The 72,089-nt window shown below is 45.2% G+C and overlaps 2 protein-coding genes across 2 annotated transcripts; both read left to right on the top strand.

The window, feature by feature from the left end:
* Nucleotides 1-25,744: 25,744 nt before the first annotated feature.
* Nucleotides 25,745-42,141, top strand: LOC136525754 (soluble starch synthase 2-1, chloroplastic/amyloplastic-like). The gene is made up of 9 exons (XM_066518633.1): nucleotides 25,745-26,128; nucleotides 26,431-26,661; nucleotides 27,688-28,162; nucleotides 36,414-36,478; nucleotides 37,464-37,541; nucleotides 37,615-37,725; nucleotides 38,439-38,483; nucleotides 39,061-39,234; nucleotides 40,712-42,141. The coding sequence occupies exons 1-9, from the start codon at nucleotides 25,991-25,993 to the stop codon at nucleotides 41,666-41,668; spliced, it is 2,274 nt and encodes a 757-aa protein (XP_066374730.1). The 5' UTR covers nucleotides 25,745-25,990; the 3' UTR covers nucleotides 41,669-42,141.
* A 135-nt stretch (nucleotides 42,142-42,276) lies between these two features.
* Nucleotides 42,277-43,849, top strand: LOC136525762 (uncharacterized). The gene is made up of 2 exons (XM_066518639.1): nucleotides 42,277-42,849; nucleotides 42,934-43,849. Exons 1-2 carry the CDS (start codon nucleotides 42,750-42,752, stop codon nucleotides 43,596-43,598), a joined length of 765 nt encoding a protein of 254 aa, XP_066374736.1. The 5' UTR covers nucleotides 42,277-42,749; the 3' UTR covers nucleotides 43,599-43,849.
* The last annotated feature ends 28,240 nt before the right edge of the window (nucleotides 43,850-72,089 follow it).

Raw genomic sequence — 72,089 nt, 5'->3', positions numbered from 1 at the left:
CCCCGCGATTGCCCTTGATTCCAGTCCGCCAATCACCGAGCTCCATGGCCGAGCTCGGCTATAAAGGCCATGGTCCTCGGAGCCCTAGCGCTCGTCCTGTCGCCTGCCGCCACCTCGGTGGCCAACCACAGCCCACCCAAGCCAAGAGAGAAGAGGGAGAGGAGGGAGAAGAGGAGCACGCCGGAGCCGCTGTGGAGAAGGAGATCGCCGGAGCCAAGCACGACGCCGTCGTCCACATCACCGACGTGGTTTGGCACGGCACTGCACGGCTTCCGGAGCTACACGGCCTCGAGTCGACACGGCATCACTATCCTTTCTTCCACGCCACCCACGGTGAGCCCTTCCGGTCTCTTCTTGCCTGTCGTCGCCGGACCTTGCCGTTCGGCCATGGCGCTCCATACCAGGAGCGTGTAGGCCAAGGCCGTCGCCGGCTACTGGGAACACAAGCACCCACGCACACGTCCGTAGCCATGCCGTGACCACCCCGCTGGAGCCCCATGGTCCACCCGTGCGCCTCGCCGTCGTCTTCATGACCGCCGTGGCCACCGGGAAGCCCCTAATGGCCACATGAGAATCCGAGCCCCGCCATTTAGCCTGAACGCCCTTGCCGTGACCCCAAGAACCCGTAGAGACCTACACGCCTCCACTGTGATGCTTCTCCGAGGACGTAGCCACCTCATCGACACCGCCGTCGTGCTCGGGAAGCCGCCGCCGTGGCCAAAGCCACCGGAGCCCCTGGAGGACCCCTCGCCCTGCCAAACATACCCGTTGGAACGTTGTGTCGCCCACGCGCACCATAGAATCAGTCTATGCCGCAGCCCAGCGCCGTTTCCCGCACGCCGGTGGAGCTCGAGCCGCCGCTCGCCGTGGCCAGCACCTTGGGGAGCCTTGGCCGCCACCTTGACCCCACAGACATAGTCGCCATGGCCCAGGGAAGTTTTTCCCCTCCCCAATCGAACACCGGCGCCACCGCGGAGGCTCGCAGCGAGCTCGCCGCCGGCCGGAGCACCGCCACGGGAGAAGCAGAGGGCTTCTTCCCTCACCGGCCAACTATGGGTGAGCTCGGTGCACGTGAGCCGAGCCAGGGAGAAGGGACGGTGGACTTGGTCCACTATGGACCAGTCTGCGGTCTATGGACTAGCCCCCTTGGTCCACCGTGAGCCACACCCACACGACCACAGCTGTGGACGCAGCCCGGTATGAGCCCATGACCGTGACGTGGCAGAACCACAGCGTGCCACGTGTCTGGACCGGCCCAGCCCAGACCGGCCCAACCCAAATCCCAATTCGAGTCGGCCCGTGTTGACCGTTGACCGGTCAACGCTGACCGTTGACCTGGCCCACCTGTCAGAGACACAGACACCATGGACCCACGCGTCAGATTGCTGACGTCATGGTGATGTCACGCGAGACCCACGTGTCAAAGGCCAGCACAGCCGAGATGACGTCATGCTGACGTCAGCTGGGCCCCACCTGTCAGCTCGGATCCGTGACGATGGCGTCATGATGATGTCATGCTGACGTAAGCATGTCGCGTGGACCAACCACATTGTGACACGTGTCAGCCCAAGAATAATACAGCCTTTTTCATTTTCAGAAATGGATTTAAACTTCAGAAATTCATAACAAATTCATACGACCTCAGAAAAATATGAAACCAGGACCAAAATTCATCTAAAATCGAGCTCTACGCAATGAACCCACGTTTGAGTGCATTTGGCTCTTTTGAATTTTCATTGCTTCTTTGTGCTATTCTATAGACGTCGCTGACGCGGCTGTAATACGATCGTTGCAGACTCGGAGGAGAACCTGACGGACGAGGATCGTGAGTACCAAGAGGAGTACGGAGACGACTACACTGAAGGTGCCACATCCCACCCAACTTCGTAGCACCTATTACGCATGGCTAATATAGAACTGCTAGTGCTTTACTATGTGGATATATTCACACTGTGATAGGACTTGCATGGTAGTATGCTTTCTTGATGGCCTTTACCTTGACGCAACCTTGTCCCTGCTCACCCAACTGTTAGGCTAGTCACACGCTTGCTACTATATTTCATTACTTATTACTTCTACTACGCTTGCACTACATTGATGCGTGATGGAAACTAGTATTATCTGGACTATGGGGAGAGTGCTGCGTGTGTGACTTGGGTGCGTGGTGGGTGAGGGTTGTGTCGACCAAGTTGGAGTATACGACGAGCCTAGGGCAAGTCTTGCCGTAGGGTGCTACCTGGGCACCCCTGGAATGGATACCTATGGTGGGTAAATGGATACCTGTAGTGGGTAAATGGTATACGAGGTAGCCTTGGGTGTGAACCTATGGTGGGTGGAGCCCCGGGTGGAGGTGCTGTGGTGGCACGGTAAATGGAAACCCTGATGGAGACATTCTGGCTTGGTCATCCCTAAGGACTTACTAGTACTCAGATTCACCGGGAAGCCTTACGTACCACTCGCCCTATATGGTGCGGGACGACCGGACTACTTGGTAGGATATTGCCACTACTGCTAGGTTGTTAGCGGACAGTGTAAGGAGGTACGGGGTACGGAGGATCTCCCCCACACCCTTCCGAGACTTCATGGAGACCTTGTGGACCCGGCTCATGACTCACAGTTTCAGCCACCCCAGACCGGACTTGGGGTGAACCAGGGCTGAATGGTAGAGTGGCACTATCCTAGGCAAGCAAGCGGCCGGAATCAGCCCAGTTGACGACGGTCAGCAAGGAAGGCGGATCTTGTGGTTATGTAAAACCTCTGCAGAGTGTATGGTTAATCGATCGATACATGTGCCGACTTGTCGGCCATGGACCTTTCCTGGGTTTCGCTTAAACTAGATATGAGATGAGTCCCTCTCTTCTTCCCCCAGGGAGTGAGTGTTCGGTCGTAGCTAGGGGCTACGGGTCTTGAGACAGTGCCGAGAGGGAGTTGGCCTGTCGACTGAGCGATGGTATGGGTGTGGTATGGTGAAGGTGTGGAGATGGTGGTATATCGGTCCTAGGGTCGAAATCTGGCTTTGGAATGGGAATGGGTGTGGTAACGGTGTTAAAACCTGACTATACTATTATATACTTGATATGCTAATACATAGGAAACCCCAGCCTTATAGGTTCCTTTTGAATATATCCGACTTGCATCCAAATTACCACAAAGCAATGCTCATAGGGTTGGGAGTGGCCAGTACAAATCGTACTGATAAATTTTGGCATACAGGTTCTGCTGAGGAGTATAGCTCCGAGGAGTTTGACGGTTGAGGGATTCGTTCCTACGCTCGAGTTTGGCGATCTTATCTTCAAGCTGTTCTGAATGAATGCTACTTTTGATTCCGCCAATGCGGCGATGTAATAATTTATGTAATTCCGCACTATTTGTACTCTGATATTATCGATGTATGGATGTGATCATCGACTGGAATTTGGGGTAATATGATCTACCACGGTCTTATTACGCTTTGACTCTATGGATTTCCCATCGTGGAAATCGGGGTTGTTTCACAGAGCGCCTATCTCCATCCCAGATTTCGTTTCAGCTTCACCTTGACTGCTTGATGCTCACCGGCTTATCCTTTTTACCGCTACCATGCAGGACGCGCCAGAACGCAACCTCGCCACCGGGTTCATGCCGCCGCGCTTGTCCTCATCACCGGCACCCGCGACCGTGCCACCTCTGTTTCAACCACCAATACCAGCAAGTCGCGGTGAGCACCGTAGGGCTATCCAGTAGCTTAGATAAGCCGATTAGGGCAGGTAGTGGCCGGAGCTGCGTCGCGCCGCCGTGTCGAGCACCACTGCGCCGCCATGGCCCACGCTGAGCTCGAGCAAGTTCTAAATCCGTTTAATTGGTAGGGTCAGGGTGTTCGAGTGAGTATGGGAAGCGTTTGAATGGCCTCACCGTCGGCAAGGTCTTCCGCGCCGTGCGCCGCCGGTCCGCCGTGGCTGCGTCTTCGCACGCCCCGTGCCCTAATCCTTTCGTTTGATAGCTTGGCTGTGTGCGGGGAAGGATAGGGAACACGCCGGTGTAGTCCACTTCACCGGAGACCTCACCAGCGGTGAGCTCTGCCCCTTACCCACCGGCCACCGCGCAGTCAAGGTTGGCCTGGGTCAGTTTGACCCCGGGCCCCGCTGTCAGTGATGGTGGGTTAAGGAGGGGTCAGTGATAAAAGAATTTTGGCGCAGGAAAATGTTTTATTCTTTTCAGAAAATGTTTTTACATGCTGATTCTTGTTTATTTCATAACTAAATATTGGTGCATGTTAAAAATATGAAATTTGTTGTGTGGCTTTGTCATGATATGCTCTACCATGGAAAAATATGAATTGGTCATTTTCAGTAGTTTTGGTATGCTTAAAAATTACCTCTTTTAATTATAAATGGACCTTGCATAATTTTTATATATTAAAATAATAATCCTTTAGTCATGAAACTTTTTGTGTATGCTTTACATTTTTAGACCTGCCTTCACAAAAAGTTTGGTACTATTTTGATGATTCTAAATAGTTCAATTAATTTAAGTGTGTTAAATGCCTTTTCTTTGATTAATAAATACTAAAATAAATTAGGAAATGTTTAGATAACTTTGGTGTGTTTTATACTTTGATTGTGGACCTGGGAACACTAAACCCCTACTATTCCTTGGCAACTCTTTTACTTCCTTGTTGTACTCATGATTAACTTGCTAGTTAATAAATAAAATAGTTTACTCAAATGATTAATTAGTAAATGCATGTGCTTAGGTCATGTAATGATCCTTGCTGCCCTCATGAGTGAACTTGATGCAATAATAGTTCAATAACTTTTCTTGCTTGACTAGTTTAATATATTAAGTGTTGCTTTCATGATAACAACTAAATAACTTGTTAGTAAATAACTAAAATGCTTTTGTAATAATAACCCTAGTTCTTTGGTGAAGGAAAGTTGTACTCAAGATAAATAACTTTGTTTAACTTCTATTATGGACTTGTGTGTCTTTCATCATGCATCATGGCATGTAGTCCATCATGTTAAGCAAAGCATCATTTATTATGTGTAGTGTACGAGAGTGAGAAGACTCATGTTGATCAAGTCTTAGAGAAGGTACATCCACCAGTTGTGTTGGTGTCAAGTCTAACTACTAGACTTTTCTCTGGAATCTAACCTTCTCTATAACGTAGACAAGCCCCAGAGCATACCACCCTTCTCTAGTATTTATAAATCTTTATTACATCTAAGTCTTGTGAGATGTGCATTAAGTAATAAGGAGTTGGTCGAATACCGTTGCTGCATGATTACCTTGATATTCAGGTATCCCTAGTTTTACCCTGTTAGTATGAATAGGTCAATACCTCTAATGCTTAGTAATGCTTAGACTACGATATAAATCAAGCGGTGGTTTCATCGTTCTCGAGAAATAGGTTTACCTTGCTCTTCTCGGCTTCGCTTATGGGTCATGACAATACCATGATGATGATAATGATAAATTGAGACCGGACGGGACACATGTTATGTCTCTAGTTGTTAAGCCGACAGGGTTGCCTGGTCATGCTCATCCCATCTGTGTCGATTAAGGACCGTCCGTTGTAGGCTTGTATGTGTTCGAGACCTTGCAGTACTGGCCACATACTCTTATAAGCCTAATACCTCTGCTATTCCATTATAAGAAAGGACAACCACATATTAGGAGTGGAGAGATGGTGACAATAGCATGTACACATCATGTGAATCCATCATGGACGAACAACGCAGGGAGGTGGAGTACTGTGCTCTCAGGTAGTGCTAGACCCATTCTCGTTTTGGAGGATCCGAGTGAGGGTTAATATATGTAGGTCTAAGACTTGCATATGTCATGTGGTAAGAAAACCCTAGTTGGGCCTAATCGATTCGAATCGTCGTGCTCCTCGGTTATGGAGACTCAATCCTCTGCCCTGCATTGTAGTTAATCAATGAAAACATGGTTACTTATGGTTATGAATCTGAGAAGAGATGAGATGCTTAAAAAAGTGATTGATGTAGAATAGGTGCAAATTAGATACTATTAATGACTTAATACCCAGCTAAAATATTGAAAGTAAAGATCCACTTATAGTAAGCTTTTCTGCAAAATCTACTCTTGTTTCAAACTTTTCTTTAATCCAGCATGCCCTTGGAGACTTTTCTTTTAGTCGGGTAAGACTTGTTGAGTACCCTCAAGTACTCAGGGTTTGTTAACTCTTGTTGTAGGATGTGATAGGTGCTTCTAATCGAGGTCATGTCAGTAGGCTCGACATGATCTGGCTGTCTCATCTACCTTAGATGCTTCACCTAAGTTGCTTCTGTAGTACTACTCATCTTTTGGAACTTAAGTTTTACTTGAACATGTTTTATAATCTAATGTTATACGTCTTCCGCACTCTGATGTAAGTTATTTTTGTACCAACTGTTGTAATGTTATGGTAACTCAATGTTGATCCTGTATGAGTTGTAAAATGTGTATGATTCGGGGTTCTGCGTGGACACTCGATAGACTTTTGAAATGATCTAGCTCTCGTGTGCAACAGTCAGAGGTCTTTAGGACAATGATAGGTGCACGTGGGTCATATTATTTAGGTGGTTCTGCCACATATTCTACGTAGCAACTTGATAGAAACAGAAACATTTTGGGCAAACGAACAAAGCTAATTTATCCTCATACTACCTCAATATCATTTGGTTCTCCAAAACTTGAAACATAAACATTGGACATGCAAGTGTTAATGAGCATGAAAAGCTTTGACTTCAGATCATGAAATGGAGAACAGACTAGGCTGTAATGATCTCAACTCTAAACCAAATAGAACTGGCATTGGATTGTAAGGAGCATAAGCAGCAAAACAAGTGCAGGCAAACAAAATTAAACCACAAAGAAAATTCCATCCTTATGTACAGGCAAAGACACAATAATTAAAAACACCATAAGCATCTCCTAATTCAAGCACTTTCTTGGACCTAGAATGAGCTACAACAAGTGCAGTAGCCCTACTAATTGACTAAAACCCACCCCAATCCAACCCCACTTCAAATCAAATGAATTTGTTTTCTCGGCCCACCCCATAGCTTGCTTTCATCCAATCTAATGTGAACAGTAGATTGCACCCATGGATTTTAACCAACAAATTAGCACCTAAATAGGAATGGCACTCATGGCATACTACACGAACAAGCATACCAGACTTGTCCCTCACACAAACAAGTTTAGTCCAGCGCTAGCAACCGTGTTTACTTCTATGGAGTTCATTAACCATGCCGGTGATGATTATTTTCTGTGATCTAAAACTGTCTGTAGTTATCTTAAGTACTAACATGGCAAAAATAGGTCTCTGGTTCTGTCCACAAAACAGAGCACATCTAGAAAACTAAATCTAACAGTGTGTATGCCTCCAATTGATTTTTCCTAAACCCATCACGGCACAAATGCTAACCAGCGAGCTCAATTGATTAGCGAATTTCTTTTCCTGCAACTTTGCTAACTTCCTAACATATTGAGTTAGAGCAGAATGAGTTCAAGCATAATGTAGAGTTTGAATCCCAGACAAATTAGAATGCATGGCATGATTGCTAGATAAATTTTCAAGCCACAAATCTTCTAGTAATCAAGCAACAAGCTGAACGTCCAATTGCACGGACATATTTTCTCTTTAGGTTAAAAGCTCGGGACTCCAACTAAATGCAACCCAGGCAGGTTCTAAGCAAAGATCCAAGCTTGCAATGAAGGGTTGCATCCAAACAAGCCTAGCATAGAGAGCACACACAATTTTTGTTGTGAAAGATTGAGGGGCCATGGGGCTAGCTAAAATATGGGCTGCAGAAGGGATTATTTTTATAGACCCTTACAAGAGTGCCTTATATGTTATATCTGATATATATCAAGAAAAACAAAGGCTAGCTAGTACAAAAAATAGATAACATGACAAACGACTTAAAAAATTAGAGTACATCAAACACCATTTCAGTCGTCTTCTTCTTTTGATCGTCCACTGTCTACCAGAGCTCAAAAATAACACTGAAGACAACAAAGAAAAGGGACACCTACAAATACCCTCACCAAACAAGTCTTTAAGGACAACAAAAGACACTCGCTATTGGCAACAAGATTTAGTGCCTAGTGAAAGAACATTGGCTGGAGGAACCCTCCAGGAAACATAGACTTACAATCCTTCACCATTAGAATAGAGTATTGGAGATGCTAGACCTTGTTGTAGAACAAACTAAAAGAAGTTGAAATCACTACATTAAAAACCAACCAATTACTTTCCCTGATGAGCACACCAACTACCAAGATTTGAAGAGAACCAACATATCTAACAAACAAAACTCTCATCGGCCATTCATCGACGCTAGATCTAACACCATTGAGGTAGCAAGAGACTAGAGAGACCTTATCTCAATACACCATCATCACCACCACCTCATTGATAAAGCCAAAAACAAAACCCTAAAGATCAATAAATTATGAAGAGGTCGGATCCCCTCTCCTCTAGCCACCGGTGGGTCTTAGGTTGGGAGAGAGGAGAGAACCAAGGTGGTGACACAGAAGAGGGCAGCGATAATGGTTGTTTTGGAGGAGGCGGCAGTGCATAAGTGCTGACGGTCGTTAACATTCATCATAAACCATCAATATGTCATGTGCATATGCTAAATTTCCATCACCAACATAGATATAGTGTTTTAAACTGACAAGTTACACAAGTTTTGGTGAAATTATGAATATAGGAGGATTATCCAGAAAATGGATCAAGTGGGCCATACTATTTCAAATATTTGATTTTATCCTATAACGGAACCGACTCTATTGGACTCTAATCCACCGTCCACAACTTACCGACAAAGATCAATAGGATTGGAGGCCAGGGGGACTGGGTGACCCCACCTATAGGTTGGTCGACCCCCTGGTCCCACCAATCTGCCTCTTGTGAATCGGGGATCCTCCACCAACTTCAAAAATTAGTCTCCACCATGTATTCAAGTCAGGTTTAAAATGGAGAGTCGAGATGGAGCATGGATTCATGGGGCTATAGGATGTCGGGTACCCCTATAAAAGGACACCCATATCCCCCCTTCAGAAGGGATCACAATTGAAGAGAAGAATAGTCTTCTATAGTAGGCTCTGTTCTTTGTACATAGAAAATAGAGAGATAGAGAGCGAGGGAAGAGTTTGCAGAAAGTACCGGGTTTGTCGGTGCTCTCTCTTCGACTTGTACCTTAGCGGATTCAGGTTCTGCTCGAGGCTGTGTCTAAGACATCTTTGGTAATTGATTTATAATCCAAAGTAAGTATTGTGTTCTTTGTGCTCATCAAGATCACAACTCGTTTGACTGCTTTAATCCTTGTTAAGCTCTTGGGTTAAAGTAGTAATCGTTAGTATAAGAGTGGTGCTTAAACTTTTGGCTACTCGTGGATGCACCCTAGATTTTGGAACATATGGTAGATGTTGATATTTCTTAACGCATATAGAAATAATCCGCAAGCGCACAGAATTACTGTTGTAGCACTTCACCCGAAAGTATTCAGGGTATCGTATTTTCCACAAGGAACAAAGGTACTCTTCTAGCTAGTTCATCCAAGGACAACACAAGGGTAGAATTAGCAGAGGTTGAAATAGATTCCTATGGTTTTATGGTCTAAGGATAGACAAACACTGTAGGATCTCTGGTTGGCCTAGAGAGGGGGTGAATAGGCCTATCAAAACAAGCACTCAAACTTTTATCAAATTCACCCTATGGGCACTGCCAGACTACAGCACTACCGGACCAAAACAGTGGCACTATCACACCTGTAGACAACTTCAAGTCATAGTTCAAAATCTATGAATGAAAACTTAGATCGGAAGAAATTTCCTGGCTTACTTTAGGTATGACAATCATAGATCAATAGCTAGAAGTAGTAGAAACACCATACACAAGTAGATCGACTAGAAACCCTAGAAATCACCTCAACCACAATATGTCATGCAAGTAATGTAAATCAACCATAAGTGACATAATGATTTATCTCGTGGTTTAGCTCGTCATCAAGACTTGCCTACCTCCACATTGTTGAGGTTAGCCACTAAGGCTTAGGGCTTTTCAACCCTTCCTCGTTCTTAAGTCAAGAGACTTAACTCTTGAGATGAGAGGTGAGTTTACAAGCTTCAAGAGATGGTTACAAACCTCTCGAGGCTACCACACAAGTTGGCAAGCTTTATAGGCGATGCTCTAGCCTTCTAGGAGCCAAGCTCCAAGAGTAACAAACTCAACCACCAGCTAAAACATGAACTAAGTGCTCTTTAGAGTTGGGGATTCAATGAAGCTACTCTCTAATCGAGTTTTGGATCCTTTTCCCTCAAGGATTGATGGGGAAATCAATGGATTTGCTTGGGGGCTTGAGGTCAACAATGGAGGGAGAGAGAGAGGTTCCTTTCTGTTTTGGACGAGCTGGAGTGAGGAAGAAGAGATAGTATACCGTTGGGAAGGAAGAGGAAGGGTATAAATACCCCTAGCCCCCAACGGTCACTTAAGTCATAGCAGTGCCACAGGCTCAGTGCGGTAGTGCCGCACTGCCATAATGCCTCTCTTCAAGTGCGGCAGTGCCGCACCACGCAAGACAGCAAGGGTAAGAGTGAAGTATAGACTATCTTGGCTATGAATCTGAGGATGCATATGTATGTTTGAGCACTTGGTAGCACATATTAGCTTAAGCATTGTGTCCCCTTTATAGTACGACTTTTCCTATACTTAAATTCAAAATATAAAAGAATTTAAACCTCTTTTGAGTTTGAAGCCATCTACATTTGTAATTGGGGGCTCCTCCATTTTGTGTAGCATCCTCAAACATGAATTTCCTGCTTGTCATCTCGATAAATCTTATTAGTTCTCTAATTGTGTGGTCATTATCACCAAAACCCACAATTAGGGCTTGATTGCACTTTCAATCTCTCCTTTTTGGTGATTGATGACAACCTAATTAGAGCTTACAAAAGATATAAAATAAATACTGAGATTTTTGAGCCATGGGTGTAGAGCCCCCCTAAGTATGTGAATAGAGAATTAAATTCTCAAATTAGCATAATAAGCCAAGATTCACATTTTAGTGAAAGTGATGAGGCTTCCCCTACATCCATGCTCTTGTGGGGTGCTGCATACTGTGTTAGGTATGTAAAATGTGATACAAATGATAGTTTATGCACAACATGGTTTGCTATTATAGTTGGGTGCGACACTGCCGCACCAGAGTGTGGCACTGTCGCACTTGCTGTAACAGCACAGATTAGAATAGATACCACACAACATGTGATACATATAAAGATATATATTCTAGCATAATTGTATCACAAGCGACAACATAGATTAATATATATCCATATCCCACACATATAAAAAGTACTTAAGTAGCATTATTACACAAATAGAGTTTCTAATGGACTCTCAAACTCTTATCTAATGAAGACTACTCTAAACGGATACAAACATGACTCTAGCTGCAGCAACCTCCATGTGTCGAAAAAGCTGTTGACCCCTCTAATTTTCTCCCCCTTTGGCATAAAGCACCAAAAAGAGAAAAAAGAAGAAAGACCAACACTCACTCCTCATCCTCTTGGATGGTGTCCCAATCAACATCATCCCCACCAGCAGCTCCACTGACACCTACAACATCCTCCTCTCCACCACCATCATCATCATCGTCGGAGGAGGAGGAAGAAGAAGACACCACCACCCTCCCTTGGTGATGAGTGGTCGAAGTGTGGTGCTCACGCCTAGTGCTCCTCCTTATGGACTGCAAGGTGGTCCTTAAACTGGTGTGTGGATCAAGCTCTGGCTGCTCCTGCTCCTCCTCCTTATCCTCTAAATCTATGTTAGATTAGATAGGCTAGGGAGGTCATCAAACCTCGACGGTGACTGAACTAGAGAAAGAGGTGGTAGCCCTGCACGCTCTCTAGCCTCCTAGTTGGCTTCATGGTTCTCCAACCGGTCCTGATATGCGGTCCTCGCTACATAAGTGCATGTGGTGAAGATGGCCTTAATCCATCTCCCAAACTTCTCCATCTTCTTTTCCCTGCGAGGTCTAGATCGGGATGACTAAGGCACATCCTCAACTGATGGAGAGTGTCTCACTACCCTGCTAGCACCTGCTCCTCGAGTCTTCTCAGTTTTGTAGACGGTGTGAAGACCATCTTTCTCAAATCTATAACCAGAGACCCTCTTAGTCATAAACATGAGATAGGGGGCATAGGGTATCCCCTTTCTCCCATCCTCCATGGCATCCCTCAGCTCATGCCACATGGAGCGAGGGACATTAAACCTGTCATCTCTAGGAGCAAATCTAGCAAGCACATTCCTGACATATCCATTAAGATCAGATGCTGCTCCATCCTTAGGATTGATAGTGTGCCTGATCAAATTATTCAGAATGTAATAATAGCTCTTTAGGCCACTGACCTTCCCATCTGCACTTCTCCTATCAATCCACATATATGTAATGTCGTAGATCTCAGCTCTAGCCTCATCATGAATGTAAGTGAAGCCCCGCTCCTCCTCTCCAAAACTAAGGATCCGACTGAAAGTCACAAAATCAACTCTATAATGCCGTCCCTCGATCATTTAGTGAATCTCATCAGTGTAGATACTATAGAAGAAAGTGGCATAGAACTGGGCTAGCACTTCCTTATTCCAATTATATCTGAAGCTCATAATATCAGTGAGGCCAAACAACTCACAAGCCTTGATCACCTTATTGAATTCTGGCTCATTCTTTGCCTTCATCTCCTCCTAATCAACATACTGCATCTTCACAACTTTGGATTTTTTAGAGTTGAAGTTCACAGATGTATAGAAGTTGGAATAAAACTCATTCCAAAACCTGTAGTCTATCTCCAAATCCTTTGGCTGCTCATAGGGATTGTTCTCACATGCTTCCTCCACCATCTTCAGCTTTCTCGCATAGTTGAGCATGGGATGAGCACGTGTGTCAACAGGACGCCTCATAACCACATTCTCAAAATACTCTCTGATGTAGCTCCTGTTAAACTCCTCAAGATGAGGTGGAGTATCTAGGCAAGCCCCTAGAGGAATGGTGCAGCCAACTGAAAGGTCCTTGTTTGGTTTTGGTAATTGAGTGACAAACTAGGTGGACTAATTGTGTTTATGTGAGATACATAGGTGATTAGTCCACAGGTACGTGTGTGTGAGCAACATATGCCATGAAGGTGAAAGTGGCTTAGAGATGTTGCAAAGCTCACACATGTGATGATAAAGGAGCTTAAATGTAACACCCTAGGTGTTTGGCTTCTACTAATTGCATGTCATTTCATAAACATGTGCATTATCCATGTCATCATGCCATTATCATTGAAACATACGTATGCAACATTTTAAATTGTATGTGTTTCATGCTTGATTGCTTAGAGTGGTAGTAGTGCAACATGGGAATGCAACATGAAACTCTCATACCTTGAAACATGGCAACATGGTAGTAATGTGGCAATTATAAAATGACAACAAGGTCTTGAAACATGTGAGACATGTCATTGCAACATATGAATGAATTGCTTGTTTTACTTTCTTTATCACATGTGATCATTAGAAGTGGTATAACAATTTTGTAAAATGGTTGATCATGGTCTATTACACCTTAACTACACTTAGGTTACTTGTTTGGACATTGTTCATGTAGATCAAAATGACCAAAATGCCCTTGATTGCATGTTTGACTTGAATTGACTCTAGGAGTGTCATAGTTTGACTATTTAAAAAGTCCAACTTGGAAGCTTTGCATGGCTGTACACTCTTTACAAAAGTTGTAGCTAATTTATCAAGGAACAAAAGTTGTTTTATGGCCAACTCATGAAAATGTGTGGAACATGCTCAAACATGGCCCACAAGTCAAAATTACATGCTGATTTCACTGAAAAATTTGTCTAAGTCTTAAACTGCATTTTCAGTTGGATCAGGCCAACTTGGGCTTCATATAACTGCTGATCCATGGCGAATTAGGAAATGGTCCTTGAAAGGAAAATGTAGCTGGATGGTACCTCTACATTTTTCATGTACACCATTTCTGCAAAGCATCACTGGATTAGCCATAGTAAGGCGTTGAATTCACGCTGTCAGGCGATCCAAGTCGACTGAATGCGCGCTACAGTGACCGAACGTTTTTAGAAAACGTCGGACGCATGTGCGCCGCGCGTTGTCGGCCGGTTGATCGTGCTGCCACACGCCATGGCTGATCTGAAGCCGCAGCACGTTGTCCTCCACTTCAAGCCAGCGCCGCGCTCACCCCGGCTTCGGCCCTGCTCCATTCGCTCAACCCACGCGCGCGTCTGAGCCGTTGTGAAGCCACCGCTCCGCCATTGCTCCGCCTTCGCCTTGCTTGCTCACCTTTGCAAAAACGCATTGCTCCGTTCACCCAGAGCCTCGCCGTGTTCCCCTCCATCACCTCCACCGTTCAATCGAGTCGATTGAGCCTCGGTAAGGGCGTATTCGCCATTTTCCCCCACCGCAGCCATGGCGGGACCTCGCCGGAGTTGGCGCTCCACGTGGCCAGCTGTCCGCATGACCTTTCCACCCCTCCTCTGCCTGTAGCTAGGTCCGGTGAGCACCACCGAAGCCCGTAGCGCCAACCATTAGGGCTGCGACGCCGTATCGTCGTCGGAGCCAGCCGTGCCGTGGCCGAGCGCCGCCGTGGCCATCGCCACCCCTCCTTGTCGTGTCAATAGCTACGAATGAGGGTTCCCCTAGGTCCGCTAGGATGAGGCGAGCATGTAGACACCCTTGCCTTCGCCGGAGAAGCTACCGGCGACGAGCTTCGCCGCCGTCCCCTTCTCCTCCCCTGCCTGTCTCGCTGACACGCGGGTCCTCCCTGTCAGCCGTCGTGGCTGAGGCGGGAGCCCAGCGTGGGCCGCGTCGCGTTGGGCCGCGCTAGCATGTGAGTCGTGGGCCACCGTGATTCTTCGGGCCGGCCCAGCTGTGGCTGAGTTTTATTTCCTTATTTATTTTGTTTTATTATTTCACAGATTTGTATTGATATTCAAAAATTTGTATTTCTTAGTATATAGATCCAAATGCCATGGTTCTAATTTTGTTGAGTTCCTAGTATTGTCTAGTATTTAACAAAAATAGTATATGAGCACATGTTTTAGAAAAATAGGATGAATTAAATAGGAGTTTGAAATGTGTTTTTAGAAGCATGCAAACTTGTTTGAATTTTATCTTGAGTTTCTGTGGCCCAAAAATTATGAAATTTTGTGGGTCCTCTATTTTGGTTTAGTAGAGTCTCTGGTTAAAATTTCAGAGCTAGTGCATGTGTAGTTTTTAAGTTATAGAATTTCCTTTTATTAATGGGTGGATCTTATGTGAATTTTCATAATTTTTCTATAGATCCAGTAAAGGTAAAATTTGGTGGGTACTATTCTTATGCTAGAATGATGCTAGGAAAAATGTGAAATCTGTTGCTTGACACTTTTCATTAGGATTTCTTAATTATGCCATTTTAAGCCAGTATGCCTTATCATCTTTGTGTAGACTGTTATACTTACTCAATGGCTTTGAAATTTTTATGATGGTCTATGTGCAGCATGAGATAGCTACTGTAATTTTTGTAGATTTTTATAAATAGTTTTACTATATATTGCTTTAATCACCTAATTAACTAGATAAATTAGAAAAGGGTATTAAATAATTTATCTAGAAGTTGACACTATACTTTCTGATGTTTATTAGGTATGCAAAACAAGTTGGTAAACTTGGTTTGATCAAAGTATGCTTTTGCACAATCATTAAATAATTAAGTTAGTAACCCCGTCATTCTGGACAGATTCTAGGTTTGCTGGAAATTGATTAGTTAACATAAGAATCATGCTTTGATGTTTACAAATGTTTTGTAGAGAATTTCATAAGCTTTCCAGAATGTCCTCATGCAAGTCATTTGGAATTGTAGAACTTTAGTTGTGATTTAATTAAGGGACTACTTGTATGCATATGAAACTTAAATGTTAAATTATGTATACCTTTATTATTTCTAAGTTGTGGTAATGTTCCTAGGTGTTAGGCCTTTAACTGAAGATGAGCATCTTTATCTTAGGTTATGCAAGTTAGGTAAGTTGATCTTGTCTTTAAGTTAAGTAGATACATGCTTAAAGTGATTTGAATAGAGCTAATTACTCGGTAAACGAGTGTCCAGTGATACTTTCGTAAACACTCACTGTGATTCATTCATCATGAGCATCATGTCATTCCTTATGCATCCATGATATTTATATTTTGCATCGGCATGCAATAGGTGTACTGGAAGGAGTAACCCTGCTGGAATTCGAGGAACCGAGCGAGCAGCAGCAGTCGACACCGGAGGTTCAGGAGGAGCAGCCTTCAGGAGAAGTGCCAGACGAGGTCGCCGTTGAGTGTTCGGATCACCGTCCTTGCAACTTTGTGAAAGGCAAGCCCTGAAGCATATTAAGCCTCCTAATTTCTGAAATGCAGTACAGTATTATTGTTACATATATATATTGTTCTATTAAGTTTAGGTGTTGGATGCAAACACTTGCTGCATTGGTTACCCAATTCCTTGTCCAGATATTGTTACCCTAAATCCCATGTAGCTTAGGCTCGAGTAGTGCTTATCCCTGCTTAAACGTGGTAGAAGTCGGGTGATTTCCTGTCACCTGCGAGATATAGGAATATACATGTGGCACGGTTGGCTATATTTGCTATCGTGGAAAAGAACCAGTCTTAATTTGAAATGAAGACCGGATGGAGGCTTGCCGGTTTGCAGTGACTCTGTCCGCGTCGCTTAAGGACTGATTCTTGGAGCCTTTCCTGTTCATGTTGAACGCATGCCTCTCTCTTAGTTGGCCGGGTCTAGAGACCGACCGTGAAGCCGAGTAGCTCAACTCAGGCCGGGAGTCAATAAGTATAAAGTATGCCTCGGAAGGGAGCTGTAGGCGTGAGTCCAAGGGCAGGTGATTTAAAAGTCCTGATCGTCCTGGCAGAAGGGTAATCCCTGAGAGCGCTGGCGCTGATCGAACCCGCGAATTTGGTTCCTGAGTTGTACCAAAGGTAACCCATGGCTACCCTTGCTAAGTATGCCAGGGTGAGAGTTAGGAATACCCCCTCAGCTGAGTTGTAATTCGATTCGAATCGCCGTCTCTCCCGGTTAGTGAGAACTTGACGGGCTTATCTCCAATGTAGATACACTTAATAACATAATGGTTCGGCAATGATGATATGATGATGACAGCCTTATTATACCTGCTATGGTTAATACTGTTTGCTCCTAATAAGTGAGTGCTCTAGTACAGGTGCTAATCTAGTGGACAGGTAAATAATGATAAGCTTGATGCTAAGTTTAAATTGGTTACCATAATCTTAAGCTCTTTTCTGCAACTGTGTCAAGCTAGCCCACCTGAAAAGCCTTGCATGATCCTTGGTGTCTTTATTTCTATTTTTGTCGGGTAAGTCTAGCTGAGTACCTTCTCGTACTCAGGGTTTATCTCCCACCTGTTGCAGATGACCAGTTCTACTTTGGTTGCTGCAAGTACTGCCTTCTCCCAGCTGGGGATGAAGACTAGACCGTTGGGCGCGGTCTCTACTAGTTCTCGGACCTGATAATGCTTTTGTGGGACATGACTCAGACTTGGCAATGTATTTGAAAACCTTGATGTTTTGTACTAAACTATGTTGCTTCCGCACACTCAAACTTGGTTTGTAATATTCTAATTCAACTCTGATGGATGTAATCCGAATGCTACTTGTGAAATGTTGTAACAGATGATGTGTTGTGTTGAATCATTACAATCTTGGTTTGTATGTCGAGAGTTGGTTGAAATCCTTCGTGATTTCTGGACTACCGGGATTATGGGAGCTTAAGTACAGGAATTTGATCGCTTCGGTGATTGTTTTTGTACTTACGTTCTTATGATTTGGTCAGTTCTGTTACATTAAATGCACATGAGACATGACATTGAGTCATGTGATCAAGGTGGAGAAGATCAAGACAAGACTTGGTTTGATGGACCGATTGCAAGCGTGAAGGGCAAGTTAAAGGGTTTGGAGTGATGGACCGCGTGGCGGTGAAGCTTGAGCAAGACTTGGTGCCGATGGATGATGGCAATGGTGAAGAGTAAGTAAAGTCAAGATCGATGAACCAATATGATCACGTGATGATATGAAGTGGATCATATCATTGTTGATCGTGTTGGTGCATGTGTTGCATCGACATTGAAGGAGATAGAATGGAATGCGCAAGGCAAAGGTATAACCTAGGGTATTTCATTTCACCGATCATAGATGTGTAGAGAAGTTTATGACTGGGTTTAGGATAGATGGTCATACTATCAAGAGGAGCAAACTTATTTGCATATCGGTCATCTAGTGCCACTCGAGTGATCTAACTTTGCATCGTCGCTAGGATCGAGTGGCGTGGCAAGTTGAGTGGCTAACATCCTTTGGGAAATGATTGTGAAAAGCTAACACACATACACATGGTAGTGTACACTTGGTGGTGTTGGCACATCTACAAAGGAGGTGGTGTTTGTAGGGTTGAGATGGGTTTGGGTCGGTGGGATTCGACGCTTTCGGGAAAATGGAATACCTATTTTTTATTGCGCCGGATGCAAATTCTTGTGGTTGGCACATTGGAGCAAGGGTGAAGAAGTTAGAAGTGAAAATGAGTTGATCGCGGAGACGCTGGTGTCGGTCAACTGACCGGATGCTGGGTCTAAAAGCATTAGACCCTGGCAGCGTGCGTCCAGTCAAACTAACGAGTCTGCACAGTACTGAGGGTATTGCATCGGACGCTGGTCTATGTCCGGTCAAGGTGGACCGGACACGTCCGGTCGAAGAAATACGCCTCGAGGAGCTTACTAGAAATGACCGGATGCTGAGGATTCTGCATCCGGTCAGTTGAAGCTGCTGCGTCCGATCAGGTTAAGTGACCGTTGGAATCGGGACACGTGGCCGCCTACGAGCGATCGGACGCTGAGGTCCAGTGTCCGGTCAACACGACCGGAGCATCCGGTCGGCCCGACTTTTGCCCAGTGAAGGGGTAACGGCTAGTTTAGCCCTTGGGCTATAAATAGAAGTGGCCTTCGGCCATGGCTGGTGCTGAGCACCTTGGGAGACTTTGTGTCCATGCTTGAGAGTGCTTGGGAGCCCTTCATCTCACACATACTTGATAGTGATCATCTGATTGTGTGAGTGAGCGATTCTAGTGTGGTTGCATCATGAGGTTGCATTGAGTGGCACTAGGTGATTGAGTTGCAAGTCGGTGGTGCTTGTTACTCTTGGAGGTTGCCACCTCCTAGACAGCTTGGTGGTGGTCTCCGTCGAAGCCCGCAAGAAGCTTGTGCGGCACTCTGGAGAAGTGCTTATGAGGGGCATTGTGCTTGCCCCGCGGGAGTCACGAAGAGAAACTCTAGTAAAGCGTGTCATTGAGCTACCCTCACTCAAGGGGTAGGTTCTTGCGGCGCCCAACGTGTGGGCTTAGCGAGTGATGCTAATTAGCCACCGAACCACCAAGTGAGCGGTCGACACAACGGTAACTAGAGTGTTGGCAAACACGTGAACCTCGGGAGAAAAATCTTCGTGTCAACCTTGTTCTTCCCATTGGTTTGCATCCCCATTACACAAGCTTTCAATTACTCTTATACATATTAAGCTTGTGTAGTTGCTCTTGTAATTAGATAGCTTGTGTAGCTTGCTAATTACCTTCTTGCTTGTGTAGCATAGAAGTAGCTCCCTTGCATGGCTAATTTGGTTTTAGTAATCTTGTTAGTCACACTGCTTAGCTTGTATAGCTAAGTATTTGCGCTCTCTAATTAGGCATTGGTTGCCTTGTTATTGAGCATTGATAGTGAGCTTAGTTAGCTTTGTGCTTTTGCTTACTAGCATGTGTAGGAGCTCCCTTGTTGCTTAAAGTACTAGTAGCATAGGTTTATGTAACCTTGCTCCTAGAATTGTTTAGGAGAGCTCTACCTACCCCGGCACCTTAGTTGCATAATTAGTATATTTGCAAGGTGTTAGTGAACATATATAGGGGTGTAGTCTTGGCTAGACCAATTATTTTAATTCCACATTTATATCGGTTAGCCGACGCGATTATTTTTAGAAAAGACTATTCACCCCCCTCTAGTCCGCCATCTCGACCTTTCACCAACCCTCTCCAAGTTCTCCTCCTCCTGGATCATCTGATCTCTCCTCCCCCTGTCTCTAGCAACATCTCTACCTGTTGCACTATTGCTGCCACCTATGGTCCTGCCATGACCATGATGAGGCATCTGCTTATCCTGAGGCTCTATCATCTTCCTCTTTCCCCTCTGGCCATCATCACCTCCGGAGGCCATCTACGTAAAAACAGAGACCAAAATGAGAACTGTACAAATGAAGACTAGGAGTTACCCTACAAAGCAAGTTAAGTAATCAAGAAGAGTCAACGTGCAAGCGAGAGAAGTAGCTGATGAGGTACTGCCCCCAGGTGTGTGGCACTGCCGCACCTAGAAGCGGCACTGCCACACTAGCTGTTTCACTAAGACTACACTTTGCATCTCCTTGTCTACTGAACTTACTTCATAATTTAACTCGTAGCCCACTATACAATCTCTGAAAGCATATACATGTCTATGTCATCGATTCATCTAGATATGATTGAGAGAAAGCCTAGTAATTATGAATCTTAGCATTGGGTGCTGAGTGAAATAGATAAAGTGAGTCAACCATCAAACCAGGAGTATAGCATTGCCATCTTTGCCACAGAGGTGAGGCACTGCTGCACTAAGGGTATGGCATTACCACAGCAGTCAAGTTTGGTTCCAAAGACGAATCATGATTTCTACTTCAATCAATCCTCAATACACCATCCAAACTACTATATACCTTCCAATCAACCATCCAAGACAACTAGAATCGACACATTCCATATCCTTTTACATATGGTAAATATGTGTGGACAAGCAACATGAATTCAAATGAATTTCAATTTATATCTTTGTGAAAGAGTTGTCATCAATTACCAAAAAGAGAGAGATTGAAAGCTCTAGTTTAGTTTTGGTGAATTGATGAAACCCTAAGTGCTAACCTAGTTTATCAAAGTGATTATGAGATAGGTAGCACTACTCTAAGTGATGAAGCAATGGTGAAGATCATGATGATGGTGATGGTATTATGATGATCAAATGCTTGGACTTGGAAAAGAAGAAAGAAAAAAACAAAAAGCTCAAGGTAAATGTGAAACTTGATAGGACCTTTTTCGTTTTGGTGATCGAGACACTTAGTAAGTGTGATCACATTTAGGATCGATAGCTGTACTATTAAGAGGGGTGAAACTCCTATTGAAATGCGGTTATCAAAGTGCCACTATATGCTCTAACTCATTGCATATGCATTTAGGATTTAGTGGAGTGGTAACACCCTTAAAAATATTTGTGAAAATATGCTAACACATATGCATGGAGTGTTACACTTGGTGGTTGGCACATTTGATCAAGGGTGGTGAAGTTTTGGGTCAAAAGGAGCTATTTCGTATTGACCGGACTCTGCCTTGGGTAGTGACCAGACTTTGACCCTACGTTCGGTTAGTGGTGCACAGTGAAGGCTGCCCTCGGTCCTTTGACCGAACGCTAAGAACAAATAGGACCAGACACGCTAGGGGTGCATCTGGTCAGGTGATGACGTACGCTGATGAAAGCATCTGAACAGGCTAGTAAGGACCAGACTCTGGTCCGCGTCCAGTCGCCTATGATTGAACACATCCGGTAGTGAAAAACCAGCTCTGGTGCCTTATTGGAAACGATTGGACTCCAATGATGGAGCGTCCGGTCACTTTGAGCAATGTGTCTGGTCACAACTTAAGTGCACTAATGACCGTTAAGATCAGGCGATCAACATTTGAAGCCGGGGACACATGGCAAAAATCTAAGGACCGAACGCTGGGGTCTTGCATCCGATCACCCCAATTTTTCAAGGAACAGAGAGCTAACGGCTCTATTCATGGGGGCTCTCTATTTAAGCCCTATGGTCGACTCAAGCTCACTCTCTTGGCCATTTTACATTGACATAACAACCTTGTGAGCTTAGCCAAAGCCCTCCCACTGATCTCCATCATTGAGTCATCATCTTTGTGAGACTAGGAGTGAATCCAAGTGCATTGCTTGAGTGTTTGCATCTAGAGGCACTTGGTGTTCGTGTTTCGCTATGGGTTTGGCTTGTTACTCTCGGTGGTTGCCGCCACCTAGATGGCTTGGAGCAGCAAGGATCGTCGAGCGGAGGTTGATGATTGTCTTCGGCTCCGATCGTGGTGATTGTAAGGGGTTCTTGACCTTTCCTCGGTGGAGAGCCAAAAGGTACTCTAGTAAATTGCTCATGGCTTATGTGATCCTCATCTTGTGTTGGTTGTGCGGCACTCTATTGAGGGTTTGGCGTGTGATGCCAATTAGCGCGTGAACCTCCAAGTGAGTGAATCGCCACAACGAGGACGAGCTTGCTAGCAAGCAAGTGAACCTCGATAAAAAAATCATTGTGCCATCATTTGATTCTGAGGTGATTGATCTTCATTGGTATTCATTCTTGTGATTGATTAGTTCATTCCTTGACTCGGTGGTATAACCATCTTGCTCTCTCTCTTTACATTACCACAAACTAGTTGTCAAGCTCTTTAGTGTAGCTAGTCATAAGAGCTTATTAGTTTAGTTAGTGTGGCTCTTTAGTTAGCCTTTGAGAGCACACTAACTTAGTGTAGTGATATAGCCATTGTGTGGATAGAGACTATATAAACTAGAATTATGGTAGATAGCTTGCATTTTAAGTAGGCTAGCGCAACACTCGCTTCGCCTCATATTTGTCTAACCGGTTTGCTAAGTGTTGTTGTAGAAATTTTTAATAGGCTATTCACATCCCCTCTAGCCATTAGGACCTTTCAGGGGTGAGTTTACTAGCTTCAAGAGATGGTTACAAATCTCTTAGGGCTGCCACACAAGTTGGCAAGCTCCATGGGCGACACTCTAGCTAGCTAGGAGCCAAGCTCCAAGAGTAACAAACACAAACGCCGACTAAAATGTGAACCAAGTGCTCTTTAGAGTTGGGAAATCAATGAAGCTACTCTCTAATCGAGTTTTGGACCTTTTTTCCTCAAAGATTGATACGGAAATCAATGGATTTGCTTGGGGGCTTGAGGTCAACAATGAAGGAAGAGAGAGAAAGAGGCTCCTTTCTGTTTTGGATGAGTTGGAGTGAGGAAGAAGAGACAGTATACCGGTGGGAAGGAAGGGGAAGGGTATAAATACCCCCAGCCCCCAACGGTCACTTAAGTCATGGTAGTGCCACGGCTTAAGTGCGGTAGTGCCGCACCACGTAAGACAGCAAGGGTAAGAGTGAAGTGTAGACTGTCTTGACTGTGAATCTAAGGATGCATGTGTATGTTTGAGCACTTGGTAGCACATATTAGCTTAATCATTGTGTCCCCCTTTATAGTACGGCTTTTCCTATACTCAAATTCAAAATATAAAAAAATTTAAACCTCCTTTGAGTTTGAAGCCATCTACATTTGTAATTGGGGGCTCCTCCGTTTCGTGTAGCATCCTCGAACATGAATTTCCTACTTGTCATCTCGATAAATCTTATTAGTTCTCTAATTACGTGGTCATTATCACCAAAACCCATAATTAGGGCTTGATTGCACTTTCAAACATGACTCCTACTTGCTCACTTCAGGTGTCGGCTTACACCTGGTCTGCCAAGCGATACCGGCCTTCGCTCTATGTTGAACTCGTATGTGGAGGGGTACGAGGGACGGATAGGGCTGTCACCACCTACCGTCTACCCCTAAATCGTGGGGAACGAAGCAAATGAAGATAGCTTCTAGCCTGGACACCATATCTACGCTATCAACTATTACTCTAGCGTGCATGCAAGGGTTATCCATCTCTATCAGGGCCCTTCTACTACAGCATCCGCCATAGAGACGGACGATGAAACCGTAAACAAATAAGAGTATAGCTTAACTAGTCAAAGACTTTATACTAAAGGAATCATGAATACTCACTTAGTGGGAAAACCGTTGAGGCACAAGTATCCGTTGAGGTACAAGGCGGAGAGACACCGACAAGCCCGGCTCTTCCCCGAACTCTCCCTCACATCTCTCCCTTGCAACTCTAGCTAGCTACTAGGGCCTAAGCCCTTGGAGTGTTGCTCAAAAGTGGAGAAGCTTTTTGCCTTGTTGTGGTGTCCGTAGAATGGGAGCCTTCCCCCTCCTTTTATAGCATCCCAAGGGCGGTTTGCTCAGCTATTTTTAGGAGATCCCCGCCGCAACCGACCTTAGAGAGGCGGTAAGAAGCACCTGGTCAAGGTTGGGCCCGAGGCAAGCCCGTATTGGGGCGGGCGGCCCCTGGAGACATCGTCCTGGGCCAAGTTTTGTCTGGTGGGTCTCTCGGGATGTTTGGGCCATGCCTGTAAAGTTTTACGCCATTTGGAGATAGTTTGGTTTGGGTTTGGGCCCTTTTTCTCCATATACTTGGCCTTGATTTAGTGTGGTATGTAGTAGGCCTTCTCCTTCTGGGCTCTTCTTACTTTGTACAATACCATGTCATACTTTGTTTCTCTGCGCATTTTGAATGTATTTTCCATGTATTCCATGAATGCTCTCCTATAAATGGTCAAACACCAAAACTTGTGGAGATTGTTAGTTCTAAAACCCTATGTCTAAGTTTGGTGTTTATTTTAGCAGTTTTTATATGATAATTGGCGGTTAGAAATGGAGTTAAGCACTGCCAACAGTAGATCGCGGGAGTGACAGTCTCGTTGATACTCTGTAGTCCACCTCCCGTCTGCAGGTCTAATAGGACCTGTGTTGTGACGGAAGAAGTTATATTTTTGCTATGCTTTTTCTTAGTAATGTCCCCAGGTGAACACTAGAATACAACTCTTTCTTAGGTTAGAAGCTAAGAACCTTAGAAGTTCTCTCTATACTCCTGTTTATCTTTAATCTTGTCGCTATCCCTGGTTAGGTTTGTCCGTCGTTAATCTCACACGTTTTTCTATGGATACGGTACTCGATAATACTCTCGAAAAGCTACTTTAATATCCGTGCACTTGCAGATTTTTTTGCGTGGCACTACAAGTGTCAACAATAAGCCACTTCAAAAACTAGAAGGAATGATTTTGGACAAACCTAAAAATACGTTATTTATTTTTATTTTAGAGGGTATTATTTCCCCCAAAGCTCTAATACAGGTTTTGGGCTCTTGGTTTAGGTTCTTGGAGTTGCTCTATGAACACATGTATGTAAAATTGTGATGTCATCTAATTCTAAGCTAAGAAGTAATTCTTTTCAGCAAGAGACCGTCGGCAGCACATGAAAGAAAGGTTTCCTGTGCTACACACAATTGTGTTATAAGCATCAACTATGTATGGCATGCGAAATGAAAACGAAATAAATCCAGCCTTCTTCACAATCCAAACAAATAACCTCCAAAGAAAACTCCGAATGCTCGTTGGTGTTCTAGTAGGAGAAAAAAAATCCTGCCTAGGATTCAAAAGGAGAGTGGCGAGAAAGGGCGGAAAAGGATGTACGGAGGCCACACGTTCTTCACGGCCTCCCCTCGTGGCCAGCAACGTCGCACAGCTTACACCGCGAAACTGTAGAAAACGACGCTCCAGAAAAGGAAAAAAAAAGCAACAGAGGTCTCGTTCGCTTTATATTAAAAATCAGTTTATTCGATTTCTTTTTTCAAAATAATATTTTTCTCATACGATATTTTAGTTTTTTCGGTCAATTTCAACCAGCGGCCAGAAACTAGCAACGGCACGAGCTGCGTGCGAGCCCCCCCTCGTCCGGCTCACTCCCCTCGCGACTCGCGAGGAGAGAGAGAAGAGTAAAGGAGCACCTTCTTCTCCGCGTCCCCTTCCCACCTCAGCTCCGGATCAGTACTTCAGTAGCGAGATAGCCTGCGCCACGCGCCAGGTGACGAGTACTAGCACAGCTCCGGCTCCACTGGTGGAAGTGGAACGGAGGCCAGTCCCGCCCGCACCTTGCTGCGCGCTCCAATGGCGGCTTCCACCTTCCTCGTCGCCCCGGTGCACGCGCCGCCGCTGGTGCGCCCCCGCGTCGTCCCTCCTCCCCTCACCTGCGGGGGACTCACCCTGCGCCCGCAGGCTTGCACCCCACGCCGCCGCTGCAACCCGGTGAGCCTGCTTCATTCTTCCGCTTGAAATGCGCGTCTGTTTTAGTGATCTGGCAGCTGAAACTATCGGCGGAGTCGCTTTCCACTGGTGCCCCGCCGCACCGCGACCTAAGTCAATGGTCTGAACATGAGTTCTTCAACACTGAAGCCTGGGCCAATCCGTTGGCGCATGGCGGAATTTGGGTGAACTCTCTTTTTTTTTAATCTTAGGAATTTGGGTGAACTCTTGGGTGTGCATGTCTTGATGTCTAATGTTTTGTTGTGCGCGTGCTGACTGGTGTTGCTCTCTCCGTGTGTTCCTAGGTGAGGTCCTGTGCGGAAGTTGGTTCGGGGTGGCCCGTGGTGCTCACTCGATCGATCAGAAGGGGGTTTCACAAGGGTATAAGTGTCGCAAGGATGGATGGCAATGCTGCTGGTCAAGTCAGTGTCGATGACGACGAGGAGGATTTCGACCATATCACCAGCGAGACCCTTCGTACCGCCTTAAAGAAAAGCAAAGAAGTGCTGGCAAGGCACAAGGTCGTAATGGAGCAGGTACTATTTTACATGCTTTTATGATGGAATCAAATATTTTTGTCAGTAATTAATCCATACAGTTTTAGATTGTATGTACTGTTTGAACTGTGGATCTTTGATATAATATTGTGTGACAATCCATGAAACTAGAAAATTATTATCTGTATTCCAGCAATCGAGTCCAGTGCTGTTGTACATTACTTCAAGCGTATAGGATTTCTTAAAACAAGCGATCTGTTTTTCTCTCCTGGGTAGATTCCTGTGTTTAGTGGTTCTTTGTTTTTCTTCTTGTTCTAGCCTTGCTAGGGCTTAGCTGAAGTGTTTTCCGTTTGTTTGGCTCAGTGTTTGTTTTTGTGTTTTAATAAAATCTAACAGTGGGGGCTTCCCCTGCTGTTTTTCCTGGTAAAAAAATAAAACATTACATAGCCTATGTCTTCCATATGTGGATGAAGTTTACATACATGCACCTGCTCAAATTGTTTGAAGAGACTTCGTTAAAATATGGTTTTACAGAAGAATGTTGGACTCAAAATTGAGTCTGACTTCTGTTTTCCCTGTAGTCACTTTTTTTTTTAATTTTACTGTTTCACACATGACGTGTGTTTATGCCAAACATGGGTTGTGGGTAGTCTGGATGGGTTACATTTCTGTGGAAGAAGCTGACAGTGTCAGGAATCGGCCCTGGATGGGTTATATTTTTGTGGAAGAAGGTGACAGTATTAGGAATGGAGCCTCTTTTACCATTTACAACCTTCCATATAAGCAAATGATTACTGCTAATGCATTGAATATACTGAGGAATGTGTCCCTTTAATATATTCCTGTCGGAATCTAAGATTTTTCATAATACAGATTGGGAATGCGCGGATAATTTAAGAATGTCACCACACTGCTGTTCTTTTCCCATTTTGGCCTGTTTTTCAGTACCTGCTCTGCTTTGGAACTAGTGTTTAAAGATAGATGGAGGTGTAGTATATGCATCTGTTGTATTGTTTATTGAACTATATGATGTTTCGAATGATGATATGTGGGTAAATTATTCAGATAGCAGAAAAGAAGAAGCACCTCACAACTATGCTTGACAGTTCCATTCATAATGAGCAAGACCCACTCAGTGGTCAGAGTGATGGTTCCTTATCAAACCTAAATGCAATTGCAGAGAGCACAGAGATTGGCTATGGCCATCAGACATACCATGATAGTTCTTCACAGCAATCTGAATTTGACACCAATTACGGAGAATCCATCTACAATCAGAATGAATACTATGAAAGTTCAAAAGATGACGGGACTGATTTCAGTGAGAATTATCAGCATAACAGTTTTCCTAGAGCTGCTCGTAGCGTGTATGAACTAGAAGCAGATAATGGTATGAAACAAGATTATGTGGTACAACTAAGTCAAGTAAGCGAACATGAGCAGTCAGTTAACGAGGGAACAAATGACAATGCATCTGGTGGAGTTGATGTTATGAATGTCATATTGGTAGCCGCAGAGTGTGCTCCTTGGTCCAAAACAGGCAAGAACTGAATGATATAATTACATTTCTTATGTGCTTTGTTTTTCTTGTAATGGTGTGGTTGAAACTTAGCATGAACATTATTTTTCCGATTTGTATGCTGGTGCTGTCACTTTACCACATTCTTCGAAAAGAATAGTGTGGACTGTGGGGTGGAATTGAGTTGTGATTCTGTGATTGGGGACTGTAGTGATAGCTAAGAAAAGGAAGTACAAGCTCACAATCTGAAACTTTTTCAAAGGGATGATTAGGTCAATAGGATTGCAGTCAGTCCAAAAAGAAAAATATATAGCATGGCAAAGAACCTCAATGGCCAAATAACTCCAGAAAGGATGGCAATTTTGGAAAATATCAATCCCTGGAATATCCCGTTAGACATTTTATCATAATGCCACAAATGCTCTACTTCTCTAACTTAGATTAGGCTTGCAGGGCAGAGGAATCCATCTGTTCTCTTGTATGGAACTTTAAGTCATTATAATGGTGAAAAACCGCCATTTTTTCTTAATGAAATGGCATGCAGCTCTCCTGCATTGTTCGAGGAAAAAATGCCATTTGACCAAGGAGTGTAATTTCCAAATTTACATGTGTTTGAGATTTTATTAGGTAGTCAAGTGCAAAATTGATGTTATTTCTCTAAGTACGACAGAACAGGTGCTGTTAGGCTCATTTCCCAATTTTCAAACCCAAACCCTGTAACTCACTAGTCATGTCCACTCTGTAGTGGCTGCTCTAAAGTCTACATGCAATTGTGCTGCAATGCTTGAGATCGGTTTCAGCGAATCGTGAAAAGTATCTAGATGAAACTAGGCTACCTTTTGCTTGTTTCTGCTAATTTTTTTCCATAGGTTTTACTTCATGTTTCGTATATTGTGCTTGCTTGAAGAAGAGCACACATGCTAAAGTTTACACGTTTGATCTTTTGGCTACTTAATAAGGTGTGATGCCTATATGACCAACAATTCAATAAAAGGCATTTATTTTTCATATAAGTATGTGTTGCATGCTGAATTATTTATCCACAACTTGAGGCATGTACACCAACTTCTCAGAGTTGACCCTACCATGTATGATTTTAAAACTTTTTGTACATACTATCGATTTCATATCCATTTTTGGCAATACATGCAGTATGAATTTCGCGACTTTGCAAGCTATTTATGGTAGAAGCCTGTGTTTTTTTTCTTGAATACGCAGGAGAGCTGCATACCTTTGTATTAAGAGAGGGAAACCAGCCCCTTACAAAGATCACCACCTCACTCCGCCGTGAGGGGTGAGAAATATATGTTAAGTGGAAGCCTGTTAAAGTTTAATTTTTATGATTTTAGAAAGAGGTTTGCTACCCTCTCTGTCGTTTGGGATAAGTTGTTTTGTAAGTTCCGAATTTCAGTGTACACCTTTCACCTTTGTTTTTATGGAACATATGCCGGTAAAACAAATAAAACAAATAAAGATATGCGTAATAAAAACGTTTGGGATAAGTTGTTTTGTAAGTTCTGAATTTCAGTGTACACCTTTCACCTTTGTTTTTATGGAACATATGCCGGTAAAACAAATAAAGATATGCGTAATAAAAAGTATATTAAATCTAATAGCATTACCTTATGTTGTCTGCCTACATTTTATATAAATTAGAGGTTAAAATTTCAAAATTGTGCCTGCATGGATCCCATGCATCCTATATTTCGGGCCTGTTTGGCTCCTGCCGCTACCGCACACGCCACAGCTGTGGCCGCACCGCGAGTGTTGCGGACGAATCGTCCGCCAGACATTTGGCAAGCTGCGGCGTAAAAAATGAACTAGCTGCTGCGGTGGCCGCCAAACCTTCGGCGAACTGCGGTGCGAGTGTTTGGCCGACATGACGTGCCACACTTGTGGCGCGACGAGCTGTGTTATGGTGGGGAATGTCTACAAGAGGAGGGACAAATCTAGTGGCTGACGCATGCGCAGGAGTAGCCGTGCGCGGTCACCACGACGTCGGTTGGTCCAGTCCGAGTTTCAGGGAGTCTAGTTGAGTCAAGGAGATTTGGTTAGCTAAGTTTGTTAGGAAATCAAGGGGATTTGTTAGCAAGTAATAGTTGTCATATGTAAGGACTATAAGAGTCCCAAACGAAGTGAATAAAAACCAGCCCAGGATTGAGATTGCATCTCCCTTGGGCGCCTGGTGGTGTCTCTCTCGTCTCCCTGTTCCTCGTCTCCCCGTTGTCGCCGAGATCGATCTCGATCACGGCGCCGACTCGCCGCAAACCCACGCGCCCCCGCACAACCGTCGATCCTCCCTACTTCCTCCGCAGTAAGGCACGCCATAACAACCTGGTATCAAACTTCATGGCGACGTCTGGGGCTGTCTCGGCGACGGTGACGCCATCCACCGGGGTGCCCTCCTCCGTGGTGCCTACGTCCGGTGTGTCGTTGCCGCTCGTCCACACTACACCACCCGCTCCACCGCCCACCCTCGCCTCCATCGCAGACTCGCTCGCCTCGCTCACCATCGCCTTCAACAATGTGCAGCTGCAGATGACTGCCATCAATCATCAACTAGCGGATCAAAGCAGCCGCCTGACGGCCCTCGATGGCCGCCCGGCGTTTCCCCAGTTTGGCATGCCGGGTTTCGCCGGCGTTCCAAAGCTCCCCGTCACCTCGATGCCGGTGATCACGGACGTCACTCCAAGCGCGGGCGACTCCTCTGCGTCGGTGTTCCCCTCCCTGCCCCTGACATCGGCAGGGCTGCCCGAGTCGCAACCGGCGCCGGCGCCGCCGCCCACGGGAGTTCCGCTGCATCAGATCCAATTCCCTCGATCCCCATCACAAATCCCCAACCACAATTACGGATCGGTTGGGCAGACCCTGCCCCTGCCGGCCTCGGCCCACATGGCATCGTCCCAGCCATACCCCCCGCAGGCTCCGGCATGGGAGGCCGCCGGCGTTCCCAAGTACAACAAGATCTCGTTCGAGACCTACGACGGCCAGGAGGATCCGCTGGGATGGCTCAACAAGTGTGAGCAATTTTTTCGCGGCCAGCTCACCCGCGAGGTTGACAAGGTTTGGCTGGCGTCCTACCACCTTAAAGGGGTTGCCCAGCAATGGTACCTTGTCCTGGAGCAAGACATCGGCCAGCCGTCCTGGCCAGACTTCCGTCACTATGTCCACCAGCGCTTCGGGCCCGCCATTGGAACGAACCACCTCGCCGAATTGGCGCGGCTGCCGTTCGGCTCCTCCGTGGACTCCTACATGGAGGCATTCCAAGCCCGTGCGGCGCATGCCGGCGAACTCACCACGCTCCAGAAGGCTAAGCTGATCACCGGTGGGCTGCCGACATACATCCGCGTCGACGTGGAGCTCATGGAGCCGCGGGATCTACAGCACGCCATGCGCCTGGCCCGCGCCTATGAGCGGCGCAACATCCATCTGCGACCCGCGTTTCCCTCGTCACGCCCGGCACGCCGCGCGGGAGGCGTTCCAGCTCTCCCGGCGCCAGAGGGCTACGGCGGCGCACCCACCAAGCCGACGACCGTTGTGAACACCTTCAAGCGACTCTCGCCAGAGGAGATGGCCGAGCGCCGTAAGTTGGGCCTTTGCTATAATTGTGATGAACCATATGCCCGGGGCCACAAATGCGCCCGATTATTCTATTTGGAAGCGCAGGACTACATCGTCGAGGAGCCCGACGATGACGACGAGGGCAACAGCCCCGCCCCAGCTGACGCAACGGAGCCGTTCGACCCCGAGAAGCCCATGATTTCGTTGTCAGCGATCACGGGAATCTGCGCGCCAGCCACCATGCAGTTACGCGTCCACTGCGGCGGACAGGACCTCGTCGCGTTGCTGGACTCGGGCTCCACCCACAATTTCATCAGTGGGGCTGCCGCGAGCCGAACCGGCCTCGCGTTCGGGGACAGCAAGGGCGCCCACGTCGTGGTCGCCAATGGTGACCGCGTCGCCTGCCGTGGCCTGGCCCGTCGCCTGCCCATCCAGGTTGGGGGGGGAGGAGTTCTACATCGACTGTTACTCCATCCCTCTCGACGCATATGACATGGTGCTGGGCATCTCATGGCTCAGCACGCTGGGCCCCATCCTGTGGGACTTCGAGGGCCGCCGCATGGCTTTCCACCGCCGTGGACGCCGCGTGCTATGGACAGGGGTGGGCGCGCCCACCGCGGTACCCGCACTGCCACGTCACCTCCACTCGCTCGTGGTCGCCAAGGAGTCAGAGGACGACTTGCTGGAGCGGCTCCTGGCATCCTTCGACGATGTCTTCGCACCGCCAACCGGGCTACCACCGGCCCGGCCATGCGATCACCGGATCCACCTCAAGGTGGGCACGGACCCGGTCGCCGTCCGACCGTACCGCTACCCGCAGCTCCAGAAGGATGAATTGGAGCGTCAATGCGAGGAGATGCTGCGCCAGGGCACGATTCGCGCCAGCACATCGCCCTTCTCGGCGCCCGTCCTCCTCGTCAAGAAGCACGACGGATCATGGCGCTTCTGTGTTGATTATCGGGCGCTCAACTCGGCCACGGTGAAAGACAAGTTCTCGATTCCCGTCGTTGAGGAGCTACTGGACGAGCTCCATGGCGCCAAATTTTTCTCCAAGCTAGATCTTCGATCGGGCTATCACCAAGTCCGCGTGCACGCCGACGACGTGACCAAGACGGCGTTCCGCACGCACCACGGCCATTTTGAATTTTTGGTCATGCCGTTCGGCTTGTCTAACGCGCCGTCGACATTTCAAGCTCTCATGAATCTGGTGCTCAAGCCGTTCCTTCGCCGCTGCGTCCTCGTCTTCTTCGACGATATACTTATCTACAGTTCGTCCTGGACCGAACACTTGCTGCAGCTCCGCGCCGTCCTCGACGTTCTTCGCGCACACGGGCTGCACCTGAAGAGGTCCAAGTGTACCTTTGCATCATCGACCGTCCAGTACCTCGGCCACGTCATATCACAAGAGGGGGTCGCCATGGATGCCACTAAGGTGGCCGCGGTGCAGTCATGGCCGCAACCGCGTTCTGCCCGGGGACTGCGCGGGTTTCTCGGCCTCGCCGGTTATTATCGACGCTTCATCCGCGAGTACGGCTCCATAGCGGCGCCTCTCACTAGCCTGCTGAGGAAGGACGCATTTCAATGGTCGACAGCGGCGGACACGGCGTTCGCCGCCCTGAAGAAGGCGCTCTCCGAGGCGCCCGTCCTGCACTTGCCCAACTTCGACTGCGCCTTCTGCATTGATTGCGACGCGTCAGGGTCGGGCTTCGGGGCTGTTCTACATCAAGGCGATGGCCCTGTCGCGTTCTTCAGCAGGCCGTTCGCGGCGCGCCACCTCAAAGTCGCGGCCTATGAGCGGGAGTTGATCGGCTTGGCGCAGGCGGTGCGGCACTGGCGTCCCTACCTCTGGGGCCGCGCTTTCGTCTTCCGGACAGATCACTACGCGCTCAAGTTCCTGCTCAATCAACGGCTCTCGACAATCCCCCAACACCATTGGATCAGTAAGTTGATCGGCTATGATTTTTCGGTGGAGTACAGGCTGGACCGCTTCAACGTCGTCGCGGACGCTCTTTCCAGGCGCGACGGCGAGACATCCTTGCTGGCTGCGCTCCCTGCCGCTGAACCAGCGCTGGCCGCGGTGTCCACCCCCACGTTCCAGCTCTTCGAGGACTTGCGTAGCGAGCTGGCGGCCTCGCCCGAGCTCCAGACGCTCTGCACCGACGTGGAGGCCGGAGCACGCGGCATAGACTGGGTCCTACATGATGGGCTCCTGATCTACAAGGGGAAGGTCTTCGTCCCCAACACCTCCCCACTACTGGACGTCGTGCTCCAGCTCGCGCATACTGAGGCGCACGAAGGGATCCAAAAGACGCTGCAGCGGCTTCGGACGGAGTTCTTTGTTGAGCACGATCGTCGCCGCGTCCACGACTTCATCCAGTCCTGCGCCACGTGCCAGAAGAACAAGACCGAAGCCTTGCATCCGGCGGGGCTTCTGCAGCCGCTGCCGGTGCCCTCTCGCGTGTGGGCAGACATTGCCATGGACTTCGTCGAGGCACTGCCTAAAGTCCACGGCAAGAGCGTCATCCTCACCGTTGTGGATCGGTTTTCGAAGTACGCGCACTTCATTCCTTTGGGTCATCCGTACACGGCATCCTCCGTCGCGCGCGCCTTCTTCCACGACATTGTTCGACTTCACGGCTTCCCCGACTCCATTGTCAGCGACCGAGACCCCGTCTTCACCGGGAATGTGTGGCGTGACTTGTTCCAGCAGGCCGGCGTTAAGCTTCGCATGAGCACGGCCTTCCACCCTCAGACGGATGGGCAATCGGAAGCAGTCAACAAGACGATCGCCATGTATCTGCACTGCCTCACCGGCGACAGGCCACGGGACTGGCTGGAGTGGCTTCCGTGGGCGGAGTACTGCTACAACACCGCCTACCACTCAGCGCTCAGCTCGTCGCCGTTCACCGTCGTCTACGGCCGCGCACCCCCGGAGCTCCTGCCATACGCGCCCGGCAGTGCCCGCACGGACGCTGTGGACGCCCTCTTCTCCGACCGCGACGAGTTCCTCGCCGAGGTTCGCGCTCGTCTTCTGCAGGCTCAGGAGCACGCCCGGCGCTTCTACGACGCCAAGCATCGCGCCCTGGAGTTTGCGGTCGGCGACTGGGTGCTTCTTCGCCTCCTTCGCCACACCCAGTCCGCCGCGCCCGGTCGTAAGGGCAAGCTTGGCCCCAAGTTTGCCGGTCCTTTCCGGGTGCTGGAGCGCATCAATGAAGTGGCATATCGCCTGGAGCTGCCGGCCGGAGCACGAATCCATGACGTGTTCCATGTCGGTCTACTCAAGGCGTTCCGCGGCACTCCACCCGACGCACCGACGGCCCTGCCTCCGCTTCGCCACGGTCGGCCCCTGCTCCAGCCAGAACGCGTGCTGCGTTCCCGTCTCAGCCGCGGTGCATGGCAAGTCCTGGTTCAGTGGGCGAACCTGCCTGCCGCTGACGCCACTTGGGAACCAGTGGACGACTTCCGTGCTGCGTACCCGACCTTCCAGCTCGAGGACGAGCTGTTTCCGGAGGACGGGAGAGATGTTATGGTGGGGAACGTCTACAAGAGGAGGGACAAATCTAGTGGCTGACGCATGCGCAGGAGTAGCCGTGCGCGGTCACCACGACGTCGGTTGGTCCAGTCCGAGTTTCAGGGAGTCTAGTTGAGTCAAGGAGATTTGGTTAGCTAAGTTTGTTAGGAAATCAAGGGGATTTGTTAGCAAGTAATAGTCGTCATATGTAAGGACTATAAGAGTCCCAAACGAAGTGAATAAAAACCAGCCCAGGATTGAGATTGCATCTCCCTTGGGCGCCTGGTGGTGTCTCTCTCGTCTCCCTGTTCCTCGTCTCCCCGTTGTCGCCGAGATCGATCTCGATCACGGCGCCGACTCGCCGCAAACCCACGCGCCCCCGCACAACCGTCGATCCTCCCTACTTCCTCCGCAGTAAGGCACGCCATAACAAGCTGCAGCACGCTGTGGACGTGAGCCAAACAGGCCCTTAGTGGTGGAGGAAGCACAACTTTATGGAAAACCATTACAACCCGTACTGTTGCCTAATTCTTGATTATGCTGCATCCTGGCCATAACTCAGTCACGTACTTCCCTGAGTGTTTATGCATGCTTACTGCTGCTATCATGCAAAATTCAGAAGTGAATCGCAAGTTAAATGGTTTACATCTTTGCCTTTTCATGATTGAATGTTGTGTTCGATGTTTGAAAGATGACTGAACTTTTCATATTCCACTTAAAAATTTGGGTGATCTTTTCAGTTTTAGAAAGGTGGGATTGCTTGTCAGTGGGTTGTTAACCTATGTTGACTTGTGGGGTCAAAGAGACAACTGGACAGACTGATATTTTTCTTTTTCTCTAACAGGCAGGTTGATATTTTTTATTTGGCTACTTAATATGCTTGGAACTAAAGGCTTTGCTGTTGATGTGCCTGCCTACATTTGGTGACATCATTTAATCCCTTATTTTTAAAAATAAATATGTACAAGTAAATAACCTTTTCTTTGGGCAAAAAGGGTGTGGTTTTAGTGACCCCCTAGTGCACATATGAGTTCGCCACTGATTTTAATGATATATCCGCTAAATTATTATAGATATTGGGAGTTGTTATTTTTATCATGCACATATATATATATATATATATATATATGCTCCGCATATACTGATCATTTAATCCCTTGTTCACTTTGTTTGCAATAACCTTGTACCAATTTCCTGCAGGTGGGCTTGGGGATGTTGCTGGAGCATTGCCTAAGGCTTTGGCCAGGAGAGGTCATCGTGTCATGGTGTGCCTTTTATGAGCTATCGTATCTGAAAGAGATTTAACTAAGCTCCTACTAGTTGGAAGTGGTGCAAGTTAACATGGAAGATAAACAGGATGGCTGTAAAGTCCATAAAATCACTTATTCATCCAGTAGATGGTTGCAAAATCTTTAGTTTTTTTTCGAAAACACAGGAGACCTGCATTTCTTTATATTAAGAAAAAAAAAGACAAGAACCCTTACACACACCAACACAAAGTCAGTTCAGTTCACATGGTTACAGAGAGCACCAATCCCTAAGCCTTCTACTGTTCCCCATCCGGCACAAGGGAAAATCGTTTTTAGTTCAACTAAAGAGGATTGACAATTGAGTTTGTAGGTACCTGACATTGTGGCCACTATAAAACCATATTGAGTGGACAACGATAATTAACCAGCTGTGCCAGTCATATGCTCTATGGCCTCCTTATACAAACTGGATTTTCACAAAAGACTAAGATCTATTCATGATATGCTCAGCAGAACTCATGTGTTTGGGCCAAAATATTTCAGCTATAATAGAAGCATTTTTCTGCAGCTCAAATTGCCTAAATTCTAAGTTTTAGGGCTAGATTGCGCTGTTGTGCTCTGCTACCTTCACTGTGCAATCTAGTTAATTGTGGGAGTCTACTATTTCTATTAACCTTTTGCTTTATGGTCCCAGTAAAAACATACCTTCATATAATTGTTATGTCCAACATTAAAAAGTACGCTCTTGAAAAGCCGCAATACCATTAGGCACAGTATTTTTCTAGAAAATAGGATCTGTATTGTTAATCTTGGTTAGTGCCTGGTATGGGAATAACTCATGCAGTACATTCCAAAGCAAACCCACATTCTTATTTGAGAGAACATAGGCTATGTTTCTGAGTTTTTTTGTCAGACAACACAAATTAAATTTTCAATAGCCACATTTGGAGAAGCATTTAAATACTAAATACATAATCACTTCTTATATTTTTTTTGTTAGGTAGTAGCTCCAAAATATGGTGACTATGAGGAACCACAAGAGATAGGAGAGCCAAGAAGTTACCAAGTTGCAGGGCAGGTATTTTCCTCTGCTATCATATTATATTAGCTTAACATATTGAATATATCTTGAAAATGTTCTGTTTGGACAGGATATGGAAGTAAAGTATTATCATGCATACATAGATGGTGTGGATTTTGTTTTCATCGACAATCCTGTCTTCCACTATGTTCAGAGTGAAATTTATGGTGGGAACCGAACTGTGAGTATACCACTTCATTTGCTGATACTTTTTTCTCGAACGACACTAGAGAGCTGCGTATCATTTCATTAAGAAGAGAGAAAAGGCACAAAGGAGAGGCAAGTGCCTGCTCCTAGTACAAAGGAGAGGCTGGAGCCTGCTCTCAAACACACCTAACACACACCAGGCTATAAAAACATTTGCTTTACTAAAAGCTGATATGAAATCTATATCCAAATTACTCCCTCCATTCCAAATAATGAGACTTTTTGGCTTTTCTAGATACATTGATTTTTCTATGCATTTAGACACTAGTGTATATCTAAGTGCATGGTAAAAGTTATGTACTCCGTCTGTTCCGAATTATAAGTCGCTTTGACTTTTTTGGTTCATCCATTTTGCTATGCATCTAGATAAATAATATGTCTAGATACATAGCAAAATGGATGAACCAAAAAAGTCAAAACGACTTATAATTTGGAACGGAGGGAGTATCTAGAAACTTAAAACGTCTTATAATTTGGAATAGAGAGAGTATAAGACAGTTTGGCTTTTCTAGATACATAGCTTTTGCTATGCATCTAGATATACACTATGTCTAGATACATAGTAAAAGTAATGTAACTAGGAAAGCCAAAACGTCTTATAATTTGGAATGGAGGGAGTACCTGTCAGTTTCTTGCTTTTTTGGGTCGTTTATTGTTGACACTAAGCATATTAACCTTTATCTGCAGGACATCTGGAAACGAATGGTTTTGTTGTGCAAAGCAGCTGTAGAGGTAACCTTTCTTGGCTGTAACATCTATAGTTCCATTGACATCTAAGATGTCTAGTTACACAATTAACACTCCTTCAAAAAACTCGACCTGCAAGGGGCAAGCCGCCCCCCGGGCATTAAACGTAAGAAGAAGGCCTTCTCACACAGGCCGAGAAAACCCCCGAACCCCGGCCCCGGCCCGACACTAGGAGACGTAACCCGTGAGATGGGCCGTCTCCTTTAAACCAGTGCTTTGGCACCCGGGACCGGCGAGGGGATTTTTTTAACCCCCAGCCTGAAATTCGCTCCCACTGGGAGTCGAACTCAGGACCTGGAGGGTGCCGCCGGAGTGACTAGCATATCTCAGTTAACCAACTGGACTAGCCATCCTTTGGCAACACTCCTTCAGATACATCCAGTTTTTTATGTATAAGACACGATATCTTTACGACTTTATCATTTGGTCTGTTTGAGTGCCCTTTCTAGGGGTACAATTTTTTCCCCAGTTGAAGTATTGCCTACATATGTGGCCTTTGTTTAACCTTGTTATTTCTCTTTCATTGTCTTATTCAATATGCTTATAGAAAACATCATTTTAGGTTCAATGGTATGTTCCATGTGGTGGCTTCTGCTATGGTGATGGAAATCTTGTGTTTATTGCAAATGATTGGCATACTGCACTTCTACCTGTTTATTTAAAGGCATACTATCGTGACAATGGTTTTATGCCATATGCCCGTTCTGTTCTTGTGATACACAATATAGCACATCAGGTAAGATCTTTTTTTGTTACTGTTAGAATTATTACTCTTTCATACTACATGGATCTCACCTGTTTCAGTTAATTGAAAATTATTGCTCTTACTATATATATTCTATTGCTATACCTATTTACTTCTGTTGTCCCCTTCATTGGTGCATCTTGTTGGGTTTATAAGTAGTCTACCCCAACTTGTTTAAGACTAAGAGACTTTGCTATTGTTGTAGTTAAAATTATGTGATCTACTCTAGGATGGCAGTTAGGCCGGTGGGCGCAGGTCATAGTGGCCCATGGTTGTACTTGCCACTTGCCAGGCAATTTGAGCCCAGGCGCATGTCTAGCATGTGTATGGCAGCCTTTGCCCATGCCTCTTGTGAGCATACAAAGAGAAATCCAAAGAGATTGAGAAAATAAGTACCTGGGAAATCATTCTGGACCGACAAACATGGTGAATCATGTAGCATAACCCCTACCTGCTGCCATTCCTTGTGATGAACTGACGACGCCTTGACACGTTTGAGGTTGGTCTCTCAAATTGGAAAGAAGTCTATAATGTGGAATGCATCTTTGACTGAGCCTTTGCTGATCAAAAGGCCTCAAAATGCTTCTTTGATTTGGGCTTGGAACCCAGAAGGTAGCATTAAGTGGCTGGATGGCAGCAGGTAGGGCTGTAGAGGCAACCAATGAAGGCGCTAAGCTGGTGTGTCCAGGAGGATCTCCTTTACCTGAATGTGTGTCAGTGTGTGTAATGAGGCTGAGAGAAAAGTGAGGAACAGTGCCTGAGCGCTGAGTTTTGTTTCCCCTAGATTCTAGGGCTAGGATTTGTGCATAATTGTGTGGGTCCACATGCCAAGGTAATGTGGATAAAAAGAGAGGGAGGGGGGGGGGGGGGGGGGGGGGGTGTTTCCAGGACATAGGACTCTGTGTTCATGAATGCGCCTGCAGTAAAAAGAAAAGTCAAGAATATACACCTTTAAAATAACATACCTCTAGGCCTCATATGAAATTTTTAAGTGGCCTTTAATTCTAGACAGGGAACCGTGTGATCATTAGAGCCTTTGGATGCACCATAAGTCACGCAAGATGATGGCAGAGTTTTGTATGCAAACAATGGGCATGAAGATTAACATGGTCTCAGATAGGAAAGCCACAAATTATGTAGTGCCTTGACTGTCTTGCATATTTGTTGCACTAGAAAATAATGGGTATGTCAGAATGCTTGTACATAATATGGTTCATGTTTATTGTCTTTAAAGATATATGTACAGATAACAGCTTCTATTTTGCTGCCCTCTTTATAACTATACCCTCTGTAAGCGCTGTACTGGTTTCTATACTCTAGAACCTGTTTGCATTAGCAATTTAGCATTGATGCTATTACTTTGTAAATATTTTATCTATTAAAACTACTTCGTTTATACTATCCATGAAGATAAATTCACTCAGTTTGCTATCCATTCAGTTAAGTTAATTTCAATGTCTCTTTCCAGGGTCGTGGCCCGATAGATGATTTCAGTTACCTGGATTTACCAGGTCATTACATGGATCAGTTCAAACTTTATGATCCATTTGGAGGTGATCATCTAAACATTTTTGCAGCTGGTATTAGAGCTGCTGACCGTTTGCTTACCGTTAGTCATGGTTATGCATGGGAGCTCAAAACACCTGATGGTGGTTGGGGCCTTCATAGTATCGTTAATGAAAATGATTGGAAATTCCAGGGTATTGTAAATGGTATTGATACTACTGATTGGAATCCTAGGCATGATGTCCATCTACAATCTGGTGGGTACACCAACTATTCTCTAGAAACTGTTCAGACTGGTAAAGCACAGTGCAAGGAAGCGCTACAGAAAGAACTCGGACTCCCAGTTCGTGGCGATGTTCCAGTCATTGCTTTTATTGGACGGTTAGACCATCAAAAAGGTGTAGACCTGATAGCAGAGGCAATGCCATGGATTGCTGGTCAGGATGTACAATTAATTATGTTGGGTACTGGAAGACAAGACCTTGAAGATACATTGAGGAGGCTCGAGAGCCAGCATTATGACAAGGTTAGGGGCTGGGTTGGGTTTTCTGTTCGGTTGGCTCATCGGATGACAGCAGGGGCCGATATACTATTGATGCCGTCAAGGTTTGAGCCATGCGGGCTGAACCAGCTATATGCCATGATGTATGGGACTGTCCCTGTAGTTCATGCGGTTGGAGGTCTCCGCGACACAGTCGAACATTACAATCCCTATGAGGAGGTTGGAGTTGGATGGACTTTTGAGAAAGCAGAGGCAAACAGAATGATCGATGCCCTAGGGCACTGCTTGAACACATACAGAAATTACAGGAGCAGTTGGGAAGGTATCCAACGTAGAGGGATGATGCAGGATCTAAGCTGGGATAATGCTGCTAAACTCTATGAGGAAGTTCTTCTAGCTGCCAAATATCAGTGGTGACTGCTTAACTGTCCAAGGAACTGTTGATATTTGTCATTCACAGACCTGAGGGCTTTCTGTCGCAAAGAAGTCACCGGCTGTTTCAATTCTTTTGGCGCTTCACACAGCTGCTGCATGCCTTATACTGAATTCCTGAATTTTGCAGGATGGTGTGAGTCGCACAGTCAATTTTTTTGTTGCCAGATCCTAATAATCACATCAAATGTGAATCATGGGTCTACCTCCTGGACAAACAGTGGATGGGGCTTTTCCTGGAAGGAGGTTAATGTTAGAGGAAAGATTTTGGGGAAGCGTCGTGCATTTTTTGAAGTGGCTACGAATTCATTTGTTCTACAGGACGAGCTCAGTTAGACACTTTGGTACAGGAGGGTAGTAGATAGCAGAGAAATTGATGCTCCGTATCTTGAGTAGCTTTGTTGTATCTCTAAATTAGGATACTTGTTTCTATGTTCAGTTCTTCATGTTTTCGTGCATATCCTGTAGATGATTTAGTGTTGCAGTCTTCCTGAAAAGGATCGGACTCAACTGTCAAATCATACTCCAGGCACCATAGCCCAAACAGGCCCACCGGTGTCAAGATGCTGATCTTAAACCTTTGGGGTTCGGGGTTCCATACTTCCATGTATGCTTTGAGTCTCTTGGAGACCGACCTCATGCGGCCATTGTGCTTGGGCGTCCTTGACGGTGGCTGGCCGGGGACACGCAGACGCGATCCTGGGGAAGAAGACGTGGTCCAGGGCGAGCGCCATTCCCCCATCGGAGTTGCCCCCCAAACTCCACCTGCAAAATTACCTCTCCGTCAAGCGATTCCTACTCCCCCGACATGCACTACCGCTAGCTCACGATGACCATCTCCCTCCATGCGTGCAAAAAGAGTGCGTGTGCGTGTGTGTATATATATTCATCTGGCCATCAACAATCTTCCATGTCCTCAATTTAACAAAACTGTCCCGTGCATACTCCTCTCCAGACTTTCCTTGGATTTCTTTTTATTTCCTGTTCGTCCATCATCAGCCCAATCGTTGTCGCCTGAGCTAGCTCTGAATCGGGAGGCAGAAGAGAAGCCAGAAGCGGGTGATCCATGGCTTCCAGCGAGCGCGTGTACGAGGACTTCGTGCCTCCGCACCAAATGGAACGCGAGCCGGCAACCCACACCCTCACCGTCAACCTCTCCGCCCAAGGCAAGCAATGCGTGTACCCTTCTTCTTGGTTCATTTTCCTCGTGCAAGTAACGTTAATTAGCTGGTGGGCATAATGGCTGGCAGGGTACAAGAAGGAGCACATCAGGGTGCAGATGGTGCACAGCCACCGGCGCCTGATCGTGCGCGGGGAGCGCCCCGTCGACGGCAACCGCTGGAGCCGCTTCCGCCTCGAGCTCCGCGTCCCCGACGGGTGCGACGCCAAGGCCATCCACGCCAAGTTCGACAACGGCGTCGTCCGCGTCACCATGCCTGGCGTCCTGCAGGAGCCCGTCCCGGTCATCGACTCCGTCACGGCCGGCACCGGCACCGGCAAGCAGCAGCAGGAGCCGCCGCCGCCGTCGTCCCCGCTGCCGAAGCCTGCTAGCACGGCCGCCGCGGCTGGCGACGACGTGCAAGACCGGAAACTGAAAGGCGGCGTCGGCGCTGCGGAGCAAGACGGTGGTGATCGTGATCGTGCCTCGCGAGGACAGGCCTTGGACAAGCACGAGACGCCGCGGAAGCAGGAAGCGAGGCAGCGCGTGACGAGCTCGGCGAAAGACGCCGGTGGCGGCAGTAGCGGTAGCGGCGACGACACCGGTGGGGTAGGGGAGGTGACGGCGGCCGCTTCTCCGTCGTCACGCCAAGGCTACCGCTTCCTCCATAACCGGAAGATGACCACCACTGTGCTCGGCGTGATGCTGGCCCTCATCAGCCTCGGCATCTACGTCAAGTACAGCCTCTGGCCATAAACCGTGCTGGCGCGTGCATATGTATGGTACGGGATATGGTATGATTCCTGGCCATAGCGACGAATGCTGCGCGCGTATATGTATCGAAGAAGAATCTGCCCATCACATGGATGGCCGACTGAAGAAGGGACCACTACGGGATACAGTAGATTTGAGGGGGCACTCGGCAAAGCCTTAAAAAAACATTCGGTAAAGCTTCACTTGGTAAAGAACACACGGCGTATATTTTAACGGCAAAGAGCTCTTTGCCGAGTGGCGATCATCGGGCACTCGGCAAAACCTTTTACCGAGTGTCAATAAACACTCGACAAAAATAAACTCTCGGCAAAAAAAAGTTAAAGGGATGGCACGGTGACGGCGCTTTTGCCGAGTGCACAACGAAAAAACAATCGGTAAAGTTTCTAAACTTTACCGAGTGTCAAGCCCAAAACACCTCGGCAAAGTTTCTAAACTTTGCCAAGTGTCAAGGCTAAAACACTCGGGAAAGTTTAGACACTTTGCCGAGTGTCACGCCCAATACACTCGGCAAACAAGCCCGCAACGGCCAGATTTTTATGATCACTTTGCCGAGTGTCCAATTAGAATACACTCAGGAAAGGTAAAACACTCGACAAAGAAGGTTCCCAGAATAACAGAAAATTGCCTCTTTTGCCGAGTGTTTTGTCTTGACACTCGGCAAAGCGACCAATACTCCTTTTTTTACTAATCTGTCGCGTATAACGGACCCCTCTCAATTCACAATAAGCCATCACAGTTCACAATAAACCATCATCACAGGCATAATTATATGTCACAGACATAATAAACCATTATCACAATTCACAATAAATCATCATCATAATTCACAATAAACCATCATCACAGGCATAATAAACCATCATCACAAGTCACAATAACCCACAAATGCAAATGCAATCACTACGGAGGCCCTTGAAACCACTGCGATAAATCCGGGTCTTGAGGCTGATTATTTGATGCCACTGATTGATTCTGCACGAAAGAGAAAAGATTACATGTGTGAGACAAGATTGATATTCATATGTGATGCACTTAATATCTAAGGTTCCTTGACACATGGAGATTGCACTTAATTCTGCACAAAACAGAGAACTATGGAGCCCAAGCTAATCTTAAGAGTTTAGTTGCAATATTGCAAATGCACATGCCCAATATCATCTGGCCAACTCGTGGACCAAAACCTATCTAAACAAAGCATCAAGACTACCCACGACTCTACATCTCTACCTAGTCACAAAATATGCAAAGTATTCGATCTAAAGTTCTCTAAGTCATTTTGTGCTAACATCTAAAGTTCTCTAAGTCATTTTGAGCTAACATCTAAAGTTCTCTAAGTCAAAGTATTCAATCTGCAGTATAAGGTGTCAAGTGACTCACTAGGAGTAGTTGTGGGTGGCTGAGGTGGAGGGAATAACATCGGTGGCGGTGGCAAAGGTTGACCCATACTCGATGCAAAATTCTATATGTATTGGAACATTTGGTCCATCCTCAACCGATTTTCTTCCCTCTATCCTCTGCCGCTCGGCCTCTATTCCTCTGATGAATCATATGCTCCATCGTCAGCTGTTGTTCTTCCTCCATGTTCTGTCGCTCGGCCGCCACTCTCTGCTGAATTATCTCCTCCATCCTCGCCTACATCTCCTCCCTGTTGCTTCGTTTCTGCTTCCACCCGGGCCTATAATATTTCATCCCAATATTACAATGCAAAGCTAAAGTACGTAACAATCAACGAATGATGAATAAAACAAAAATAACATGGAGAGCCTCCATCTGAAACTATGTAGTGGTTGGCCATGGGTGTATCGCCGGGCTCGAGCTCGTGCTCCTTGCTCGGATCTAGGAGAGAGTGGGAGTAGAGGCCGTGTCGATTGTACTATCGCCAGTCCAGTACCGGCCATGCTTCTTGCCTCCTCCCACCCTCATCATGATTTCTTCATCAAGATCCTAGGTGCTCGGATCGAACTCTAGCCCATGAACCTCCCTTGCCATTGTTGTGTACTTAGTGACGCGGCTGTGGATGCTGGGATCGCTGTACGCCTCGGGCGAGTCCTCTGGGTTGAAGTCGATGTTTGTGGTCGCCTTGCCTTTTTGGACAAAACCCATGCCTTGAAGTGGGAGCAAGGCTAGCCATCATGTGACGACGACTGCGGCAAAAATGCAAAATGATTAGAAATTATGCAGAATTGAGTGTTTGAATAAAGAAATGAATTTGCGTACCTATTTTCCCCTATATTTGTCAAGGCTTAGGCTGCCTTGATGGTGTGATGCACCTGGCATTAGCAAACACCGGTCCCGACAAGCGTTGTGCATCTCCACCCACCCGGGCTCCAACCACTTGTCCACCATGTATTCCCAGCACCGGGTATGCTGGGCGCACTAGTATGGAGGCACCTACGTCATCAAGTGTATGACATATGAAAAAATAAAATTAAGCGTAATTAATCTCATAAAAAGTAAGTATTAATGTTTTATATTTACCTTCAAGAATTGTTCCTAGGTCAGGTTCATTGTTCTTGCCTCTTCTTTTTTAACCTTTATCCCTCTGTATTGAGCATAGTAGTCGATGATGGCCTGGATGCGCGCCTTGTAGTGCATGTCCTTCACGAGCTTCTTGGTGGCTTCTTCAGAGATGGAGGCCACCTTTGCCTCGTACCCCTCCTGGCATCTGTAGAAGTCCTGCATATAGACACGATGTATACAGTCATTACTTCAAGAATGTCCAGTGAATGTGATGTATTGAGCAATGTAGTGCGAGGAATACTTACCCATAGCTCACCCTTCACCCGCTCTGTCTTGTTGGGGAATACCCTGCTGTCATGATCAGCGGCGTCACGGGCGGCGACGTAGTGGTCCCACGTGTAGGCTGGTTCCTGCTCTTCGCCGAACTACACTAAGCTAGGGAAGTGTAGCCTGCACAAAAGGCTAAGGATTCCGTTAACCTTGTGGTTGTGATCACCCCCACTGACCTTAATCCAACCCCTGCCCAAGTGATTAAGATAAATTATTAGTTTCCATTGTAATTTTCAACATATCAAACGAAAAATTATTGAGAACATCTAAAGTTACTTACTTTTTCCTAGAGGGTTGAATCACCCGGCGTCTCTCAAGAGGTATCGGTCGCCTCGGGAGGGTCGAGGGACCTCGCAACCAGACCTAGGAACCAACTGCCTCCTCCTCTTGTACCTCCTTCTCATCACCAGAGGCATGCGCGGAAGGTACCTCCTCCTCCTCAGACGACGATGAGGAAGCTACAGGCGACGGGGGCCTCGCCCCTTTACCCTTCCCTTGGCCCCTGCCTCCACCCTGGACCTCTACCACCTCCGTTCCCTCGACCAGTGCCCCACCCCTGCCTTGAGCCCTCCCTCGACCTTTCCCTAAAGCTGACCCTAAAGCTGTAGCTTTGATTTTTTTGTAAATTTCTGTGATCTTCCTCGTACCGCCCACCATTGTTCAATCACTTGCAATTAAAAAGAGTAAACCAATCAACACAGATAAATAAAACATACTTAGAAAGATATGCAAAATAAACTAAACATACTTCAAAAATAACATGGTATGATAAATACTAAATAAATTAGTATGGCTCATACATGTATTAGAAATAATCATCATGATCAGGATTAGTTGGATCATAAGTCTCATCATCACTATCACGCGTGTCGATATAATCATGCCCGTGCTCCAAAGGAAGAATGTTGTCATCACTGTCATTGCCTAAATGTAATCGCTGAAGTAATTCTAAGTCCTTCACATTCTGAACCTCATCTCTAGCATCCTCGTCAGCAACCCTTTCATTGTCTACTTCCATTCCGATCGCTTCGGTTAAGTCTATCTCAAAACTCCCTTCAAGCCCATCTTCTTGGAAGAACTCTCTGTCATATGTGTTGGGGTCTATGTTGTAATCTTCATTGTTTGGTATAGGTAGTTTATCGTGTGATGGTACCTTATACACAACATCCCAACCCTTAAGACGATCATCAGTTTGGCATGGGTATGAGGGATAATAAACTTGTGTGGCCTGTTGAGCCACAATATAGACATTGTCTCCTGGTAAGACGGATGATTGTCGAATTTTGACTAGCCCAAGATTAGGGGCCCATCTTACTACTGATGGATCAAACCAATGGCATTTGAATATGACTAGATTAAGGGGTTTGCAACTGTGAAACATGAGTTCGTATATTTCTTCAATTCTTCCATAGTACTCGACCCCATCAATGTCTGGCGTAAAAACTCCGGTATTTGTGGTTCTTTGATTGGGCTGACTCTGCTCGTGGTTTGTTGTGTGAAAGAGATATCCATTCACATCATAACCGGTAAACGACCTGACCCTATAGGCATATCCATCGGCAACCTGTCTCAACTCGGCACTGATAGACGCATCAGTTTGGCCCTGTAAGTTCAAGAAGGGTGGTTCATGTGGCAGAACCGCCTAATCTAATGCCTCCTAGGAGTACTTGTCTTCCATTAGACACTAAGTACTTAAGGGATGACATCAAATCACGTGGTTCCGTCGAGCACACCCCAAGGAGAGAACCCAAAAATCCACATTTTTCCATTAGGATCACAAATAGAGAATAAAGCTTACAACATTATTAACCATTTCTTACATCACTTTCCATAGGAACATTAGAGTATAATATTTATTGTTTATAATAGCGAAATATGATCATGTTATCAGAGTTATGAACAATTTAAGTTAACTAGCGGAATATGAATATGTGATCAGAATTACAAGCGGAAATAAATATCTATTCATGACATGATGAAGCATTGATATATAAACTATGACAACAGATTATAAAACTTCCATTTAGAAAAAACATTTAGTGAGGTTATAAACAAAAACTATGATAGCAGCGCAAATGAATCCTCTCTGAGCCCACCAGGAGGAATCCACACACAAGGGTCAGCTCTAGCATCCACCTGTCACCTGCAACAGGGGTAAATAAAATCCTAAGTACTCAATTATACTCAGCAAGACTTACCCGATAGGAGAAAAGAAAAGATTCCAAGGATATGCAAGGCTATCTGACTTGTGGGTTTATTACATCTGCAGGAAGCATTACTAAGCGTGCATCTTTATATTCAATTTTATTAGCAGTTATCATTAGTTCATTAACTAACCATTCTATGTAAGCACCTATGCTACTTTCAAGCAGGTGGTAAGCAATCAAATTTCCTTTTACCATCTTTCATCTTCTAGTTCTTACTACGTTGCTAGACTGTAGACAAGCCATACAGGATCGCTCGATGATTCATGAATCAATGTGCCCAGCTGGGTACACCAAAACACATGCCCCACTTGTACCCTAAGGACAAGCAGGACCAACCCATTACCCTCTTGTCACAGGGCCTAGGTCCCCGTCCAAACTAGGACTCCAAGCTCTCGCCCCTGAGTCCCAGGACTCAGTGTGGTGCAAGGACCTCCACCCAAAAATCACCCTGACAGTCGAGTCTAGAAAGAGCCTAAACCCCATGACAAGAGAGTAACAAGTCTTCCCTATGCACATACCCAAGTATGTGCTCAGGATAATAAGTCTGTGACCTACCTAAAACCCAATGCAACGGCCGGTCCTTAACCAATACAGACAGGGAAAATAGTGTAACCAAGCTATGTCCTGTTGGTCGCTGGACACAACCTCTTACACCCACCAATACCCAAACTATATCCCTGCCCGGTCTCCATTTTTACTTTCACCATTTATATATTCTAAGTGATAATAATGCAGTAACAACAATAATATATTTCCTATCTCTCACGAGTGACAGACAATCACTCGACTTCTACCATAGTCCTGTAGCATAGCAATCTACATGATCCTGTCATACTAGTAAGACTCATAGGATATATATATATATATATATATATATATATATATATATATATATATATATATATGCAAGTGGGTTTCATTCAACTCCTTAAAACTTAATGCACAAATATAATTTAAAGTATAAAAAAGTAGGGGTTATACATCGGGGCTTACCTAAGTAAAATAGAACCAAAAGTTAGCATTCCATCTCCATGACATGATCCCTAGCACCATCTTTTCAGCTACTCTAGTTGATACCATCGATCCACCGTCGTTCCTATTATGATAGGTATTGATGCAAATGCATAGATGATGCATCAGTTAATTAATAAAGCAACAACAACTCTTAAAATAGAGTACATACTACGAACTAACAAGCTAGCTCTAACATACTAATCTATGCATCAACATCATCAAGAAAGATGTCATTTTTCAACAAGTGTTTTAGTTATAAAATTCCAAGGTGTTTCGTTATTTATTCTATCAATTTAATCTTTATTCGAAATAGGACATTATTATCTATCTAGCAAACTAATTATTCTGGAACTACAAAAATTAAAGTGAGCAGCTAATAATATTGGTAATTTATTGTAAAATTTTTAGAGTTAATACTATCACCATTTCCCCACAAAATTTCCCACAAGTTCACATTTTAACAATATTAAACATTTTATAATAGTTAGAGCAAACCTAAAAACAGCACCAACTAGATGAACCAATTACGCTAATAGATAGATCAAGATTTTAGGAGCCTAACAAAATTAGTTTCACTATTTTAGGACATCTACACAATTTTATTTTGAATTTACAAATTTACCTTATAAGCTAAATTAGAAATTTCTCCAGAAATCGAAAAGGGCCGGCATCCACGACCTCGGCCCAACGCGAAATGCGCGCACGCGGTCCAGTGGAGGCCGGTAGCCCACGCTGACGCGCAGCCCAGGCGGGGCGAGCGCGGCCCAACGCGGGACGGGGCGCGAGCGGCCTAGCAAGCCAAACACGGACGCGCGGCCCTAGCGTGGATGACAACAGGCCGGCAGCGCGATTCGGCCCATAGGCATGAGCGCGGCGTGAGTGGCCTAGGCGCGGTGGCGATAGGCTGGCCTAGACGGGGTGCCGAGTAGGCCACGGCCGCGGAGGCATAGGGCGAGCGGCCCAACAGGCCGACCCACGCACGTCGACAGTTTTGCCAAAACATCCCCACGCTTCTATCTAATTGGTATGCTACTATTTGTATGAGTCACAACTTCACACCTAGCCCCCAAAAAATCTTTCATTTATAGTTCTACGTCCTCACCTCCTCCTCCAGAGCAGAGTACACGTGGGGAAGCCATCACCGGCGGCTGCATCCGGTCGTGAGGTCACCGACGATAGTGGGGAGGCGGTATCACAGCTTGCCCACTGTCGGGCGCACCCGCTGGTGGACACGGCTTGACCATAGCTAGAGCATGGAGCCCCGGTGAAAGGTCCTTGTGTGGTTTTGGTAATTGAGTGACAACCTAGGTGGACTAATTGTGTTTATGTGAGATACACAGGTAATTAGTCCACAGGTGCATGTGTGTGAGCAACATATGCCATGAAGGTGAAAATGGCTTGGAGATGTTGCAAAGCTCACACATGTGATGATGAAGGAGCTCATTGCACATGAGACATGACATTGAGTCATGTGATCAAGGTGGAGAAGATCAAGACAAGACTTGGCTTGATGGACCGGTTGCACACGTGAAGGGCAAGTCGGAGGCTTTGGAGCGATGGACCGCATGGCGGTGAAGCTTGAGTAAGACTTGGCGCCAATGGACGAAGGCAATGGTGAAAAGCAAGTGAAGTCAAGATCGATGAACCAATATGATCACGTGATGATATGAAGTGGATCATATCATTGTTGATCGTGTTGGTGCATGTGTTGCATCGACATTGGAGGAGATGGAATGGAATGCGCAAGGCAAAGGTATAACCTAGGGCATTTTATTTCACCGATCATAGGTGTGTAGAGAAGTTTATGACCGGGTTTAGGATAGATGGCCATACTATCAAGAGGGGCAAACTTGTTTGCATATCGGTCATCTAGTGCCACTCGAGTGATCTAACTTTGCATTGTCGCTAGGATCAAGTGGCGTGGCAAGATGAGTGGCTAACACCCTTGAAAATGTTTGTGAAAATATGCTAACACATGTGCACATGGTGATACACTTGGTAGTTGGCACATTTGAGCAAGGGTGAAGAAGTTAGAGTCGATGAGGAGTTAGTCGTGCTGGTCATAGTGTGATCGGACACGTCCGGTATGGAGACAGGACACGTCCGATATGTGGCTCAGGACTAAACTGCACGGTGCGACTGGACATGTCCGGTCGCCACACCAGACGCATTCGGTGTGAATCAAAAAATGCGGTGTTCGGTAGTACAGTCGATCGGACGCTAGTTGTGTCTGGTCCATTGTGACCGGACGCGTTCGGTCGTCAGAGGATGCTTACTGTACTCGACCGGACGCTGAGGCTCAGCATCCGATCGGTTTCTAACTGTCGTGTCCGGTCGGCCCTGGTGGCTTACTGGACTAGACTGGACTCAGCGGGTGAGTGTCCGATCGTTTCATGCTGAGCATCCGGTTGTCGTGTCAGAGAGCCGTTGGAGGCAATGGTTGGACACGTGATGGTCTGGCAGCTACCAGACACGTCTGGTATAGCTACCGGACATGTCCGGTATGCACGATCGGTGCGTTCAATGCTGCGTCCGGTTGGCCCGAAAAACGCCCAGTGAAGGGGTAATGGCTTGTTTAGCCCATGGGGCTATAAATAGAAGTGGCCTTTGGCCATGGCTGGTGCTGAGCACCTCGGGGGACTTTATGTCCATGCTTGAGAGTGCTTAGGAGCCCTCTATCTCACACATACTTTCTAGTGATCATCCGATTGTGTGAGTGAGCGATTCTAGTGCGATTGCATCGTGAGGTTGCATCGAGTGGCACTAGGTGATCGAGTTGCAAGCCGGTGGTGCTTGTTACTCTTGGAGGTTGCCACCTCCTAGATGACTTAGTGGTGGTCTCTGTCGAAGCCTACAAGAAGCTTGTGCGGCGCTCTGGAGAAGAGCTTGTGAGGGGCATTGTGCTCGCCCCGCGGGAGCCGCAAAGAGCAACTTTAGTAAAGCGTGTCATTGAGCTACCCTCACTTCCGGGGTAGGTTCTTGCGGTGCCCAATGTGCAGGCTTCCTGGGTGATGCCAATTATCCGCTAAACCACCAAGTGAGTGGTCGACACAACAGGGACTAGCATGTTGGCAAACATGTGAACCTCGGGAGAAAAATCATTGTGTCAACCTTGTTCTTCCCATTGGTTTGCATCCCCGTTACACAAGCTTGTGATTACTTTCATATACATTAAGCTTGTGTTGTTGCTTTTGTAATTAGTTAGCTTGTGTAGCTTGCTAGTTATCTTCTTGCTTGTGTAGCATAGAAGTAGCTCCCTTGCGTGGCTAATTTGGTTTGTGTAACCTTGTTAGTCACATTGCTTAGTTTGTGTAGCTAAGTATTTGTGCTCTCTAATTTGGCATTGGTTGCCTTGTTATTGAGCATTGCTAGTGAGCTTGGTTAGCTTTGTGCCTTTGCTTACTAGCATGTGTAGGAGCTCCCTTGTTGCTTAAAGTACTAGTGTCATAGGTTTGTGTGACCTTGCTCCTAGAATTGGTTAGGTGAGCTCTAGCTAGCCCGGCACCTTTGTTGCTTAATTAGTATCTTTGCAAGGTGCTAGAGAACATAGATAGAGGGGTGTAGTCTTGGCTAGACCGATAGTTCAAATTCCGCACTTGTTTCGGTTAGCTGACGTAATTAATTTTAGAAAGGACTATTCACCCCCCCTCTAGTCCGCCATCTCAACCCTACATGTGATATCAGAGCGAGGTCTCTCATTTGTGGTCTTCACTGACCCGAGAGGATGGCGGCTTATGGGCTAGATATTGACTGTCCACACATTTTTTATGGCACACACTTTACACGATGGAAAAATTGGATAATATGTAATTTTAAGTATGTATGCCCTCAAATGTGGTGGATGGTAGATGTAGGCTTTTCTCATGTGTTGGATGAAGATAATCTAACTTAAGCACAAGAGAAATGCCTAAATCTTGACATCCATGCTACTAACATCATGTATAGATCTTTGCATGATTGCATATTTGGAGAGATCATGGACATGAAGACCGCCCATAAGATTTGGAGTTATCTCAATGAGAAATATGGGACGGTCTCCAATGATGATGATGAGCCCAAGGAGGAGGCACATGAGTGTGTTGAGCATAACCACAATTTGGTGATTGTGGAAGATTGCTCCACCTCATGGTCAAGTGATGATGATGATGATGATGATCGGTCCACTACAAGTTCACTTGACAAGGTTGATGATGATGCCACAAGTGTTGCAAGTGATGATGCTACCCCATGCACACTTGATGGTGATGATGGTTCATGCTCAAGCCATGATGAAGATGCTACTACAAGCTCTCCGACTACATCACCACATTGCTTCATGTCACAAGGTGACACCAAGGTATCAAATGATAATGTGGTTGATCATATTGATTCATAAGATGAGCTTGTTAGTATACTTGCTAGCATGACCATGTCTTTAGAAAATGAGAAAGCTAAAACATTGAAATTAGAAAATGAAAACTGATTTCTAAAGAACTCTTGTGAAGAACAAAAGAAATTACTTGATGCTTATAAATCTTCACTTGATGAGCTAAAATTGAATCATGAGACACTACTTGCATCTCATGATGAATTATTAGAACAACATGCTTCTCTCATTAAAGTGTTTACAAAGAAACTTAAAAATAATGAGAACTCATCACATGGATCAAATGATAAATTGCAAAATGTGGCTAACCCTTGTGATGTAGGCAAGAAGCATGTATCCACCTCTTGTGATGATTTATTAGATATGCCATGCTCTTCATATATAGATGCTTGTTCTACTTCCATGTCTTGTGAGACTAACATTTTGAAGGAGAACATTGAGCTTAAAAGTGAAGTGAAGAAATGGAGCAACAAGCTAGAGAGGTGCTACAACCCTCAAGTCACCTTTGAGCACATGTTGAAGACTCAAAGAAACTATGGTGATAAGTGTGGCCTTGGCTTCAAGAAGAAGATGGCAAAGGGCGAAAGAAAGAGAGAGAGAAAGATGAAGAAGCTACAACAAAGAAAGCTCTCTCATACCATGTGCTACCGGTGTCATGAAGCGAGACACCTTGCCAATGGTTGCCCTAACATTAAGAAGCTCAAGAAGATAAAAGAAGAAGAGAGGCTCAAGCATGTCAAGTGCTTCAAGTGCCACACTTGGGGTCATCTTACCTCAATGTGCCCAACCAAGCAATTGGTGAAGCAACAAGTGAAGCCTCAACCAAAGCCACAAGTTGAGCAAGAGAAGACACCCCAAGAGCAAATCAAGATCAACCATGAAGATGGTGGTGGCTTGATGATAAAGAAGAAGAAAACAAGAAGGGGTGAAAAGGCAAGGCATCCAATGCAAACTCAAGATGCCAAGATAATGAGCAAGAATGAAGATGAGAAGAAAGTCTATGCTCACATCAAGTGCTTCAAGTGTGGAAGTACATGACACTTTGCCTCTAAGTGTCCTACCAAGCTTGAGAAGAAGGCTCAAGCAATCCATGAGAGGCAAGGCAATGAGAAGCACCACATGAGCAAAGAAGAGAAGGCTCAAGCAAAAAGAAAGTGCTACTCATGCCGGGAAAGGGGACACATGGCACATTCATATCCCCTAGGTGACATTTCTAAGCCTATTTCAATTGTTTATAATAATATGCTTAGAAAGGATGGCAATGGTACCTCATTGGTTGCAATTGCAAAACATCCCGCTATTCATACTAAGGCTACGCCTAAGTGTGTTGCTCCTAACTTGAGAGGACCCAAACTTGTTTGGGTACCATCAAAAAGTGGATGTTTGTTTATAGGTACCATCGGCATTGGAGACTTGATTAAATTGATCTCACATTGTTCATCATATGTTGAATCAAGTTATGAAGCTTAGTGCACATCCAAACCCAATGCCAAGAGAAAATTGAGTGAAGTCCAAGTGCTACAACATACAAGTGTCATATTCAAGTTGTGGTGATTTATTGGATTATTTGATGGCTTACAAATATTTGAGTTGAAGCTTGCTAATTGGATGATCATGAGCTAACCAAGGTATATCTCTTGTTAATCATTTTATTTGGGTGCATATGAGTTGATTGAATTGGATAAATATGCAATGTTGCTTGCTATGAGATGATTGAATGGATAATTAATTAGTAGTCAAGTTTGGATTGATTTGTGTTGGATAAATTCATAAGATGACTTTAGTTAAGTGGTTTGAATGGATATATGTCTTATGGAATTATTCAAACAAGTTAGTTTCAAGTTTGATTCACATTTGATGAAGTATAGCTCAACTATTGAAATCTGTCCTATAATTGAGAATCTGAGCTAGCTGTGATCTTAGCCATGTTTGAGTGATCAAAACTTATTGGATTGGCTTAAAAATTGGTGTACATGCTCTAGACTTATGGTATAAGATGCTGTACAATTTTCATAAGAATTGGATAAGAAATGCTTCGGTTTTGGAGTGGATCTTGTCAGCTATAGTGCAGCAGTTTTCAGCATGTAGCAGTGGTGGAAGAATTGATATATGGCAGTAATCTAGAAGTCAAATGAAGCTCACATTTTTACAGCTGCTAGATAACTTAGTAAACAACATCTCCACCAAATTTTGTGGTATTTGGATTTGTACTTTGGGAGATATGCTTATTTCTTTGAAAGGTACAAAATCTATCAGAAAAGTCACAAATGTTGGATTGATCTAGAGTCACTTTGATATCCTTAAGTTGGAAACATGTTTACAAGTGTATGAGGTACCTAAGTTTGGTTTTGAGATGATCTAGAAGCATGATAAGATATGAGTATAAGGCCATTTGGTTGTGGAGTGTACTTTGCATATATTTGGTACTCAAATTGGAAGATCAAGATCAAACTCAAGATGAAGTTGAAGGTTAAGTTCTAGTGACTATTGGAAATCATTTGGTAGAAAGAAAAGAACTTAAACAAGAAGAAAGAAAAGGACTTAAAGAAGGAATCAAGGTTACTCATCAAGTTAAGTCCATCACTTGAATCAATCAATCAAGTCATTTCAAGTGAGTATCAAGAATGATTCTTGGAGAAAGGTCACTTCTCCCTAGTGTAGGGGCTTGCCGCCTATGTGTAGGTGAACCAAGTGTGGTACTTGGAAGGCTAACATGGAAGTGGTGATCCAAGGAACATTTGAGATGCTTAGTTGAAGCAATCAAAAGGATTGATCAAGAAAAGCAAGCAACACCCAAAAGAGAGCTAATCATGATATTTCAAGTGGTATTCTCAAATTGATACTCTCATGCAAGCAAAGATCAAAAGGTAAAGCAAGTCAACCACAACAAGAAAGTGCACTTGATCATAAGTGGTGTTCATTTCATATGGGTGAAGAATGAAATTCAACATGATATCTATTGGTCTTCACCAAGCTTATAATTGGACTTCACATTGCTATTGGAGTAATGAATTGGAATCTATGTGACTATCCTCTACTCCAACATAGCAAAGGTATCATTGTAATGTGCATGATCATTTCATCCCTTACTAGTATGCAGTTAGTGCATATAGTACATGCTTCATAGGATCATGCATAACAAATGAAATGTTTTAAATTCATAACCTACCACTATTGTTTGAATGATTACTTGATCTAGTGGTTAGTACATGAATTTGTTCATGAGCTATTGAACCTAAGTACTTGACTTAATTTGGATTGCTAACAAGTGACAAGTACAACATTGGCAAGATAACCCTTGCAAGAGGTGTGAAGAAGCTTGTCATTGGTTCAAACCGGACTTGGAAGCTTAGGCAAATCAATTTAGTTCAAGTCAATCATAGAAGCTCGTGATAGTGATAAGAGTACAAGCACAAGACAACAATACAAATGGATATCTAGTTTGTATGTCTCAAATGGTATCTAGACTCAAGTATTTTATCAAGAATCAACAAATGATGTCTAGATCAACTCACAAGTGATATCCTATAAGTGGTACTCATGAAGATAGCAAATGTTCAAGAAATGGTCTTTATTGATAAATCAAACAAGTGGTTCCATACAAGAAGATTCTTTCAAGTGATATCACATCTATACATGGTATCAATCATGCAAGATGATGGTTCCACAAGTGATCCTCAACTTTAAGTGATCATCAAATGAAGAATGCATCCCTCACCTACAAGAGCTCAAGTGTATCAAATGGATGACCCATGCTATCACATAGGGGGAGGTGTCCCACAAATTGATATCAAGATCAAAGATCCTATGTGTGGTATCTCAAGAAGCCCTACACAAGATTCAAGTGGTACAACTTTCAATTGGTATCAAATTGGTATCTACAAGTGGGGTCATTCCAACAATCAAGTGATGTCCATCAAAAATGCAAGATTCAAGCCTCAACCATCTACCCCAAATGTATACCTTTGCATCAATAAGAAGCACACCTTTTATGGAAATTGATGACAAAGGGGGAGAGATTGTACAAAGATATGAAAGCTTGATTGAATGGGGGAGAGATTAAGATTGTACAAGGGGAGAGATGAGATATAAAAGAAATAGATGTTGGATATGAACATGGACAAAGAGGGAGCAACATTGGAGAAAAGAGATGGATCAAAATTCTTGGACAAGAGAAGCACAAAAGTAGGGGGAGCAAGCTCATGAACTTTGATTGATTGCATTTGATATGTGCATATTCATGTGCTTGCTTGCATTGCATAAGCTTTCAAATTCAATATGCATGCTTGTGTGGTGTATGCTAGTTGTAGAACTTGAATGATGATTTGATAACTAGCATGCATAGGATGATAGCTAGACACTTGGTATGCTTTACAAGTAATGCTAGTACCTTGCTTTTAATGATGATCTCATGAGGTATCTAGTGCTTTTATGACCAAGTGATATCTAGCTAACCATGGTGCTAAGGATGAACTTAAAGGTGCAACTCCGATTGGTACACGCTTGAAAGGTTTATTCTTTACACCTTAGCATCATTTGGTAGTAATTACTCTCCCACAATTTTAATCTATGCATATGTGTGACCTTCAAATGAAACACTCTAGCACATATGTAGGGGGAGCTAATACTACCATTTTGGGTTTGTGGTACTTGTCCAAAATCATTTTCACATGGTAAAATTGCTTGGGCAAGCAACATGAATCCAAAAGAGCTTAATTTCCATATCTTTGTAGAGTTGTCATCAATTACCAAAAAGGGGGAGATTGAAAGGTCCTTGTGTGGTTTTGGTAATTGAGTGACAACCTAGGTGGACTAATTGTGTTTATGTGAGATACACAGGTAATTAGTCCATAGGTGCATGTGTGTGAGCAACATATGCCATGAAAGTGAAAATGGCTTGGAGATGTTGCAAAGCTCACACATGTGATGCTGAAGGAGCTCATTGCACATGAGACATGACATTGAGTCATGTGATCAAGGTGGAGAAGATCAAGACAAGACTTGGCTTGATGGACCGGTTGCACGCGTGAAGGGCAAGTCAGAGGCTTTGGAGCGATGGACCACGTGGCAGTGAAGCTTGAGCAAGACTTGGCGCCAATGGACGAAGGCATCGATGAAAAGCAAGTGAAGTCAAGATCGATGAACCAATATGATCATGTGATGATATGAAGTGGATCATATCATTGTTGATCGTGTTGGTGCATGTGTTGCATTGACATTGGAGGAGATGGAATGGAATGCGCAAGGCAAAGGTATAACCTAGGGCATTTCATTTCACCGATCATAGGTGTGTAGAGAAGTTTATGACCGGATTTAGGATAGATGGCCGTACTATCAAGAGGGGCAAACTTGTTTGCATATCGGTCATCTAGTGCCACTCAAGTGATCTAACTTTGCATCGTCGCTAGGATCAAGTGGCGTGGCAAGATGAGTGGCTAACACCCTTGAAAATGTTTGTGAAAAATATGCTAACACATGTGCACATGGTGATACACTTGGTGGTTGGCACATTTGAGCAAGGGTGAAAAAGTTAGAGTCGAAGAGGAGTTAGTTGTGCTGGTCATAGTGTGACCGGACACGTCCGGTATGGAGACAGGACACGTCCAGTATGTGGCTCAGGACTGAACTGCATGGTGCGACCGGATGCGTCTGGTCGCCACACTAGATGCGTCTAGTGTGAATCAAAAAATGCGATGTTCGGTAGTATAGTCGATCAGACGCTGGCTGCGTCCGGTCTGATGTGACCGGACGCGTCCGGTCGTCAGAGGATGCTTACTGTACTCGATCGGATGCTAAGGCTCAGCATCCGATCGGTTTCTAACTGTCGCATCCGGTCGGCCCTGGAGACTTACTGGACTTGACCGGACTAAGCGGGTGAGCATCCGATCGTTTCATGCTGAGCGTCCGGTCATTGTGTCAGAGAGCCGTTGGAGGCAACGGTTGGACACGTGGTGGTCTGGCAGCTACCGGACATGTCCGGTGTAGCTACCAGACACGTCCAGTATGCACGATCGATGCGTCCGGTGCTACGTCCGGTCGGCCTGAAAAATGCCCAGTGAAGGGGTAACGGCTAGTTTAGCCCATGGGGCTATAAATAGAAGTGGTCTTTGGCCATGGCTGGTGCTGAGCACCTCAGGGGACTTTGTGTCCATGCTTGAGAGTGCTTGGGAGCCCTCCATCTCACACATACTTGATAGTGATCATCCGATTGTGTGAGTGAGCGATTCTAGTGCGATTGCATTATGAGGTTGCATCAAGTGGCACTAGGTGATCGAGTTGCAAGCCGGTGGTGCTTGTTACTCTTGGAGGTTGTCACCTCCTAGATGGCTTGGTGGTGGTCTCCGTCGAAGCCTGCAAGAAGCTTGTGCGGCGCTCCAGAGAAGAGCTTTTGAGAGGCATTGTGCTCACCCCGCGGGAGCTGCGAAGAGCAACTTTAGTAAAGCGTGTCATTGAGCTACCCTCACTTCTGGGGTAGGTTCTTGCAGTGCCCGACATGCGGGCTTGGCGGGTGATGCCAATTAGCCACCGAACCACCAAGTGAGCGGTCGACACAACGGGGACTAGCGTGTTGGCAAACACGTGAACCTCGGGAGAAAAATCATCGTGTCAACCTTGTTCTTCCCGTTGGTTTGCATCCCCATTACACAAGCTTGCGATTACTTTCATATACATTAAGCTTGTGTTGTTGCTTTTGTAATTAGTTAGCTTGTGTAGCTTGCTAGTTATCTTCTTGCTTGTGTAGCATAGAAGTAGCTCCCTTGCGTGGCTAATTTGGTTTGTGTAACCTTGTTAGTCACATTGCTTAGTTTGTGTAGCTAAGTATTTGCGCTCTCTAATTTGGCATTGGTTGCCTTGTTATTGAGCATTGCTAGTGAGCTTGGTTAGCTTTGTGCCTTTGCTTACTAGCATGTGTAGGAGCTCCCTTGTTGCTTAAAGTACTAGTGGCATAGGTTTGTGTGACCTTGCTCCTAGAATTGGTTAGGTGAGCTCTAGCTAGCCCAGCACCTTTGTTGCTTAATTAGTATCTTTCCAAGGTGCTAGAGAACATAGATAGAGGGGTGTAGTCTTAGCTAGACCGATAGTTCAAATTCCATAGTTGTTTCGGTTAGCCGACGCGATTAATTTTAGAAAGGACTATTCACCCCCCTTCTAGTCCGCCATCTCGACCCTACACCTAGCCATGCGTGTCAGCGCTTGGGAGGGGCGGCACGACGATGGGGGTGCACCGCTAGTGATGTGGCGGTGTGGGGAAATGCAGAGGGTGTGCAGCTCTAGCGTGGGGCCAAGGGGGTGCACGCATGCTCATGAGGGACCAGGCCACGGACAGGCGACGGACGGCGTGGCCATAGCGGCGGTGCTCTAGGGCTCGGTTGGCTGCACCGCGGTGGACTGGTGTGGTAGTGGCCGAGCCCGGGCTCACGTAGGACAATGCTGCGGGGCTGTAGGGATAGCGCAGGCCAAGGAGCTCACACGCGCCCATGCGCACATGCAAGGGGGGCAATGCAACGGTGAGTGTGGCCATGGCGTGTGCTACGGGGCAGCGAGCAGGTCGCGGTCCGACCGGGTGCTCTATGGTGGCAAGGAGCGGGGAAGGGAGGGGCGGTGATGTGGGCACACGGGAGAGGCAACAGTCCAAAGTGGGTCGTGGGGGCTCAAATGTGCTCGTGCTGGGAGAGCCAACACCGGTGGTCGTGAGGTGCGGCGACTGCGGCCTCAGCAGAAACGCAGGCGAGTGCACGCCGGGAGGAGATGGAATGAGGTGGGTCTAGGCGTACCAAGCAGGGAGGGAGGGAATGCAACCAAAGCAGTACACGACAGCAGTAGTTCGGCCATCATTCTTAAAGGCGCTCTCTGTTGACACAAAATGTGACACACTATGCCTCACACACAGCAAGCCGGAAAGCGTGGCTTCAATCGGGTTCCCAGGTGCTTCGTGATCCGGAAGCGTGCCAGTTAGTTTGACCTGAAAACTAACAAGGGATAAAACAATTAAATGCCAAACTGGAACATGTCGGGTGAGACCAGACAGTTCCACATATATGGCCCTAAAGCCACTTACAACGACATACGGCTATAGAGAGCTGTCTGCCAACAAGTTTATAAACCATTCAGCTAATCATAAGATGAATGCACGTAAAGACCTGATTGCCGAATACATGTGCATGGGAAGACATGTTTGAAACAAGTGAAATTAATTATGAGTTAATGCATAACCAAGCTCAGCAGTCCAGCCGAATTGGGGTCCATGAAGAAGGAACGTGCAAATAAAAACGATTAAACTAATCTAAAACCTGCATCTGCCGCACGACACCTGGTTTCGTTAAAGCTTAAACGTGATTAACATGCATGAACCCGCAACATGTGACAATCTAGATTAAAATAACTCAGCCATTATGAGTATGTTATCTATTTGCAAAGGTAGTATGAAAAGCAATGATCGTCGAAGCACGAATAAAACCATAAGAGCGAGCCGAACAATATCAATCTAGATTGGGCAGAAGTGTGTTACAAATATATAAAATATTTAAAACATGCAACACTGGATAACTTAATGAATCTATTTAGATTTGCCATATCTAATAGAGCCGATAACTATCTTGCTTTCACTAAGCATATTGAGCAAACGCCTGCCGCACGGTATCTACTCATAAACAAAGCATAAGCAAAGACTTCTTGATTGTCAAGCAAAGATCCGCCGTACGACCATTGAAAACAAACAAGACTACTTGCATCATGTTTAAATCCACCGCATGATACTAAACATGATAACAAGGTTGTCGGAACTTACGGAGGTTGACGGATCGATGACTCCTCTCGAAGAACTCGACGACACGACAAAAGGACTCGAAAGTTGGCACGGGGCCGGTTGTATTGATTTGGTTGTGAACCCCTATTACAATGGTCGAGGGTCAATATTTATACCCTAGACAAAACATGAGTCCTAGAAGACTACGATTTACAAAAGAACTTTTAAACAAACTTGGAAACTTACGATTCCTTACCCTAAACTCTCAGAGTCCTTTATTATTACAACTTTCATCTTTTCGATCGGCCTCGCCTGCCATCTTCTGCTTTCCCGAATGGAGTCACCGCCTTCTGGAGTAACCGACCGCACACGCACTTAGCCGACCGCTTGTTTTGTTTGCCGAATACCCTTCCTCCTGCATGCGGGTCCACCTGTCATCCTTCAAAATTGACCAAAATCCAGTGTTAACACATGCCCCCTCAATTTCGGGATAAAAGTTGTTTTATTCTGAAATTGACCACAAGCTCCTTCTTCCTCCTAGGTCAGCACCGTTCAACACCGCAGCCGCTGCCCAAAAATTCAAGCTTTCAGCGCAACCTCGGACCTACTTCGAATCTTCAATGGCGACCCAGGATGAAATCCCAAAGGTAAACTTTACTTATATTCGGCAATTTTCATTTGATCCCCCCGTTCCTCTTTTGGCTTATTCCTCTTTGATTTCAATCACCTTCTAAAGGAATACAAGAACCAGATTTTGATCCCTTATGCTGCCAACCTCGACTCCTATTTCCTCGGCCCAATGGGAAATCCTGACCCTTCTGAAATTATCGAGAAGGAAACCCAAAGAATCCCTTTCAAATCTGGGATCATCTCGCCAAACCGATGGCCAAACACGTTCAAGAATTGGCCATTTCCCCCAATCACCGGATGGCGGAATTGGTACAGGAGAATGCTGGAGAAAAGCAGCAGCCACTGGGAAAGTCAAGACATCAGTCATTGTCTGGAATTATCCTTAGCAGAAACACCCAGAAATGATTCCCTTTTGATAGCAGCTTCCCATTTTTGGTCTGACACTATTAATGCCTTCATCTTTGGTCATGGTATGATGACCATCACTCTAGCCGACGTGTTCATGATGACTGGCTTGAATGTGTCACTACCAGTATACCCCTATAAGTACAAGAGCAAAAGTAATCAAAGAGCCGTTAGCTCTGGATGTGGATGGGTCAAACACATCCAGAACTACATGAATGCATCTGGCACCGTCTCTGACAAAGAGTTGAAAGCCTTCATGAATATGTGGCTATGTAGATTCATCTTCTGTGGAAAATCCAATGAACCAACCCTGAATCACATAGTGATGGTTGAAGACTTAGCTACAGGCACTCAGATCCCACTAGGCAAATATCTCTTAGGGTCTGTTTATCATATGATGCATCAGATTACTCTTCAGATGCGCCAAGGTGGAGAAATCTCTTGTGTGAATGGTCCCTGGTGGCTAATTCAAATGTGGCTCCAGCTATATATGCATCAAATAACCTCTATGAGCCTCTTCAATCTAAGTTTTCCTTCAGTTAACTATGCTGAAGGCAGTACAGCAAAGGTTAAGGCTTGTCAGACTTATGGGGAAGCAGCATCATCTATAAGCATTGACATAGACATCGGTCATTTCTTCAAGCTATTTTCCAAAGGATTCGGCAATGTGCTCTGGTTTCCTTACAGAGAAAATGAAAATTTGACTTTGCCCTGCAAGTTTAGCTATGAAATTGGTTGTTCAGGTCAAGAATCCACGGAGATTTTCAACTCCTTTATCAAACCTTGCACTCTGCCAGCCGAATTTCATCATGGGAGGTTAGTGCAATCCACCTATGAATTCTACTATCCAAATATGGTGGCCAGACAATTAGGATGTGGCCAACTGCCTCCAAGATTCCTCTTCTCAACAATCATAAAGTCAAGGGAAGTAATAACAGAAAGAATGGAAGCCAAGAAAATCTTTGAATTAGGATGGGAATTGCCAACATACGAACCATCTCCATTTGGGCTAATAGATGTTGCTCATCCCTTCTTTGTCTCTTGGTGGCAAGAATGGCATGCTCATATCTTCAATATATCAGTTCATTCTTTATGCAAAAACTTGCAACCCGATTTTGCTTCTGATAGTGAGGTAATTTCATTATGCTCATCATTTTTTGCTCTTGAATCCACTTCTTATTTTAACATCTGGTTATGCACAGGATCTTGAGTTTACTCCCCCAGCCAAAGCAATCCAGTACTATTTGGCTGGTCCTAAGCCTGCTCTGGGGTTTGATGCTCCAAACTTAAAGGAATTCATGAAAACTCCTGCAACTTTGGATTCAGTACCTTTAAAGGCACTCATGAGAACTCCTGCTACTTCAGCTGCTGCATCTTCAAGAGGAAAAAGCAAAAGGAAAACACCTGAAAGTTTTCTCTTACCCAAGAAACCAAGGACCAAGAAAGCCAAATTATCTCTTAAGGTATGAATCTTTTATTCTCTATCAGATTACCAACCTCACTTAGCAGTAAACCTGACCACCTCTACATTCATTACTTCCATTGCAGCCATAAGTCGAAATTCCCACACTAGGCAATACCTCAGCACCTGTAGAACCAACCCCTGAAGTTTCTACTGAAGATGAAGAAATCCATGATAGCGAAACTTCAGAGACTCATGAAGCTGAATGTTCAAAGGCTCATAAATCTGATGAGACTATAGGTAACATTGTTCAACCAATTCTCTTTTTCTCCTTTCTTTTTTCTTAATAACATCTATCTGTTATGCTCATTATCATTTACTTTATTGAGAATAGATGAAATCTTAGATGAACTGGCAAGGGAAACTTCTCCTGATCAAGCTCCAAACCCGTCCCTTCTGAACCTCCAGCCAAGTTCTCCAGCAAGCCAGGGTATAACCCATCCTGATGATCAATCAGCTCAGCAGGTAATGCCTTGTCTTATACTATATTTTAGCAAAATTACCCAATCGGCTAACACCTCCTTTCTTCTCTTTTCTTTAGAAGAACATCACTAAACCGACCACCAGTTACTCCTTCTCTATTGAGGACTACATCATTGAGAAAGGTGAAGAGATCACTTCTCATCAAACCTTATCGCTGGAAAATCAGGCTCGGCTAAAAGAGGTGATCATTCTGCTGAACAAGGATACCATTAGTCTGGTTCAGGATGCAGACCAGATAAAAGACCTCCTTGAACTCATTGATCAAGATATCCCCTCTGCTCTCAAGGCCCCCCTAGAATTTGTAGCCCATCTTGATGACCACTTTGCTATGGTGAGAAGGGCAACCAAGAACATATCTTCGAGGGCTGCTCTGCAGAAGGATAGATCTTTGAAAAAGCTGGAGATTAAAGATCTTCACTCTCATATCCAGACTACAAGAAATTCCTTGACAACCTTGGAGCCTGAACTGAAAGCCATGGAGGATGAAAAAAGCAGACTAGAAGCTCAACTAGCCGAACTGAATGCCAAAATTCAGTCTCACAGGGCCCATATAGCTAATTTGCTGAAGGACATATAAGCAGCTTCACTAAAGATAACTTTGATCATCAAAGAAGACCAGCAAATCAAAACCAAGTTATCCAGCATCTAGAGTTCTGAAGATGAAGATCAAAAAGTGCTAGATAATGTTAGCCGAATCAGGACTGAAGCCATAGAGGCAATCAATCATCTTCTGAACAAGCAGACATTGGGTTTGTAATAAACTTAAGTGTGATATCCTCTTTCCCTTGATCAACCAACTTTATGTTTACTTATTTTTATTCATTCGAAAAAAGCAATCGGCCATTTTCCCTTAAATTACTCGATTAAAATGTAGCCGATTGTCTCCATTCTTCCAATAGCCGAACGAATCCTAATTTAAATGTTGTGAGGGTATAGCCGAACAATACTGGCTCCAACAAATCAGGGAGACAGTCGAGCGACGTCCGATTTAACCCATGCCTGGCCCAGCCCAGTAGCGGCCTAGCTGAAAGGGAAAAACCCTACTCCACCATTCGGCATTCTCGCCCCACGATTCCGTAGAATTCACCACGACTCTTCGCTCCGGCTTATAAATAGACCCTTCCGTTAGCCTTCATCGCTATCTTTGCTTTAGCGTTCTCACATCCATCTCCTCCACTTCCTTCGTTCGATTCATTCCAGAAGAAAACCCTAACCTCCACCAAAGCAAATGGCGAACAGTGGCGACCGTGGCAAGCGTCCTGCCGATGGGGAGGCTGAAGGAAGCAGAGCATCGCGCTGCCGGCATCGTGGGTACGATTCAGCTTTTTGCCCCCTTACAATTTTCTTGTTCATCTCTTAGTTTCGATTTTTTCTTCCTCATTCATCAGGATAAGGGTTATCAGCTCCAGCCAATATCATCTCCTTCCTCTGGCAACAGCAGCTCAACCGGGAACTCCATCATCTGGCTCTTCCAGCTCTTCAAGCTCCTATCATTCCAATCCTTGGGGCCCAGTGGAACCAGCAGATGCACACCATCTGTACTCTCATGAGGAGGTGCTCAAGTTTTGCCAAGAGAGGGACGAAGCCCGGGAGGAGCTAGGCGACGTCTCCAAGAAATTCGGCATCGATCAAGCCGAATGGGAGGACCAGCGGAAGCAACTCTGCGACGCCATCACCAGTTTGATATCTTCATTTGGTTTTATCATTCTGGCTTCCCTTGCTTGCTGACCCATTTTTTTTCTTTTCTGCCCAGCTCTTTCTGCGGAGAATGACCGCTTGAAGGCGACGGCGAACAAGATTGCCGACAAGGTGAATGCCCAGGGGGAGACATCCGAGGCACGCCTTGATGCTGTGGACGGCCGTATTGATCAGGCCATCATCCAAGGTGTGCACCTTGGCGCTTCTCTTGGGCTGGCGGCAATGACCTCCCGAACCAACGAGGACTACTCCTTCTAGCCAGTTGGCTTCGCTGGAGGACGCTCGGACGAGATCGACGACATCGATGAGCGTCTGGAGGCCTACGATGATCATGCCGCTGCCCTTGCCGAATCCACAAACCCCCAGTCCATCCTCAACAAGTTATTTGAGGAGTAGTTTGTATTAGGATGGACTTCTATAAATAATCTCGTCTTTTGGAAGAATACTTATTTCTTTGATTCTTTTCGGTAAAATTCTGCCTGCGACTGTAAAAAAAATGCTGAAAACAACCCGGTCTTGCATAAACATTCTTGTGCTAGAGGCGATGCAAACTGCATCGGCTATTTTGTGCTAAAGGCGATATGAACAATATCGGCTATTCTCAGTCTTATATCTGATTTTTAGGCTAAAGGCAATTTTCTCTTTATCGGCTTTTCTGATCTACATTCATGAACCAACCTCAACACTGGGGTAATATTTCTTAAGAAATCTTCCAGTGATAGCTTTGGTAAACTCCTCTCCAAATAAAGTCCTCAATATGTATGCATTGCCAGGTACACATTCTACTATTCGGAAAGGACCTTCCCAATTTGGAGACCATTTGCCGAACGCCCTATCCTTTGTTCCAACTGGCAATATAGTTTTCCAAACCAAGTCTCCTTTTGCGAACTGCTTCAGCCTAACCCTTTTGTTATAATACTTGGCAACGCGTATTTTATTTTTCTCAATATTTTCCAATGCCTTGAGACGGATCAAATGTAAATCTTCCAATTCATCTATCATCAGATTCTTATAATCTTCTTCTACCAATTCTTTCTGTAACACAACTCGCCTTGAACCCGACCGTAATTCCCATGGTAATACAGCATGATGCCCATAAACCAGTTCATAGGGAGACGTTTGAGTGGACCCATGACAAGCCATTTGGTAAGCCCACAATGCTTCATTAAGAACCAAGTGCCATCTCCTTGGTTTTTCATCAATCTTCCTCTAGATGATTTTAATCATAATCTTATTTGATGCTTCTGCCTGACCATTAGCTTGTGCATAATAAGGAGAAGAATTATACAACTTAATCCCCATACCTTTGGCAAAGTCATAGAATTCTGAAGAAGTAAACTGAGTTCCTTGATCAGTCGTTATAGTTTGAGGAATCCCGAATCTGTGAATTATATGTTCCTTTACAAAACTGATCATATTCTCTGATGTTACCTTCTTCAAAGGGATAGCTTCAACCCACTTGGTGAAATAATCCATGGCCAAGAGTACAAATTTGTGTCCCTTACTAGAAGGAGGATTGATCTGACCAATTAAATCTACACCCCATCCTCTGAACGGCCAAGGTTTGATTATGGGATTCATAGCAGATGCTGGAACTTTTTGAATATTGCCGAATTTTTGACAATTGTGACACCCTTTGTAATATTCAAAACAATCCTCCAACATAGTCGGCCAAAAATAACCAGTTCTCCTAATTATCCACTTCATCCGATAAGCTAACTGGTGTGCACCACACAATCCTTCGTGAACCTCATACATCACTTTCTTGGCCTCTTCTTGACTTAAACATTTTAGCAATACTCCATCGACGGACTTGTAATATAACTGATCATCAAGGAACACAAATTTGAGAGCTTTGTACCTAAGTTTTTGGGAAACCTTTTGAGATGGACCTTTCAGATAATTGGTAATTTCGTATCTCCAATCACCATCTACTTGATCAGTATTTAAAACACCTTCTTCTATAGCAAAAACCTCCCGACTCTCTCGATATCCAGAAGCAGCTTGAGCTAACTTATTTGCTTCTTCATTGCACTCCCTAGGGATATGATGCAAGGTTTCTACCAGAAAACTCTTCAAAAGTTCTCTACACTCTTCATAATATTCTCTTAACACATTGTTCTTGCATTCATACTGACCACTCAGTTGATTAATCACCAACTCAGAATCCCCAAAGATTTCAACAGCAACGGCCTTTACTTCTATAAGAAGCTGAAGCCCTCTAAGCAACGCTTCATACTCTGCCTGATTATTAGTAACATGAAATTCAATAGGAACCGCATACTCAAAAGTTTTTCCTTGTGGGGAAATCAAGAGAATACCAGCACCACCACCTTTGTTACAAGATGATCCATCGAAGAACAAGGCCCAAGGCACAATGCTCATTGCCTCAACAGAAAGATCCCGATGTTGGGTAATAAAATCAGCAATAATTTGACCCTTTACCTCCTTTGCCGATCCATACCTTAAATTAAATTCTGACAATGCTAAAATCCATTTGCCAATTCTTCCATTCAAAATCGGCATTGATAGCATATGTTTGATTACATCAAAACTAGAAACTACCACGCATTCGGCATTCAACAAATAGTGCTGAAATTTGGTACATGAGTAATACACACACAAGCAAAGTTTTTCTGTAGCCGAATACCTTGTCTCCGGGTCTAGCAGCTTTCGGCTAAGATAAGCTATGACTCTTTCTTTTCCTTCAAATTCTTGCATAAGGGCCGATCCTATTGTTAGGCTACCGGCCGCCACATACAACTTAAAAGGCTTGTCAAGTTGCGGAGGTACCAGCACAGGTGGTGCTTTCATATATTGCTTGATCTCATCAAAAGCCTTTTGTTGTATGTCACCCCATACAAATTTTTGATCTTTCTTGAGCTTTAATAAAGGAGAAAAAGGTAAAACTCTCTCTGATAGATTGGATATGAATCTTCTTACAAAGTTGATTTTGCCTAACAATGATTGTAATTCTGTGAGATTGGTTGGTGGCACAACTTTGTCTATTGCTTCCATGCTCTTTTTCCCAACTTCAATTCCTCCTTTATGAACTAAAAATCCCAAAAACTCATCGGCTGAAACTCCAAAGGCACATTTGTTTGGATTCATCTTCAAGCCATGCTTCCTTGTGCACTCCAGAGTCTTTCTTAAATTAGCTAAATGTCCTTCATGATTTCTAGACTTGACCACTACATCATCGATGTAGATCTCTATAATCTTGCCGATCAGCTAGTGAAAAATATAATTCATAGCTCTTTGATAAGTTGCACCGGCATTCTTTAACCCAAATGTCATGACTATCCATTCAAACAAACCAATATGACCAGGCAATCAAAAAGCTGTTTTCGAAATATCCTCCATTGCCATAAAAATTTGATTATAGCCAGCATTACCATCCATAAAACTAATGACTTCATAACCTGCTGCTGCATCTACCAGTAAATCGGCAACTGGCATTGGGTAACCATCCATGGGAGTAGCCTTATTAAGATTTCTGAAATCTATGCAAACTCTCATTTTTCCATTTTTCTTGTATACCGGTACTATATTTGAAATCCACTCTGCATACTTGCATGGCCGAATGAAGTTTGCTTCTATTAATCTTTCAACCTCCTTGTTCACATCGGCCAATACTTCCTCTTTGTATATCTTCCGTGGAGGTTGTTTGTAAGGACGAAATCCAAGTTTAATGGGTAATCGATGCTCAACAATGGAACGATCCAATCCAGGCATTTCCGTGTAATCCCAAGCAAAACAATCTTTAAACTCTTTCAACAGATCTATCAACTTTGATTTATATTCTGGGTCTAACTTTGCACTAATATACATCGGCCTTGGCTTAGAACCATCACCAACATTAATTTCTTCCAACTTATCAGCCGACATAAAACCACGTCCCAACTTTCCTTTGTTGCCATCGACGAGATTTCCCATTAAAAATTGCTATGAGAGCCGACTGCTTGGATCGGCTGTTGACCCTCACTGAAAACATTTACAGGACCTTCTTTCCACACTTTTCTAGAGAAACAATCGACACCCTCATATTCCCAGTAGGTAGATTCTGTGGCAGCAACACTTACCGAATCATCAGCATGTACAACTTCAACGTCATCTCCAATCCATTGAACGAGAATTTGATGCATGGTTGAAGGAATGCAGCAATTAGCATGGATCCAATCTCTGCCCAAGAGTAGGCTATATGCCCCCTTGCCATCAATGACAAAAAAGGTAGTAATCAGAGTTTTTGACCCAATAGTCAGCTCAACATGGATAGCACCTTGGGTATCGGAAGGATTGCTAGCAAAGTCCCTAAGCACCATGTCAGTTTTCAACAATTCTTCATTAGTCATCCCAAGCTTTCTGAAGGTAGTATAAGGCATGATATTGATAGCAGCCCCTCCATCAACAAACATCTTGGTTAAAGGCTTGCCATTGACATATCCTTTTAAATAGAGTGGTCTCAAGTGATGATTCTTGACCGGTTTGTCAAAAATAGCCTGCCGTGTTAATACAAGCTGAGCCATCAAATCCTGACATTCACTTTCATCAAAATTAGAGTACACCTCTTCTTGGACATCTTGGCTTTTGGGAGCTATAAACTCTGATGGGAGGAAAAAAGCCATACAAGCATCAGCCGAAGGACCACATCCATCAGGCTTCTTCTTAGGAT

Source organism: Miscanthus floridulus, chromosome 2, assembly GCF_019320115.1.
Source record: "Miscanthus floridulus cultivar M001 chromosome 2, ASM1932011v1, whole genome shotgun sequence".
Taxonomy (NCBI): Eukaryota; Viridiplantae; Streptophyta; class Magnoliopsida; order Poales; family Poaceae; genus Miscanthus; species Miscanthus floridulus.
Note: the sequence above shows the minus strand (reverse complement) of the source record. Positions and strands in the feature narration are given on the sequence as shown.

Excerpts from the sequence above, each read along its gene's own strand:
- LOC136525762 (XM_066518639.1), top strand. The coding sequence starts at position 42,750 with ATGGCTTCCAGCGAGCGCGTGTACGAGGACTTCGTGCCTCCGCACCAA. Across the intron at positions 42,850-42,933 it reads CGTCAACCTCTCCGCCCAAG|GGTACAAGAAGGAGCACATC; the intron begins GCAAGCAATGCG and ends AATGGCTGGCAG.
- LOC136525754 (XM_066518633.1), top strand. The coding sequence starts at position 25,991 with ATGGCGGCTTCCACCTTCCTCGTCGCCCCGGTGCACGCGCCGCCGCTG. Across the intron at positions 38,484-39,060 it reads TGTGCAAAGCAGCTGTAGAG|GTTCAATGGTATGTTCCATG; the intron begins GTAACCTTTCTT and ends ACATCATTTTAG. Across the intron at positions 39,235-40,711 it reads TACACAATATAGCACATCAG|GGTCGTGGCCCGATAGATGA; the intron begins GTAAGATCTTTT and ends GTCTCTTTCCAG.